Source organism: Rattus norvegicus, chromosome 2, assembly GCF_021556685.1.
Source record: "Rattus norvegicus strain SHRSP/BbbUtx chromosome 2, alternate assembly SHRSP_T2T, whole genome shotgun sequence".
NCBI lineage: Eukaryota > Metazoa > Chordata > Mammalia > Rodentia > Muridae > Rattus > Rattus norvegicus.
Genome location: NC_141535.1, coordinates 243,036,215 through 243,108,303, shown reverse-complemented (window position 1 = coordinate 243,108,303; position 72,089 = coordinate 243,036,215). Strand labels below are relative to the sequence as shown.

At 41.3% G+C, this 72,089-nt stretch overlaps 1 protein-coding gene and 1 pseudogene across 2 annotated transcripts; one reads left to right on the top strand and one right to left on the bottom strand.

Moving 5' to 3' along the window:
* Positions 1-15,354: 15,354 nt before the first annotated feature.
* LOC103691736 (proteasome maturation protein pseudogene) lies at positions 15,355-15,785 on the bottom strand (annotated as a pseudogene).
* Positions 15,786-35,928: 20,143 nt separating this feature from the next.
* Ptgfr (prostaglandin F receptor) lies at positions 35,929-70,541 on the top strand. 2 transcript variants are annotated; one of them, NM_001437877.1, is given in 3 exon segments: positions 35,929-36,104; positions 37,486-38,356; positions 66,710-70,541. In NM_001437877.1, coding segments are annotated over 2 exon segments (1,101 nt in total). In that variant the 5' UTR covers positions 35,929-36,104; positions 37,486-37,558; the 3' UTR covers positions 67,013-70,541.
* The last annotated feature ends 1,548 nt before the right edge of the window (positions 70,542-72,089 follow it).

Below are 72,089 nucleotides of genomic sequence, written 5' to 3'. Positions count from 1 at the left end.
ATTAAGTGGTCTAAATTTTTCTTTTTATTCTAAGTTTCTGTAAACTCTTAAAACTTGTGAAAATTACCTTGTAGAAGGTTGTATAACAAATTATGAAAACAGTTCTTTCTAAATGTATCACTGGCATATGGGAAATTCAGTCTTCCATGGTAACACAATATTCAGGAACAAGGAATATGAAGTCTTCTGCCAATCATTCTAATACCTGAAATAAGGAAAGGGTAGTTATTAAATAACTTATGCATTTTCAATGGTCCTATGTGTTTCATATCCTTATCTTCTTTACTCATAATGGCACATAAATCTGCCTGGACAAACAGGCTCATTTGTGGTAGATGTTAGTTCTGCATCTAACTATCAAACTATAGTCATTTTTAATCTTTAATTGATTATCTTGCACTTAGATATTTTTATGTAAACATATCATTCACAGATAATGAGTTTTTTTTCCTTTCCAATATCTATATCTTATTTTTTCCTCTTTTATCTCATTGCCTAGCTCCCTTAGGATAGTACTGAGTTGTGTCTTTCACCATATGGGAACCTTTATTTTATTAGGAGTTGTAGTGCAGGCTATAGTGTTGCATTTTCTAACCTAACAGTGGACACTGATTCCCAGAGACGACAATGGGTTCCAGAGTCAATGAAGTCTGGGAAATAGTGCAGTAAATTCTCCCCTGGGCAGTTAACTAAACAAACATATTACCATACTAAAGCCACTGAGATATCCTTTTGCATTAAAAATATGTTTAATTTGTTATTACATTTGTTTGTTCTGGGGAAGATTATCTTTTACAATCACAGTGGTGCACATTTCGTCTTAAAATACAAGTTTGATTGGCTCTGTTATCTCATCTTCCCTTGCATACTCTGCTGTTGGTTTCTGAGAAGTCTTTTGTTTTCTGAATCAATCATGATAAGGAAGTAGAGTATTGTTTTAAGTTCAGGAATGGGTACTAGACTCTACAAAATGCTTTTTTCAGATTTAGAAAAACTGTGTTTTCTTCTTAAAAATAATGTCCTATCAATGGTCAATCATTCATGCCTGTGGTGTAGACAATGAGTTTTTGGAGTCTTTACTGGTGGTTCTAATAGCAGCCCTGTCATATGTCTGCTATACAAAAGCTGGCAGATCACCCCTTGGCTGGCTGTGTCTCCTGGTTATAAAATAAGGGGAGAGGCAGTAGCTATCTAGGAACATACTGTAGTGTTGGGTGCAGTCCTCGACAAGTGCTAGCACCCAGCAAATGCCAGGTAGGTAAGAGTATCCCTTGTTTATCGCTGAATGCTGATAGTGACTGATGGTAAGATCCTTGTGACATTTAGAATGACACATCTAGCTTTGACCACCCTTTTTGTGGGTTCATCTAAATTAATTAATTTATGTAAGATGATGTCTTACTTTGTAGCTTAGGATGGTCTAGAACTTATTATATGGATGTTCAGTTTAATCTTTGCCTGTGGTTGTGAATACTCAAGATTATTCATATTGTTTTCTATTCATCATTTTGTCTTACTCGGAGCTGTTAGACTTTTTTTTTTCAATCAACACCAGGACAGACTTCAATGCCATTTGCCATACCTAGGACTGTTACACTTTCAGCTTTTTAGCTTTGTGTCTTTCTGTGAATTTTTCTGACCTGTTTTACTTGTTCTAATATCTCCTTATACTCATTAGATTTTTTTTCGGATTCTGCTTTTATTCATGTGTGTGTGTGTATGTGCATATGTGTACAGGTCTGTGAAGTGCCTGCATGCTGAGGCCAGAAGAAGGTGTCAGATCTCCTGGGCACTGTAGCAGCTGTGAAGCACGCACCTGGGTGCTAGAACCTGAGCTCTGCTCCTCTGTTAAGAACACGTGCTCTTAACCACTGAGCATCTCCAGCCTTGACATCCCCTCATTTTGACAATATGTTTGGAATTACATTCTTTTTCTTCTCACCTCTTGGCTCCATCTTATATTTAAGCTACGTATCATTATTACTCTTGTTTAAAAATGCTATAATTTCAGCATTGTCATTTAACTTGAATTATCACATAATTTCTCCCTTCCTCTCTTCCCCCCACATCCTTCACATCACTTACTGTGAAGTTCATCACCTAGAAGAGGGTCTTAAATTTGGAAATGGGGCACTGGCTGGCTGCTGAGGGCATAGAGGAAAGAAAAGGGAGTGGGTGTGACTCATGATTGACATGGAAACTCTCAATCCACAAATGGACTCAAGGAAGCAGATTCAAGCTGTTAGGTTGCTGGAAAAGAGGTCCAGGATTAAAATGGGATATTAGGAATGTCGATGCTGTTTCCATTACTCAAATGCATTTGATAACATCCATGTAACAGGTTGAGCGTTAGTGGCAGAGGGTGAAATGGCCGTTGAGATGCTTTGCTCCCTTCAACACAATGCTATGTCCTCCCCTATTTGGTGAGTTAGAGAAAGGATTGAAGGACTTAAGGGTTTGCAACTCCATAAGAACAACAATACCAACCAACCAGAGCTCCTAGGGACTAAACCACCAACCAAAGAGTACACATGGACAGACCCATGGCTCCAGCTGCATATGTAGCAGAGGATGGCCTTGTTGGGCACCAATGGGAGGAGAAGTCCTTGGTCTTGTCAAGGCTGGGCCCCCAGTGTAGGGGAATGTCAGGGCGGGGAGGTGGGAAGGGGTGGGTGGATGGGTGAGGGAATACCCTCATAGAAGAAGCGGGATGGGAATGGGACAGGAAACTGGGAAAGGGGATTACAGTTGAAATGTAAATAAATATATCCAATAATAATAAAAAAGAACACTCTAGACAGGATGTCCATGAGACCACCCCAGTCTAGACACATTAAACCAATTGTATGACTCCTATCTAGACTGTCCTGTTAGGGGCCGGGCTTATGGTTTTGATCAAGGCAGTAGTCAAGCAAGCAGTTGAGAGCAGACAGATTGCATGCTGGTCATTTGCATGAGGCCATCAAGGTTCCCACCTGATCAGAATTCATGTGGCAAGGGAGCAACTTTGTCGTATATCAGCAGCAAACGCTCAGGTGCTGCTCAGCTGCTGAAGAAGTTTGGCAGCATCTGTCCGTCCAGGCGGAGGCCAAGGTTGTGTTCTTATGGCACATTCTATTTACTAGGTTCTCTGGCGCTTGCAAATGGCAATTATTCTCCAAAACCAAGCTGAAATACGGAGTTGATGAGACTTAAAACCAACAAGAACAAAATTACAAGTGGAATATAAGTGTATATGTATTACTATTTTCATGCAGTAATTTGATCTTGAATATATTTTTGTTGTTAAAGTTGAGTATATATTCAAAGTGTTTTTTACTTTGTTAGTTTGCTTAGTAGGAAACTCTGGGGAAGAATTCAGGACTAATACCAAGTACACATCTCTTGGCTGATGTAGACTCATGGAAAACTGTGCTAAAAATTCAAAGGTCTGGAAAAACATCAGAGCAATGCCAGGAAGAATGTAAAAAATTTCAGATTTATTTAATAAAGAGACTATGATTTTGACTGATCAGAAGAAATAACACATTATATTAGAATGATTCCTGGATCAATCTAATGCTGAAGGAGGTTCTCAAGAACGCAGGAATGGAAGCAGAAAACGCCTTTGGACACCTCTTGAATTTCATTGAAATGTCAAGACATCTGAATCATTGGGATTTTAACAATGCAGGAGGACACAATTGTTGTGGTAAAATTAAAATAAAATGCTTTCTTTTTCCCTGCACTAGATCTGGTACTATAGTGCCACAAGGTATCTGTTGGATATTTTCATCCCAGTCAGCAAAGCATCTCGCCTCCTTAGCTCTATCCCATATCACACTGCTGATGGCTGCTCTCTGAGCCTGGCAACAGTCTCTCTTCCCATCTAGTTCCCAAGGCAGGTTGCCACCATGCCAGACATATACATCCCAGTTCTGTGGTGACCCAGTGTGTCCAGTCACCACACACTCTCTTGAACTCAATTGAATCGCCACATGAAAGAACACACAACACAATAACCTCTGATCCAATTGATAAGATATAATTGTCCACCTAGATAACATACAGTTTGCTCATCTAGATACACAAAATCCTGTACACCTCCATCCCTTAAGAATATTCATAACAACCTGTAAATGTGCAGAGAGGAATCTTAACATCTGCCTCCATGTTTGCTCCTCCACTTCTCTCTAAAACTTTTCGCTTGCCCATCCTTCCTTCTCATCCAATGACAGGCCTTGTTCTATTTTGTACCTGCCTTCATCTGCATAATGACATCATCCTACACACAATAGTTTATACTCACACTCAGTGTGCGCAATTAATTGGTACAATAAAGAAGTCAGATGGATTATATAAGTGGGTAAGCAGTGTGCTATGATTGACTTTTCATCGTTTAAAAGTACCTAGAAAATGAAGTCAGTCACCTTGGAAATATTCACACACTATCACATATAAAAACATTAGTGAATGCCGGGTAGGCAGGACTGTGGTTGCTATGCCTTAGCACTCTGCTTGAGGCAGTAGTAGTCAAGTGGGTACATTGAGAGCAGACATGGGGCTCTTCCTAGGTGAGGTGCCAGAGGACTGAGGATCCTGTAGACAGACTAGTACCTACACTGTCAGACTGAGAGAAAGAGAGGACTGTGTTGAGTACGTAGGAGTTAGAGTTGTGCTGTTGGTGGACTCACTTCAGATCCAATGGTATGAACCTGCTTTTGAGAACCAGTGTTTTCAGATGATGTAAATGCTTTCCTTTTCAGATAACTCATTAGCTCTCTCACTTGTTGAGCACGTGAGTAATGACTCCCAAATCTGTACTTTAGCCTGTGCTCCATGGCTTAGCTCATCAGATGGTATATGAATTGAAGACTCAGAGGGATTTGGGTTTGACTTCGAATTCCTGTCTCAATTCAGTTCTCAATGGAAAGAGCCCACTTCATTACTTGCCTTAATCAGAGTGATAAACCAAGCCACCCGCAGTCTTGTCTATATGGTATTCGCTAATGTTTTTATGTGGAATAGTGAGTATTTCCAAGGCAATTGGCTTCGTTTTCCGGGTAATTTTAAAATGATGAAAGCTAATCTTAGCACACTGATCACCCACTAATACAGTCCATCTATTTCTTTATTTAACAGTTAAGTATGCACATCGCATGTGAATATAAACTGTCTTGTCCTTCTGCATTGACGTGTGACCTTGGACAAGTTATCTTTTTCTGGCCTTGTTTTCTTCATCTGAGAACAGGAATGATAACATTACTCCCTCATAAGACTATGAGAGAATGCAGAATACAACAGTCCTGGACAGTTCTTCTTAAATTCTTTTGTCTATTGCCTAGTAGACAGTCACTTAGAGCCAACCCCACCTAGACCCATCATCCACTCAAGCTGCCCTTGCTGACTCTGTCAATGCCTCCTGTTTTGTGTGTGTTTATTCATTGTCCTTTGTCTCTGTTGTGCTCAACATCTTAGTTTCTTTCTTCTCTTGCAAGGCCTTCTCCTTTATTTCTATGGCTTTGCACACTGTCTGTGTTCCAGATGTCTCACAGTACAATCAATATCTACACAGGTCCCTCCTTTGACCTCCAAATTCGGAGGTCCAGTTGCCTGCCTGCATGTCTACTGGAGTGTCCTCCGAGACATTCCAAACTTGCTGAGTCCAGAGCAGCCTTCTCCATGTCCCCGTGACTCATTCTCAAGCCTGCTTGCCTATCTGCACTATGGTCTGTCCAGTCATTAAACCTAGAAGCCTGACATTATTATTGTCCTGTTTTTTCACTGCCACATAGTCCTTTCATTACTTTTTTATTGTTATGTTGTTATCTTTCATCCCAATTTTTTTCAGACTCTTCTAAAAGGAGGAAGGATAATCCAATGCCTACATTTTAACCCACATGCTAGATTTTAATGAAATTTTCTTTCCTCATTCGCGTTAAATAAAGCTTGCAGGCATTAAAGAGCAAGCAAACACTACGTATCTTTGAACCCAGCTTTAGATGTCAGGTTTGCAATATGGAGGAGTTTAGTAAAATGCATTCAAAGAACCCGTGCATTCCTTACATCTGTGCAAACCACACTCAGCACATCGAGTTTCCTTTCCTTTTCAGGGGACAAAACACAATCCTTAGTGTGTCCCAAACCTAGAGTTCTTTGACATTTCTAGGACAGTGGAAGACAAAAGATCCATTTTGTGTGTGTGTGTGTGTGTGTGTGTGTGTGTGTGTGTGTGTGTGTGTGTGCGTGCTAGCCTCTCTCAATCAACTGTCATTCTTCTGACCACATAATTCATCAAGGCTTAAAGTAGCACCGGGGCCTTTTGTAAGTTATGACTTGTTTGGTCCCCCTGTGCTCCTAGGAAGATGGTGGGAAGCACAGAGGCTAGCTCTTGCTTCACTACTCATGCTGCACATGCTATCCATGCAAAGCCTCACACCACACGAGGAACAAATAAATACATTTGTTCATCTTCAAAACTAGAAAACTGTTTCTAATCAAGCAGGCATCCCTCTGGCTTTTCTGACTTCAGCTAAGCTATGCAGATCCACTGTTTACTCAGTAGACAGAAACCTGTCTTGGTGTCCTTTCAGATCGAAGAATATACACTGAAAATCAGTCATATAATGTGACAAGTCATCTCAAAGTTATCATTATCCAATTTGAGAAACAGAATAGGAGCATTCGTGTGATGCTGTGAAGGGAACGGCTACCAGCCTGGTGGATAAACTGCCTTCCACAAGCCACTTAGCAGAGTGCAAAGGAAATGAGATTTGGGCAATGTATTTGTGGGGTTTCTATTGATATGAAGAGATACTATGACCATGGCAACTCTTACTAAACAAAACATTTAGGGCTGGCTTACAGTTTCAGAGGTTTAGTTCCTTATCATCATGGCTGGAAGTATGGCGGTGTGCAGGCACACATGCATTCTATGCTTTGATCTGTGGGCAGCGCAGCAGCAGGAGACTGTAGTGTCTCACTGGTCATAGCTTGAGCATAGGAGACCCCAAAGCCCACTCTCCCAGTGAAACACTTTCTCCAACAAGGCCACACTTCCTAATGGTGCCACTCTCTATGGGCCAAGCATTCAAACACACGAGTCTATGAGGGTCATACCTATTCAAACCACCACAGGCAACAAAACCCAGGTCTGAATTTCCACTCATAACTTGCTTCCCAGTGGTTTTTAACAACATAATAATTTTTTTAAAAAGCAGATAGTACATAGACTGCAAAAATGTCTCAGTGAGCTCAAGGTGAGGCCAACAACCCTCTGCTCTGGCTGCCCTTACCCTTCTTGGGCTGCAGAACGATGCTCTTTGTCACTGTGACAGTGCTCCAGGAGCCACAGCACAGGGTTAAAGATGTCCTGACATGTCCCGACTTTGCGTTAATGGACAGATATTGTTTTCTTACAGTTACTATTGTCCAGTTGTTTAATTCATTAACTTTCAACTGACAGTTCATTTGTCTGAATTCATGTTTTATAGTAAGTACGATCATACATGTGAACAATGTATTGATCAAATCAGGGTAGTACATTTTTATCACCTTGAAAATATGGTTTATTCTTACATTAATCTATCTTGCCTTGGTCTCTCTGCCTTACTCTACGTGTTTCTCTTTGCTTGTCTGCCTGTCTTTTTATCTACCTCACACTACTGTGTGTGTGTGCATGCATATTAGCTCACGCGTGTGTGTGCATGTATACATGCATGCATCCATGCTTGTGTGTGGTAAGTGCATGGCCTGTAGGGAAGCAGAAGACAACCTTGGGTGTCCATCCTTGCATTCTACCTTGTCTGAGGGAGCATATCTGCTTCTGTGTACACTAATCTAGCTGGCCCATGCCTCAGCTGAGATTCTGCTGTATCTTTGTCCCATCCTCCCTCAGGAGCCCTGACTGCAGAAGTGTACTGTCATCCATCCCAGGATATAATCTCTGGGAATCATATTTAAGGTCCTCACACTCATACAGCAAGCATTTTACTTACTGAATGGCCTCCCTAGCTTACACTCCTAAGCATCGCTTGGGAAACCTTGCGGTTCTTTTGTGAATTATTGTGAAATATGCCATGCTTACCTTACTTGCAATAAAGCTCAAGACCGGTTCCTGTGTCTACATGAATTGCTGATGGTCATCTAATCTCTCTCTCTTTCTCCTGTCTCCCTTGAGTGACAGACAGCATGTGGTATTTGCCTTGCTATGTGCTGCTTACTACATAGAAAATAAAAGTACCCCAGGCCATGGGTATAGCTGCAAGATGACAGGATTCTTACACATGACTGGTAATGGTCTGTTATGTTCTCTGTTTTATTTTAAATTTAAAAACAGATTTATTTACTATATTTTCTGGATATAAGTGTTTTGCCTGAATGGATATTTGTACACTACAGGCATGCCTGGTGCCTGCAGAATTTAGGAGAGGGCATGATATCATTGGGAATTGGAGAGTTACAGGTAGATGCAAGCTACTCCGTTGTTCTGGGAACTGAATCTGGGTCCTTTGCAAGAACAGAAAATACTCTTAACTGCCAATTTACCTCCCCAGCCCCTGTAGTCTTTCTTCCATGGGTATGTATTGTAATATCTTTTTTTTTTATTAACTTGAGTATTTCTTATATACATTTCGAGTGTTATTCCCTTTCCCGGTATCCGGGCGAACATCCCCCTCCCCCTCCCCTTTCTTATGGGTGTTCCCCTCCCAACCCTCCCCCCATTGCCGCCCTCCCCCCACCAGTCTAGTTCACTGGGGGTTCAGTCTTAGCAGGACCCAGGGCTTCCCCTTCCACTGGTGCTCTTACTAGGATATTCATTGCTACCTATGAGGTCAGAGTCCAGGGTCAGTCCATGTATAGTCTTTAGGTAGTGGCTTAGTCCCTGGAAGCTCTGGTTGCTTGGCATTGTTGTACATACGGGGTCTCGAGCCCCTTCAAGCTCTTCCAGTTCTTTCTCTGATTCCTTCAACGGGGGTCCTATTCTCAGTTCAGTGGTTTGCTGCTGGCATTTGCCTCTGTATTTGCTGTATTCTGGCTGTGTCTCTCAGGAGCGATCTACATCCGGCTCCTGTCGGCCTGCACTTCTTTGCTTCATCCATCTTGTCTAATTGGGTGGCTGTATATGTATGGGCCACATGTGGGGCAGGCTCTGAATGGGTGTTCCTTCAGTCTCTGTTTTAATCTTTGCCTCTCTCTTCCTTGCCAAGGGTATTCTTGTCCCCCTTTTAAAAAAGGAGTGAAGCATTCACATTTTGATCATCCGTCTTGAGTTTCATTTGTTCTAGGCATCTAGGGTAATTCAAGCATTTGGGCTAATAGCCACTTATCAATGAGTGCGGACCATGTATGTCTTTCTGTGATTGGGTTAGCTCACTCAGGATGATATTTTCCAGTTCCAACCATTTGCCTACGAATTTCATAAAGTCGTTGTTTTTGATAGCTGAGTAATATTCCATTGTGTACATGTACCATATTTTCTGTATCCATTCCTCTGTTGAAGGGCATCTGGGTTCTTTCCAGCTTCTGGCTATTATAAATAAGGCTGCAATGAACATAGTGGAGCACATGTCTTTTTTATATGTTGGGGCATCTTTTGGATATATGCCCAAGAGAGGTATAGCTGGATCCTCAGGCAGTTCAATGTCCAATTTTCTGAGGATCCTCCAGACTGATTTCCAGAATGGTTGTACCATTATGCAATCCCACCAACAATGGAGGAGTGTTCCTCTTTCTCCGCATCCTCGCCAGCATCTGCTGTCCCCTGAGTTTTTGATCTTAGCCATTCTCACTGGTGTGAGGTGAAATCTCAGGGTTGTTTTGATTTGCATTTCCCTTATGACTAAAGATGTTGAACATTTCTTTAGGTGTTTCTCAGCCATTCGGCATTCCTCAGCTGTGAATTCTTTGTTTAGCTCTGAACCCCATTTTTTAATAGGGTTATTTGTTTCCCTGCGGTCTAACTTCTTGAGTTCTTTGTATATTTTGGATATAAGGCCTCTATCTGTTGTGGGATTGGTAAAGATCTTTTCCCAATCTGTTGGTTGCCATTTTGTCCTAACCACAGTGTCCTTTGCCTTACAGAAGCTTTGCAGTTTTATGAGATCCCATTTGTCGATTCTTGATCTTAGAGCGTAAGCCATTGGTGTTTTGTTTAGGAAATTTTTTCCAGTGCCCATGTGTTCCAGATGCTTCCCTAGTTTTTCTTCTATTAGTTTGAGTGTGTCTGGTTTGATGTGGAGGTCCTTGATCCACTTGGACTTAAGCTTTGTACAGGGTGATAAGCATGGATCGATCTGCATTCTTCTACATGTTGACCTCCAGTTGAAACAGCACCATTTGCTGAAAATGCTATCTTTTTTCCATTGGATGGTTTTGGCTCCTTTGTCAAAAATCAAGTGACCATAGGTGTGTGGGTTCATTTCTGGGTCTTCAATTCTATTCCATTGGTCTATGTCTGTCTCTGTACCAATACCATGCAGTTTTTATCACTATTGCTCTGTAATACTGCTTGAGTTCAGGGATAGTGATTCCCCCTGAAGTCCTTTTATTGTTGAGGATAGCTTTAGCTATCCTGGGTTTTTTGTTATTCCAGATGAATTTGCAAATTGTTCTGTCTAACTCTTTGAAGAATTGGATTGGTATTTTGATGGGGATTGCATTGAATCTGTAGATTGCTTTTGGTAAAATGGCCATTTTTACTATATTAATCCTGCCAATCCATGAGCATGGGAGATCTTTCCATCTTCTGAGGTCTTCTTCAATTTCCTTCTTCAGTGTCTTGAAGTTCTTATTGTACAGATCTTTTACTTGCTTTGTTAAAGTCACAACGAGGTACTTTATATTATTTGGGTCTATTATGAAGGGTGTCGTTTCCCTAATTTCTTTCTCGGCTTGTTTCTCTTTTGTATAGGGGAAGGCAACTGATTTATTTGAGTTAATTTTATACCCAGCCACTTTGCTGAAGTTGTTTATCAGCTTTAGTAGTTCTCTGGTGGAACTTTTGGGATCACTTAAATATACTATCATATCATCTGCAAATAGTGATATTTTGACTTCTTCTTTTCCGATCTGTATCCCCTTGACCTCCTTTTGTTGTCTGATTGCTCTGGCTAGAACTTCAAGAACTATATTGAATAAGTAGGGAGAGAGTGGGCAGCCTTGTCTAGTCCCTGATTTTAGTGGGATTGCTTCAAGTTTCTCTCTATTTAGTTTAATGTTAGCAACTGGTTTGCTGTATATGGCTTTTACTATGTTCAGGTATGGGCCTTGAATTCCTATTCTTTCCAGGACTTTTATCATGAAGGGGTGTTGAATTTTGTCAAATGCTTTCTCAGCATCTAATGAGATGATCATGTGGTTTTGTTCTTTCAGTTTGTTTATATAATGGATCACTTTGATGGTTTTCCGTATATTAAACCATCCCTGCATGCCTGGGATGAAGCCTACTTGGTCATGGTGGATGATTGTTTTGATGTGCTCTTGGATTCGGTTTGCCAGTATTTTGTTGAGTATTTTTGCGTCGATATTCATAAGGGAAATTGGTCTGAAGTTCTCTTTCTTTGTTGTGTCTTTGTGTGGTTTAGGTATAAGAGTAATTGTGGCTTCGTAGAAGGTATTCGGTAGTGATCCATCTCTTTCAATTTTGTGGAATAGTTTGGATAATATTGGTATGAGGTCTTCTACGAAGGTTTGATAGAATTCTGCACTAAACCCATCTGGACCTGGGCTCTTTTTGGTTGGGAGACCTTTAATGACTGCTTCTATTTCCTTAGGAGTTATGGGGTTGTTTAACTGGTTTATCTGTTCCTGATTTAACTTCGATACCTGGTATCTGTCTAGGAAATTGTCCATTTCCTGAAGATTTTCAAGTTTTGTTGAATATAGGTTTTTATAGTAAGATCTGATGATTTTTTGAATTTCGTCTGAATCTGTTGTTATGTCTCCCTTTTCATTTCTGATTTTGTTAATTTGGACGCACTCTCTGTGTCCTCTCGTTAGTCTGGCTAAGGGTTTATCTATCTTGTTGATTTTCTCAAAGAACCAACTTTTGGTTCTGTTGATTCTTTCTATGGTCCTTTTTGTTTCTACTTGGTTGATTTCCGCTCTGAGTTTGATTATTTCCTGCCTTCTACTCCTCCTGGGTGTATTTGCTTCTTTTTGTTCTAGAGCTTTTAGGTGTGCTGTCAAGCTGCTGACATATGCTCTTTCCTGTTTCTTTCTGCAGGCACTCAGCGCTATGAGTTTTCCTCTTAGCACAGTTTTCATTGTGTCCCATAAGTTTGGGTATGTTGTACCTTCATTTTCATTAAATTCTAAAAAGTTTTTAATTTCTTTCTTTATTTCTTCCTTGACTAGGTTATCATTGAGTAGAGCATTGTTCAATTTCCAAGTATATGTGGGCATTCTTCCTTGATTGTTATTGAAGACCAGTTTTAGGCCGTGGTGGTCCGATAGCACGCATGGGATTATCTCTATCTTTCTGTACCTGTTGAGGCCCGTTTTTTGACCAATTATATGGTCAATTTTGGAGAAAGTACCATGAGGAGCTGAGAAGAAGGTATATCCTTTTGCTTTAGGATAGAATGTTCTATAAATATCTGTTAAGTCCATTTGGCTCATGACTTCTCTTAGTCTGTCTACATCTCTGTTTAATTTCTGTTTCCATGATCTGTCCATTGATTTGAGTGGGGTGTTGAAATCTCCCACTATTATTGTGTGAGGTGCAATGTGTGTTTTGAGCTTTAGTAAGGTTTCTTTTACATATGTAGGTGCCCTTGTATTTGGGGCATAGATATTTAGGATTGAGAGTTCATCTTGGTGGATTTTTCCTTTGATGAATATGAAGTGTCCTTCCTTATCTTTTTTGATGACTTTTAGTTGAAAATTGATTTTATTTGATATTAGAATGGCTACTCCAGCTTGCTTCTTCTGACCATTTGCTTGGAAAGTTGTTTTCCAGCCTTTCACTCTGAGGTAATGTCTGTCTTTGTCTCTGAGGTGTGCTTCCTGTAGGCAGCAGAAGGCAGGGTCCTCGTTGTATATCCAGTTTGTTAATCTATGTCTTTTTATTGGGGAGTTGAGGCCATTGATGTTGAGAGATATTAAGGAATAGTGATTATTGCTTCCCGTTATATTCATATTTGGATGTGAGGTTATGTTTGTGTGCTTTCATTCTCTTTGTTTTGTTGCCAAGACGATTAGTTTCTTGCTTCTTCTAGGGTATAGCTTGCTTCCTTATGTTGGGCTTTACCATTTATTATCCTTTGTAGTGCTGAATTTGTAGAAAGATATTGTGTAAATTTGGTTTTGTCATGGAATAACTTGGTTTCTCCATCTATGTTAATTGAGAGTTTTGCAGGATACAGTAAACTGGGCTGGCATTTGTGTTCTCTTAGGGTCGGTATGACATCAGTCCAGGATCTTCTGGCCTTCATAGTTTCTGGCGAGAAATCTGGTGTGATTCTGATAGGTCTGCCTTTATATGTTACTTGACCTTTTTCCCTTACTGCTTTTAATATTCTTTCTTTATTTTGTGCGTTTGGTGTTTTGACTATTATGTGACGGGAGGTGTTTCTTTTCTGGTCCAATCTATTTGGAGTTCTGTAGGCTTCTTGTATGCCTATGGGTATCTCTTTTTTTAGGTTAGGGAAGTTTTCTTCTATGATTTTGTTGAAGATATTTACTGGTCCTTTGAGCTGGGAGTCTTCACTCTCTTCTATACCTATTATCCTTAGGTTTGATCTTCTCATTGAGTCCTGGATTTCCTGTATGTTTTGGACCAGTAGCTTTTTCTGCTTTACATTATCTTTGACAGTTGAGTCAATGATTTCTATGGAATCTTCTGCTCCTGAGATTCTCTCTTCCATCTCTTGTATTCTGTTGGTGAAGCTTGTATCTACAGCTCCTTGTCTCTTCTTTTGGTTTTCTATATCCAGGGTTGTTTCTGTGTTTTCTTTCTTGATTGCTTCTATTTCCATTTTTAATTCCTTCAACTGTTTGATTGTATTTTCCTGGAATTCTTTCAGGGATTTTTGTGACTCCTCTCTATGGGCTTCTACTTGTTTATTTATGTTTTCCTGGAATTCTTTCAGGCATTTTTGCGATTCCTCTCTGTAGGCTTCTACTTGTTTATTAATGTTTTCCTGTGTTTCTCTAAGGGAGTTCTTCACATCTTTCTTGAAGTCCTCCAGCATCATGATCAAATATGATTTTGAAACTAGATCTTGCTTTTCTGGTGTGTTTGGACATTCCATGTTTGTTTTGGTGGGAGAATTGGGCTCCGATGATGCCATGTAGTCTTGGTTTCTGTTGCTTGGGTTCCTGCGCTTGCCTCTCACCATCAGATTATCTCTAGTGTTACTTTGTTCTGCTATTTCTGACAGTGGCTAGACTGTCCTATAAGCCTGTGTGTCAGGAGTGCTGTAGACCTGTTTTACTGTTTTCTTTCAGCCAGTTATGGGGACAGAGTGTTCTGCTTTCGTGCGTGTAGTTTTTCCTCTGTACAGGTCTTCAGCTGTTCCTGTGCGCCTGTGTCTTGAGTTCACCAGGCAGCTTTCTTGCAGCAGACAAGTTGGTCTTACCTGTGGTCCCGAGGCTCAAGTTCGCTCGTGGGGTGCTGCCCACGGGCTCTCTGCAGCGGCAGCAACCAGGAAGACCTGTGCCGCCCCTTCCGGGAACTTCAGTGCACCAGGGTTCCATATGGTCTTTGGCTTTTTCCTCTGGCGTCCGAGATGTGTGTGCAGAGAGCAGTCTCTTCTGGTTTCCCAGGCTTGTCTGCCTCTCTGAAGGTTTAGCTCTCCCTCCCACGGGATTTGGGTGCAGAGAAGTATTTATCCGGTCTGTTTCCTTCAGGTTCCAGCGGTGTCTCCGTATTGTAATAACTTTATCCATTTGTTTGATGGTTGAAATCTGTGTTGACTCTGTGTCTTGGTTGTTGCAAATCATTCTTGGTTATACATGGGGAATTCATGTATCTCTTTAATGTACTGATTTTTATTTCCTCTGATGGATACACAGCAGCGGATTGTATGCTAGATTGTACAATAATTTACTATTAGGTTTCTTTTGAAGAATATCCATACTGATTCCCATAATATGAGTGTTCTTCTGCATTTCTATCAGTAGTGCCTAAGAGTACTCCTTTCTATGCATCCATATTAGCCTCTATTATTACCTTCTGTCTTTTTAGTGATTTTTTTAATGGTACTGGGATGAACATAGGTCTGTACACACCACACAAATGCTATGCTACTAAGATATACTCCTGCCTCCCTTTAGGATTTTTTCCTCTCAGTACTTTAATGCCACGAACATCAGCCTGTAGCAGAAGCAACTACAAGAAGCACATCCATCGTTCCTGCACGGCACTTTGTATTACAGCAAGTCCAGCTTATATTCCACTATCAAGCGTAGCTCACCCATCAGTTCACTTTGCGATGAAGTGTTAAGAACATCCTCAAAAACAATGGCCTCATAGTTGCCCCTCAAAATATCCAGTGAGAGGTTTGAGCTCGGGAGAAATGGAAGACGCGGAACCTGCTGCACTGCCTTGAACTCCACCTGTAACTTCAGGGGAGCAAACCGACCCTGGATGTTCCTCAGGGTGGAAAGTTCATCTTGTCCTTCCTGGTTGACCTGGAATTTTTTTCTTTTGATAATTCAAGAAGGTGACTGGGCAAAAGTTCATTTTTCACACAAGAAAATCCTTTCTGGAGAAGATCATGACTCTTGAAAGGCCCACTGGCTGAGAGCTCAGTAACTGGAATACTGTCCTACAGCTGCAACCTAAGGGCTCTGGCGTTCATCTTGAAAATAGCTCTGCAAAATCTTCTGAACCTGCTCTAGTCCTAGGGTTCTTTTGTAACCGATGAGATGACATCACTTCCATGGTGATAATGAGAATTGTTCATATGCCTTTTGGCTGCTTGTAGGATTAAAAAAATACATTTTTATAACTTTTGAGATCTTGGATTCCATATATACTGTTGACCAGTTAGTTTTCACTTTTTGTATTTTCCTGGCTGTCTCTTTAGTTGTGACCATTTCCTTTACCATGAAGAACTGTCTGAGTTTGGTTTGGTCCCTGGGTCCATGTGTTAAACAGTTGATGTACACGTTGGGCCCTAGGAGGTGGTAGGACATATAAGAGGTGGAGCCTAGTGGAGGACATTTTAGAAGACAGACATCCTCTGAAGAGGATGGTGGAACCCTGGCTTTCTCTTCATTTTGCTTCCTGAGTCATGAGGCAAAGTTTTTGTTCTGCTATGTTTCCTGTGGTGATCTGTTTTCTCTCCTTGAGCCTAAAGATATAGGACCACTGAACTGTGAATTGAAACCTACTCAACCTTCCCTCTTCACAATCTGACCAACTCAGCTATTTAATTCCAGTGAAGAACAAAGAATGGCACTCTTTTTGTTTGTTTTTGTATGTTAGCTTATGCTTTTGAGGTCTCATGTAAAAAAAAAAAACCTTTGCTTGTATCACATCTTGAAGAATTTTCATTATGGCTTGACTTTCTTTATTTTCCCTCCATTCTTCACATCCTTCCTTCATCCCTTAGGTCCCTTTCTTCTTGCATTCCCCCATCTCCACTTCATTCTTTCTTTTCTTAAATCTTTGCAGACCTTTGACATTTTGGATTGTCTTATGCTATACTATAAGATACAGGAGTAAAGTTTAATCTTCTGCATTAAAGGTATCAAATTTACTGAAGAGGCCATTTTTTATCCATTGTACACTTGAAGCATTTTTTTCTAGACTCAGCTGGTTGCAGACACTTGAATTGGTATTGGTATTTATTCCATTGGTCTATGTGTTATTATGCAGTCATCATATTTTTTGACAACTAAAGCCTTTCTGTGATTTTTGAAGTGAGGTAATATAATGTCTCCTGCTTTGTCCTCTTAGCTCAAGGCTGCCCTGGCTGTGAAAAATGCTTTATGGTTTACTGCTTATTCTTTTTTTTACTGGATATTTTATTTATTTACATTTAAAATGTTATCCCCTTTCTTGGAAACACCAAGAAACCCCCATCTCACCCCCCTTCCCACTGTTTTTATGAGGGTGCTCCCCCACCTACCCACCCACTCCCAACTCCCTGCCCTGGTGCTCCCCGACACTGGGGCATCAAGCCGTCACAGGACCATGGGCTCCTCTCCCATTGGTGCCCAACAAGGCCATCCTCTGCTACATATGTGGCTGGAGTCATGGGTTACTCTATGTGTGCTCTTTTATTAATGGTTTAGTCCCTGGGAGCTTTGGGATGTCTGGTTGGTTGATATTGTTGGTATTCCTATGGGGTTTCAAACTCCTTCAGCTCCTTCAGTCCTTTCTCTAACTCCTCCATTGGGGGCCCCTTACTCTAATGGTTGACTGTGAGCATCTACCTCTGTATTTGTCAGGCTCTCACAGAGCCTCTCAGGAGACAGTTGTATCAGGCTTTTGTCAGAAGCACTTCTTGGCATCCGTAGTGTCTGGGTTTGGTATGGGATGGATCCCCAGGTGGGGCAGTCTCTGGATGGCCTTTCCTTCAATCTCTGCTCCTTATATTGTCTTCATATTTCCCCCCATGAGTATTTTGTTCCCCCTTCTAAGAAGGACTGAAGAATCCACACTTTGGTCTTCCTTCTTGAGCTTCATGTGGTCTATGAATTTTATCTTAGATATTCCGAGCTTTTGCGCTAATATTCACTTATCAGTGAGTATATCATGTGTGTTCTTTTGTGACTGGGTTACCTCACTCAGGATATTTTCTCGTTCCATTTATTTGCCTAAGAATTTCATGAAGTAATTGTTTTTAATAGCTGAGTAGTACTTCATTGTGTAAATGTACCACATTTTCTGTATCCATTTCTCTGTTGAAGGACATCTGGGTTCTTTCCAGCTTCTGGCTATTATAAATAAGGCTGCGATGAACATAGTGGAGCACGTGTCTTTTTTATATGTTGGGGCATCTTTTGGGTATATTCCCAAGAGAGGTATAGCTGGATCCTCAGGCAGTTCAATGTCCAATTTTCTGAGGAACCTCCAGACTGATTTCCAGAATGGTTGTACCAGTCTGCAATCACACCAACAATGGAGGAATGTTCCTCTTTCTCTGCATCCTCGCCAGCATCTGCTGTCCCCTGAGTTTTTGATCTTAGCCATTCTCACTGGTGTGAGGTGAAATCTCAGGGTTGTTTTGATTTGCATTTCCCTTATGAGTAAAGATGTTGAACATTTCTTTAGGTGTTTCTCAGCCATTCGGCATTCCTCAGCTGTGAATTCTTTGTTTAGCTCTGAACCCCATTTTGTAATATGGTTATTTGGCTCTCTGGGGTCTAACTTCTTGAGTTCTTTGCATATACTGGATATTAGCCATCTATCGGATATAGGATTGGTAAAGATCTTTTCCCAAACTGTTGGTTGCTGTTTTGTCCTATTGACAGTGTCACAGCCTTACAGAAGTTTTGCAATTTTATAAGGTCCCATTTGTCGATTCTTGTTCTTAGAACATAAGCCATTGGTATTCTGTTCAGCTTCTGAGAAAGCTATCACTGATGTTTTGATAGAGACCACATTGTGGTGATGGCAATGTAGAGAGAGCACTTTACAAGTTTGGAAATGCTAACATGATTCTTTCAATCCACAGACATAGATGTCTTTTCACCTTCTTGGTGTTCTCTTTAATCTCAGTCACTTACCTTAGTAATATCTTGGCTACATCTGATATGTCCTGGCAAATGTACTTCTACTTTAATTTGTTTTGATAATTAAAAGTTTCCTAATTTCTTCTCTGGTCAACTGGTCTTTCAGAAGTTGTTTAATTTTCTTGTGTTTGTATAATTTCTGCAGTTTTCCTTATTGATTTCTAGTTTTATTCCATTGTGCTTGGAAAAGATACTTGATTTGATTTCAGCTTTAAAAAAAATTTTGAGACAGTTTTGTGACATAATCTTACTCTATAGCTAAGGCTGGCCTCAGCCTCATGGTCCTTCTGTAGCTCTCTAATTCTGGGAACTTACAGCTGGTCAAAGTATATGCCACCATATCTAGCTTAAAATAAATCTTGCATTCTCTGTCTAAGAGTCCACACATATTGTCTGTTATAGACTCAGCTTGTGGTCTCTTATTTTGCTATATGAGGTCACCATTGTTGGACAGTTTGTGGTGTATGGTGGTAAACAAAGTTGTTTATTCCTTGAGGAATTAGGTGCTTGTTCCTGTTCACGTCCTTTGGCTTGGTGCCTCTAATTCTAGTGAAACGCTGGTCACTTCAGCTGAGTTAGTAGCAGATGGTTGCGTAAATAAGAAAGTTTGGCTATATGTATGTGACTGGTGTGTTTTGAAACTTTTATACTGGAGGGGACACCAAACAAGAATCTACCCAAAAGCTATGGTTGGTAAGGATGTTCAAAATTCTTAAAAGATTTACTTAGACTTGTGAACCTGCACCAGGGCAGCCCACAGGTCTCACCTGCAGTTATTTGTCTGTGACCAAGTGCTTCAGGAAGCTGCCAGCTTGTGTGCCTCAATCAAGGAGGGACTGAGTTTACACCCTTGATCATGACTTGGTATCTGACACTCTTCTTTCTCCAAGTACACATTGCTCTGCCTGTTGTGATTCCCGAGGCTGGAGCTAGTAAGGTGGATAGTACCTCAGCTGCTATAACTGACAGTTAGCTTCCTTGCTTCTGAGTCTCATGGCTTTAGGAACCTGCCCAATCTTGGGTATGTGCCCTAGTCCCATTCCACAGCTGGGGGTGTGCAGAGTGAAACATGAGGCTTTCCTACTGGGACACACAGGTCTTTCCTTGGCGCTGTGGCAGGTCCAGACACTGTTTACAAACACTGGCCAGGGGACAAAGTGTCCCTGGATTCTTCCTGATTCCAAGTTTTACTGTAGTGAGCCTGACACCTCAGAGCTCCAAGACAGAGTCCTGTTCTTACTTTTGCATGCTATCCCCTGCAGGTGAAAGTTCTGCCTGTAGCTGTGGAGGGGTGCTAGAAACAGTGGTTTGCTCAACTGTCTCATGCGAAGCTGGGGGAGGGTTGGGGTGCGGTCGGGTGGAGCTGAAGGGTATTTCGAGCCCCACCTAGTGCTGGTCCTCAACATGGCTTGCCCTGGTACAGGTTGTAAGTTTAAATCCTGGCTTTACTTCCCTTCTCTCTCCAGCTGGGGATGTTCCCAACCATCCTGCTAGTGCATGGAGCTGGAAATGTGTAAATCTTCCTATCTCTTCATGCAGCTTTCTTCCTCTTAGGCTAAAACAAGGTCCAGGGGTCTAGTTTCCTAGGTTCCAGTGGAGATACATTGGTGTGTGAATAACTTCAACTTGATGTTTTTATGGAGAGTGGATTGATGGAAGGTCTTACCCAGCTGCGATCTTGTCCCCTGTGGCCAATGCTGTTAGTTTAAACTTCTACTTCCTTCTTGGCAACCACAGAGAAGTCGTGCTTTATAGCTGCAAAAGGAACATTTAATTGAAATCATACATAGTTTCAGGATTTTCTTTTGATAAAAAAATGCCTATTTATTTTTAGACGGAAACTTTTGTTTTTCCTTTTTTTTTAATAAGGAAAATGATAGTAATATTCAAGCATTTATCTGGAACCTTCTGGCCAGGCAGTTTGAAATATTTTAATACTTGCTTCTTTTCTTCAGGAATGTGTATAGCAGGAACAAGGCCATTCCAGGCCAGGTTGGCCCCACACAGGCTTCTGTCTACACTGCTGGGAACAGCTTGTCTGAGGTGTTTGCTTTCCAGTCCAGGCTGGCTGTCTTAGTTAGGGTTTTACTGCTGTGAACAGACACCATGACCAAGGCAACTTTTCTTTTTCAGCCTTTATATTTTAATATGCCTTAGGCAGCTCAATAGCTGGGCAGTTGCCTAGCCTCCATGCTGGTAGAATCTACCTCTCTCCAATAATTCTGAGTTGCTACTTACTAAATTCTATATTCTGTCTTGGCTGCTCTTGACCCATAGGAAAACCCTCTGGGTTGTACTCTCCCAGCTCCTTCACATGGCTGCCATGCCTCTCTGTCCTGCAGTATTCTCAGGCATGGCAACTCTCTTCCACACTGTCCTGTCATGATGTGTCTCCTCCAAGGCAACTCTTATAAGGACAGCATTTAATTGGGGCTGGCTTACAGGTTCAGAGATTCAGTCCATTATCATTAAGGTGAGACATGGTAGCATCCAGGCAGGCATGGTGCATGGGGAGCTGAGAGTTCTACATCTTCATCTGAAAATCTACATCTACATCTTCTAGTGGAAAACTCTCTTCCACAGCTAGGATGAGGGTCTTAAAGCTCACACCCACAATGACACATCTACTCCAACAGGGCCACACCTCCTATATGTGGCCACTGCCTGGCCCAAGCATATACAAACCATCACACTGACCTTGCACAGGCTACTGCATACAGCTGCTGGGAACGGCTTGACTGAGGTGGTTGCACTGTTCCTCCCCTGAATCTCTTTTTCTGCTTACCTGCATGTTCAAAAGAGGCTGGTGCACACGCAGTGTGGCTTTTATACATTATCCGTTTTCTGAAGAGATCTAAAATTGAAGTTTCAGCTTGTATTACATTAACTTATACCTCTTAAAAATGCCAAGATGAGTTTTAGTGTGACGAATCATACAGTGTGCCTGCAGGCTGGGGCAGGGGAACAGCCCAGCCACAGTGGACAGTAGTGAAAGGTCTTGTCATTGACAGTCACTTAGTTTTTACAAGACAATGAATTTATTTAGGCTATCGGGTGTTACCTGTAGCTCACAACTGGTCAATTCATCTCGAATCTGTTTTAGCCTACATCATGCCTTTCCCAGGCACACAAGCTTGCTTGTACACAAATGCAAAGCCTGTTTATTTAACTTAGATCTTTTAGGGTCTCTAGGAGAAATCAAGGGCTTCAGTTTATGAGATTGTAAAATAAAACGTTTTCTAGATTGAACTGTACACTTCAACTTTTTTTGTTCATACAAGTATTCTATCATACTGAAAATCCCCAAACTATTATTTGGAAACATTGCCTTTGTTACACTACTGCTGTTAAATAGCCCTTTCTATTTAACTACACTCCTATTGGACCCCAGAGAAAATATGTGAGATATATATTTTAAAAGCTGGCATTGTACAGAGAGAAATGTACATATACATATATCCATATATGGCCATATCATCTATTAGATAAGCTAAGCTATTAACATTGTCACCCTTGTGGTTCTGAGAAACACTTGCTTTCTTGATAGTAATGAATCTGCCATTCACAGTTGAACGTTTCTTCTCTGGGACCTTTCTTACTGGGTAACAGACTACTCCGAGAGTATGTGTTTTGCCCTTCAGATAGCTTGAAGACCTCATGCTATTCCATATAAAGGGAGTAGGAAGAACAGCATATTTAACTGGTGTGTGTGTGTGTGTGTGTGTGTGTGTGTGTGTGCATACCTGCCTCATATATGTATGGCTTTCAATTTTCTGTAATGAAAACATTTCATTATTTTAAATACTAGATCTCAGATACTGAGATTTCTCATGTTGAGCAGTACAAATGCTAAAGGGAATATTTCATTATCCCCACAAACCATAAGCTAGAGGAATGAGGCTCAAATATAGTTTGCTACCGTGAAACGCAGCCTTAGAGAGATGTATTCTGCTTGAGTAGCGCGGGGATCAGAGTAGATGAAACATTTGTTGGTTTTAAGTGTCTTGCTGCTTGTTTGTCTATTTCAAGTGATGTAAATAATTGAACCAGTTATTGAACCAGTTTCTAAAGCCACGAAACAGGATTATAGCAGGCTTGTTTAAGGCATATGTATTATTATTTTTTTTTTCAGTTTACAAAAGTCTGGAACAGTATGGAGTTAGAAATTTTCTGTGGAAACAGTTTTAAACTGATGAAAGATTATAGAAGTGTTAATGAAATAAAATGTGAAAAGGCCTAACTATCTATGGAATGCATACATGTACAAACTATCTGCTAATTCTTCTATCCATTTATCTATGTTTCTGTTCCACTGGGATTGAACCTTAGGCCTCGTTTATTAATCAAGGGGTTCAACCACCGAGTTCATCCATAGAATTCAGTGGTGAGTTCTGAGAAAGTCTTACATCTTTGAAACAGGACCCCATTAAGTTGTTTAGGCTTATTTTTCTTCTGCCTCAACTTCCTTAACATCTGGATTCCAGATGTATACCACTGTGTTCAACTATACATCTAGTTTATAAAGGTATATTTATATGAAAAATATATACAAAGTTACAAGGTGAGAGTCTTATCAGTATATAAAAACTGTTATAGATCATAAAATAAAGATTAGCTCTCTGTAATTTGACTTGATATGCTAGGTCTTTAATTCTTAGTGTTTCTTTAGTACATTATTTGTACTTTGACCCTTACTCTGGTTTAACCAGGAGTAAGAATTGAGTTGTTCTGTGTGATGTCAAGGTTGGGTCAAGGGTCATGTAATGTCATCATTCACTCATTCATCAGTAAGGAGAGAGGACTACATTTCACACATAGCATAGTAACAAGCCAGTGGGTACCTTAGAGATGCTGGGCCCAAGTACAAATGACTGATGGTTTAACAGGAACGCAGAGGAGGAAGAGGAGGCAATTTTTCTGGGACAGAGACTACAGTTTTTGATTCCTACAGTTGTGTATTTCCTTTACTTTTTGACATTTCCAGTTTTGTTAGAGTGAAATGCTAACAGTAAATCAGTCCAGCTCCCTCTGATCTTCACCGTGGACCCAATCTGCAGACTCAGGTGAGGAATGTAGATTCAGGATCCTCATGGATTGCCTTTGCTCTCAGCATCCCCTTTTCTAGCTGTGAGACTCTGGGCATACGCGTCATCCTTATGTTAAATGAGGAAATAAGAATATACACATAGTATCGTCAACCAGAGAGTAAGCTCATCAATGAGGCCACACATGGGAAGCATGGGTCAGTGTTTGGGCACCTAGTAGGTGCTTACACACTGGTGATTACTTCAGAAAGTCCAAGCATGTTGATGATGTTTGTGTAAGAAAGCAGAGAATGTCTAGAGTTTTCAGAGGATGCAATAGTCCATGACGATTACAAAATGCCTTATGATGGTCTGGAGAAGGAATGGGATGCAGTCACTCTTGCTTTGTTAACAACACCAGAGGAGATATGGATAGCATTGCTAACTAAGCTGAGGGCCACCTTGCCGTGTTGCTGATGTTGAAGGCCGTACTTCATTACTGACTTTGTGTGTGTGTGTGTGTGGGGGGGGTATGACAGTTCTTGGTGTTCTTGGTGAGTTGACCGGATGGAATACTATAAAAGAACCATCAAGTTTGATTAATAAACTTTTCATTAATAAATTTAAAATTATTTTGCAATAAAGACAACAAGCTTGTGGTAATTTGATGTAGTAGTCACAACAGCAAACTTTCACAGGGATTTCATGGTAGAGGAGGAGGTGGAAACACTGATATCACACTCTCAGCATTGAGCTGCTGTATTAGGGGAGGGGAGGGCAGCAGCTGGCTGCTACTCTGTAAGGTGTTAAAGCTGTTGGGAGTGGGTCATTAAGGTTAAATATGGGGTCAGGATGATATCTCGGAGACAGGCTTTCAAGATGTGAAGTTGATGCAAGCGTTAGCTGTGTCTGTGGGGCAAGGAACAATTTAAGCAGTTTCAAGCCAGAGCCTCTCGGGTGTTTTCAAGAAAATACAAACAAAAAACCCCCCAAATCACAGAGAAGGTGAGCAAAGTGAAGGCAAGAGAAAAGATTTTAGAGCCATAATTGCTTCCATAGTCATTGCTAAGCCTTCACTTAGCAAGGAGAAGTGATATTTTTTAAAAATTTCTGGGCATCTTGTCACTTTTGTAAAATAGCTTTCAACAAACAAGAGTCCCCAACAGAGTGAAGCGGGTGTACCCCTTGTTAATTTCAGAACGCCATTGGCATTGGAGGAAGAAACCAGCAGGCACATGGCTTCCATGGTTGACAAAGCTACTTTAGATGTTACTTTTACTTTTAAAAAGGCATTACTCGTAGAAATCTGTGGTGTGCAGTGGGGCGCTTTAGCATGTGAACACAGCGTGCACTGATTTCTGCCAAGTGATTAGCGTTTCTGTCATTTCAAACATTTATTTTTGTATGGAGAACATTCAGGACCTTTTATAATTTGGGATACAGAGCAAATCATTGTGACCACAGTCACTGTACCACGTTAATATACCATAATAGAACTTGTGTTCTGGAGAGCAGATGGATAAAGAAAGCAGTTTCTCATAGATTTGGAGTGTCAACACATAAGAAACCAACTGGGAGCCGAATAAGTTTTCCCCGATAAATGCTCTTTTATTTTTTAATAAAATCAATTGTTTTCAAGTCAAATTTTGATAACTGTTGAAATAATTTCTTAATTTTTTTTTAAGCACACGGTTCTAGGCGATAGGACTCCCATTAGGTATCATCTACATGTGGGGTTGATAAATTTGAAATTATGACTGATTCTTTGTGTGAGACCAGGGTATCAAAATAGTGCCTGATTTGGTTGGCCCGGCATGGTCTTCTGGAGCAGCTGTCCTGGAAAGGGGAGGTCACAAGCACACAGTGGCTGGAGACAGCCCAGTGTTGGCCCAGCGTTCATTTTGTATTCCAAGTACCTTGGGCCTTTCAAGTACAGCGGGGTTTACCCAATGTGTTTTCCACCCACACCCTGGATGTGATTAAATTCTAAAATCACCTGCAGATGTGGTATAATTGTGAGTTCAACGTCACTTTCTTCTCATGTTGAATTTGGATTATGTTTATCGAGCTTGTTCTATTGATGATATCTTGCTCATTTAAAATTTGGCAAAAACAATCCATGCAAACTCCAGAAACCGTGTGGAATTATTCTATCTAGAATTTTGTTAAGCTAAATAGACAAATATTTGTTGACTGCATGAATAGACTAGTGTTAGAATTAGCTGGGGGGCAAGACGGGGTTGTATCCCTTAGCTGGGGAGGGGGCGGGGCAGGATTATAACCCTGCCTTGCCTGGCTGGCTGGGGCGGGGCTGTATCCTTTAGCTGGGGGCGGGGTGGTGTTGTACCTTTCATAGCTTGCTGAGTCTGGTCTGATAGGAAATGAAGGCATTTCAGTGTCCCACAGTATCAGCAAAGGAGCTGGAAAACACCTACACAGGGTGTCAGTGTGAGCCCTAGTTTCTGCAGGTCTACTTAATGGAGTCTTCTATTAGCCAACCCATCTGCTGTGGACAGTCAGGCTCTTCTTTTGGCTTCTTTTGTATGCCAATTCCTTTGTGAGTCTGGTGATATGTATGGTGTGCTGTGTCATTTGGATCCCTAGCTACTTACAGAGTATGAATGAGAAGGGTTTTCCTACAGTGGGCTGAGGAACAGAATTAGAGGAATGTGTCAGCATTCATCAGAGAAACATAATAAGTACATATGTCTCTCTATATCTGTATACCTCCAATTGTGTACTCATGCAAAGATATATTTCTATACATACACCAATTCTTTGTCATCCTATCAGATCTAATTAGTACTCTCACTGCACATCCACTTACAGAGACATCTGTCTTTACCCATTAAAGCATTTAATTGGTGTCTTGCTCTTAAGAAATGGATAGTGACTAGGAATAATAAGATAAAGACATACATCTCCACCTTGAACAACACACAGTTTTAATTTTGGAAGAAGGAAAGTTCTACCTGTAGTTACTTCATGGTAGAGGTTTCAGTTTGGGAATAGGTAAGAGGAAGATCTGGGTAAGGTTTGATGGAGGAGATGGTCACTGGATAGCGCTTAAAGTATAGGCAAGAGTTACATGTAGAGAGTTGAGGTAAGTGTACTTAAGGAGGAGGTGCTGATGAGATGTGGATGTGAGGCAGTCTAGGGTGTGTTTGAAAGGCAGTCAGGTTTGTATGCGGGTAAAGAGAAACCCTAAGACAGTAAAGATCTCATCAACTATAGGGAGCAAATGCTTACTGGTGGTTAATTAGAAATTATTGAAGACGTTAACCCCCATAAACACCATGTGGTATGATATAAAGTAGGAAGAAAGAGGAATTAGGCTGGGCGTGATCAACTAAAAGAAGTTGAGCCCTGATCTTGGGCAACTGGAATTACTCCAAGGTTAGGGAACAGATACAAGAAGTCCTTCACAGTTACTGTTGGAGTTTAGCTGTCAAAAGTCCCTGAGAGTCCCATTGTAGAAGTCTTATTCAAGAGCCCATGACCTTATTAGGATGTGGTGGCACCCTTTGCAGATGGAGTTCAGATAAAGGATGATTGTGGTATGCCTTTCAAGGAGCTATTGAAATTCCAGATTCCCCCTCTTCTTTCTCTTTGCTTCCTGGCCATCATAAGGGGAACATGAACCATGCACCCCCTACCATGATGTCGTACCTCACCACAGCCCCAAACAACAGGGGATTTATCATGAACTAGAGCCACTGAAACTGGAGCCACAGTAAACCTTTCCCCAAGTTGACTGTTTCTGGTATTTTGTTATAGCAATAGAAAGACGACTGACTTATCAACAGAGTAGCAACAAAACACTTAGGATAAGTTGGCCTTGGGGACTTAGTTTGAAAGTATTTGGGTTGTAGAAGGAATCTATAAAAGTTAAGAGCATGTATCAACTTAATGTTTTTGAATGAGGTCAATATTTTAGTTTGTGACATTTAGGAAAAGAAGAATGCTGTCAATCCAAACCATGGAAAAATGTAAATATAACACTAGAATCAGCCTCCTTCAATGAGGGAATTCTCCTGGAGACTGTCCTTAGATTGGAGCTGGACTACCTTCTGGGATGTCTAATAGCAATTAGATAGGAAGTGTATCGCTGGAGCTTTTAGGACTGCAGTCTGCTAGTCTTTTAGTCTACTTAAGTGAGAACACCAATTCCTTAACTTGTTTTTCCTCGTTGTGTACGCACATGTCTGTACACACACACACACACACACACACACACACACACACACACACACACACACACACACACACACACCACATGCTTTGTTTCTCTAGAGAGCCTTAGTAGAAAATCTTACAGATAGCTGTCGTTTGTCTATCTCTCTTCCCTTCCTAACAGTTTCCATGCTGCTCTCTGGGATGCAGAGAAGACACCTGGAACTCAGAGGGACAAGGCGACTTATGTAAGACGAATCGGGTATGCAGTACCTGAGAGTAGATACCGATCACGGAATGCTGCTTAGGTTAAAAAAAGATGGCCATGTCGAGAAGCTGTATCTGTTTAAACTCGAGTTACTGCACGGGAGTAGATACAGGGAGAGGAATTCAGGAAGGAGGCATTGCTGCATGGTGATTACCCAGGGCGAGAAAAGATTCAACCTCAGAAAAGAACAAACTTCTTCTTTTTTTTTTTTTTATTATTAACTTGAGTATTTCTTATATACATTTCAAGTGTTATTCCCTTTCCCGGTATCCGGGCAAACATCCCCCTCCCTCCTCCCCTTCCTTATGGGTGTTCCCCTCCCAACCCTCCCCCCATTGCCGCCCTCCCCCCACCAGTCTAGTTCACTGGGGGTTCAGTCTTAGCAGGAACCAGGGCTTCCCCTTCCACTGGCGCTCTTACTAGGATATGCATTGCTACCTATGAGGTCAGAGTAAGAACAAAGTTCTAATGTGTAAAAATGTTCTTATTTCTCAGGTATACCACTGGATACTAGTTTGCATGGCTACCCTTTTTGTAAAATGATGTCCTTTTGTTATCAAAGAAATCATACTCAGACAGTAGAGCTACATTTTTACACATTTAAGAAAAAGATTTACTTTTAATTGTGTGTATGGTGTGTGTGTGTGTGTGTGTGTGTGTGTGTGTGTGTGTGTGCATGAGGCCATGTGCAAGTGAGTGCCGATTGCCCAAGGAGACCAGAAGAGAGGTTTGAATTGTGTGGATCTAGAGTTAAGGTGCTTGGGACCATCTAAAACTTTCATCATAATACTGCGCTTTTGGTTTTCAGCCTGAAATTTCACAGCAGGGACTTGCGCTTTTCCTGCCAGGGTAAGGCCTCCATAACGAATGGCATTTTGCTAGAGTTGGACATGAGGCATTTGGAAGATCTGAGAATCAGCTGGAAAATTGAGGCTGAAAATGACTTTTCTCTCCATATTTTTTCAAGCTTATCCTCTGGATGAACCAAGAGCACCTTCCTCGGGTTTCATCTATTCACTCAGTAGTAAAGCTTCAAGCTTAGAAGCCCCACAAAGGTCCTGGTAGTAAAGCTGTGGGACCCACTCTGTAGTAAAGCTGTGGTACCCACTCTGCAGTAAAGGACCCAGCCCTTGGAGCTACTATAAAGCAGAGGAACAATTGGAGGAAGCCTAATGGGAGGAAGTTGGGCCCTTGGAGGGTCACTCAAAGTCAGTGAAACTGGAATTCCATGTTACTGTCCTGAGTTTACTGTCCATCCTTCCATGGAATGCCAATTTAAATACAAGTGGAACACTTCCCTTGGTTCGACAGTCATCAGAATTTCGCAACTTTTTACTCTGTGGCATTTTATTCAGTTGCGACCCTAAGTGGCTAGAGGAGCAAGACTCAAGACAGGGCCGCAATGTTTAGAGAAAGAATGATGGACCCCACAGGCACGGAGCAGAAAGCCAGCACTTGGAAGGTAAGGATGCCTAGGGGACCAACACTGATCCCCACAGGCAGCTAAGGCTCCTGCGTAGTGGTTTGGGGTGCATCTGTCTGTGCCTTGCTGAACCCCAAGGCTTCTGAGATCTTCCTCTCCGTACAGAAAGCAATGCTTGTGCTGTGCCCAGGCAGGGCGGGGCTACTGAGCCAGGCATCTCTTAATTTCTTGTCTCCAGCCCTCCAAGTCATGGTATATTGGTGACTTCTGAAAATCTTCAATCATCTGTGACAGCACTTAGGTGAGAGTGGACTAGAGGATCTTTCTTCCCTTGGCATTAATTCTATCCAGCCTGAGACCAAACTCTTCCCCAGGGAAGGGTTGAAGCAGTTACTGGGCATGTTTGAGGATGGAGAAAGAAGAATGCGTAGGGGCTTGGGGACAGGGAGGTGCTGAGCGAGAAGCTGTTTTAGGGAGACCCTTCTCGGGGATGTTCCAGGTTCCAGGCCCATGCTCTATTGTTCTGTTAGAGTTTACTTACAGCACATAGACTTAAATAATAATTAAGATGTCAGGATGGGGACTGTCCAGTGTTGACTTGAAACATAGCAACCACTGGACTCCTTCACGCTCAATGAGACTGCTTGGGCGTATTGTCAAGAATATAATAAAATTAACCAATGAATCCAATACCCAATAAAGCATTGTATTTGTTTTCTAGAGCTTTGTAGCCAGGTACCACAAACTGGATAGTATGCACAACATAAAGTGGAGATAGGGATGTGGCTCAATTAGTATGACACTTACCCAACACATACCAAACTCTGAATTTGTTCTGAACACTGTACAAGGGTCCACACCTGAAACCCCAGAGTTGAGACATGGAACACGGGAATCGGAAGCCCGAGGTTATTAATCAGCTCCAGGCTGAGTTTAGGGAAAAACAAAAGTGTAGTATCTCATGTGGTTGTAGGCCTGGTGTGGTGACAGCAAGGTTAGGTTCTCAGACAGCTGAGGGGGGATCTCTCCCCTGACATTTGCTTGCCTGGAGCTCGCCTGGTGATCCCGGGCAGGCCTGGCTCTGTATCTGTATCACTTTAGGGTCTACCTTGATTTTCACACGTGTGTGGAAACCTCTGTGGTCCACTGTCACAGGCTATCTGTGCATAAAGACCTCAGTCATGTGGACGAGAAGTTGTAGGCCAGAATGGCCTAGTTATGGTTACATCTGCAGTAACTCTGGCCAGAACTGCAGTAACAACCCTCTTCCTCACTGATCCTAGTTGCATTTGCCTCTTCTCTAACCTTCCCATGCAGCTGACAGGATGGTGTACGGTTAGCAGCCAGTAGCATGGTGGCCATGGAGAACACTGACCAAATTCATATTCATGTGTTTTTGCACACATGGTGATGGTTTGTAACCTGAAGAAATTACCAGATTCTTTTTTTCCTTGTAATGATGAGAAGACTATCCACACGACTATCCATACCACAGCCTTCTTATGAGGTTCAAATTAAGTAGTTTAAAGATAATCTAGAACTCTCTCTGGGGTAGGGGTTGATATATCTTTATAGAACATCATGTGATTTTATTATTTCCTCATTTATGACTGAAATATATTCCCAATTTCTCCAAACAACTCCCTGGACTCTCAGTCCGAAAGAGGATAATAATAATAATAACAACAATAACAATAAGTTTATAATAATTAAACAGATGTTGAACAGAATTCTTTATTGCAAACAATTGTCCGTCTTCTAGAAAGACGATAATGATCTATGGGTCCATCAGGCCTCTAGTCCCATTGGGAAGTGCTATGCTGGATGCTCCCTCACCAACTCTGTCCTACTTAACCTAAATTTCAGTGCTTTTCCCAGTCCATTTAATTATTTCTTCCCCAAACCTTTCCTCTTTTCATTACCTTTGGAAGTCTTTGCTTCAGCCCATGACCTTAGATTCTGAGAACTGTAGGATTTCATACTGGATTCTATCTTTCACAACCTTACCCCAGTCGCTCAGACAATAACTGACTCCCAGTCATTCTTCAGGAATTTGTACTGCACAAGAAAGATTGATGTCTATTTTGTAGGCCGTCACTTTGCTGTCATTGTACAACTGGCAGTTTTATGTACTACAGTAGGTCCTTGGGAACGAACGAATAAATTAATGAGTTAATGAAGTGGCTTAAACCAGGTATGTGAACCCAAACACAAAACTTAGCTTCTCAAACAGCAGGAACAGGAGGGGAAAACTAAATATGCCTGGCCACAGACTGGTACTCTTGCCAAGTCTTCACGTAACCCTGACTTTAATGCACACATAAAGCAGTGTCCTTTATATCCAAGATTGCTGCTGAGAACGGAACCAGAAGAAGGACAGATGTCTGCATTGTTTTGGGTTGAGTGCAGAAGGTTTTGCAATGTCCAATCCACATTCTTTCAGAATATCTCAGACCAGCCATGTCGTATTTTTGTTGTTGTTAACTATTTATGGTGACAGTGTAAGAAGCCTAGCAGATAAGAAGAAAGAAAAGTTGAGAACAAGTTGAGTAGAGGGCCTGGAGAGATGGCTCAGAGGTTAAGAGCACTGACTGCCCTTCCAGAGGTCCTGACTTCAATTCCCAGTAACCACATGATGGCTCACAACCATCTGTAATGTGATCCGATGCCCTCTACTGGTGTGTCTGAAGACAGCGACAGTGTACTCACATACATAGAAATAAGTAAATCTTAGGTTGGATAGAAAGGTGTTCCAGAGGGCTGGGGAGATTGTGCAACAGTAAAGGCATTCGTCACCAAGTCTGATGGTCTGAGTGTGATCCCAAAAGCTGCGGGGTAGAAGTAAAGAACGTACTGCCCCAGGTTGTCCTCTGACTTTCTCGTGCACCCTATGACATCCTTACTCTCGGGGACAGCACTCCCTCCCACATGCATACAAAATGACTAAATAAATGTAGTTTAAAAATACTTTTTTTTTAAAGAAAGAAGGATATTTTGGATTACCTGTCCTATGCCCAGCTTGTGAAAGGCTCCTTTCCACTCACTCAGGAATGGCAGCCTGGGCTGTTTTCATTCTCGTACAGAGGGGAGATGGGGCAGATCACGGAGTGAGAAGAACTGTTTGCTCTGGACCAAAACTCTGGGTATGGAGAGAAAAGCAGTGCTCACACATCCAATGTCAAACCATAGCGTTCGTTTCATAAAGTCAGAACAATAGTGATTTCTTTTCCAAAGAACAACATAAATAGCATTATTTTTCCAACCTACTTCATATCTATTACTGGAATTACTTCTTCTTTTTTTTTCTTTTTTCTTTTTTTTGGAGCTGGGGACTGAAACCAGGGCCCTGTGCTTGCTAGGCAAGCACTCTACCACTGAGCTAAATCCCCAACCCCGAATTACTTCTTTAGAATCCAACTCCTTATCAAGACACAGCCCACCCAAATGTTCTTAGAAATTCTAAACACCAAGTATGCCTTCTGCTTCTAACCCTTGCAGCTTCACTCAGAGGAGGACCCCACTGAAGGCCCCATTTAACCACTCACCTATCCTTCCTCCTCCATAGCTGGAACTTGGATTCTAACCACCCACTCCAGAGACCCACATTTCTGTTGTTCATTCTGCCCTCTCTGTGATACACAGCTATAGGAAGCTAACACCTCCCTTATTAGGTATTAAGTCTCTTTGTTAATTTTATTACATTTTTATAAGTTACTACCCACAAACTTATTATATGTATTACTTTTTACGTATCAAATATTTAAATAATAAAATGAAGAGACTAAATATGTAATTTTCATAATAACTAAATTGGAGCTTGTTTCCTTTATTAATCTCAGTGGCAAATTTCAATAAACCTTTGGAGGCAGTTTAATTAAAATGCCAAATCTCAATTTTCAACATTCCTCCTTGATTTTTATGGGGACGTTTTTCTTTTTCTATTTCAATGCCATGTAGTGTGCACATTTTCTGTCTAAATTGTTCCATGTCTTGTTTTGAGTAATAATTGCTAAGTACACCCATACAGTGCATTCCTCTTTTGTCTCCTTGAGTGGAGACAATGCTAACATCAACTTTATATCCACATAAGAAAGGCTGGCTATCCGAAACCCCATCTCATGGGTACTGCAGAAGCATGTTCATCTTCTAGAAGGACCCACACAACACAGGGCTCTGTACTTGGTCTCACAGCATTTATACCTGTCTCCTAGAAACAGTACTGGCAGAGGGCTAATTCTCACTGAATCTGTAGAAGGGATGTGTCCACAAATGGCTTTATAGGAGAATCAACTCCCCACATGCAAAAATGAAACCAAAGTAACCTATATTTCAGAAAGGGTTGTCAGCCTCTCACCCTCTCCTCTTGTGTTTTGGTCTGACAGCTTTTTCTTTCTGTGGATTAATAGTTCTGCCGCTCTGTCTTTGGGGAATATGAATTGGGAGTCAGATTAGGGTGGAGCATAGGCCCGGGAGCAACACTGAATGTTGTTCATTGTTCATGTTTTGGTAGCAGCTTGCCCTGCTAGTATTAATAGGTCTAGTTTGTCTGAACTAAGTTTTGGTTAAGGAACAGGTTAATCCAATAACAGATGCAGGACAGATTGAAAAAGGTGATGCAGTTTATGTAGTGCTTTGAACAAGAAATCGTCATTGCCTTGGTCTCATTAAACTTTACCGTTTGACATTGAATGAGCAATAATGTCTTTTTCGTTCCATACCCAGGACCACAGCACTGGTATGGGATACCCTTGTCTTCAAGCTGCAGAGACCCCAAACCGAAACCCTGACTCTAGAGTTTATAAATTCAAAGGTTTGGTGAGCGTCCAGATGTTGTCCTCAGTGAGAACAGGGGGATGACAGAGAAGACCTCCGCAGAGGGCCTTTTCCACGAGAGAAACACAGGGAAAACCATCAACACGCCGAACTTCAGCTGAGGACTGTTAATCATTAAAGGAAAGAGTGGCACTCTGTGTCACATTTTCAGCGTGGCTTGTGACAGGGTTGTTCTTTGGACACTGGCCATCCAGGCACAGCATTTTTTTAAAATTATTTATTTATTTATTTATTTATTTTTTTTTACTAATCAAAACATTCAACTCTCTGACCATACCCAAGTCACAGTTTAAACACGCTATGATAATATCAACTTAAAAATTCTCTATCTCCACCATAGTGGGAAAGTGTGCGTTTGGACTTTTCTACAGTTAATGGCTAATTTATTTTATCTCGCTTTTGCACTTTATGATCCCTTTCGATATTCAGGAATTTGGAAGCACCTTCCGGTTCTGGAATGGAGAAACAGATTCATTTCAGTGTGGCGCCGTTTCTTCACACAGCTAGCGACAACGTTTTTGCTAGGTTCAGAAAGGAAATTCAGAGCGGAAATAGAGTCATGCAAGTATTGGGTTGGAAATGACATGTTAACAGGTATTATTAGCTAAAAACAATTATAGTGCATAAGGACTCACGTTGTACAAGTTCACACAGCACTATACATTTAACTCGCTCAAATAACAATCCTTGTTTTTGTTTTGTTTTGTTTTGTTTTTTTTTTTTTTTTTTTTTTTTTGGTTTGGTTTGGTTTGGTTTTCTCCCTGATGGTTGTGAGCCACCATGTGGTTGCTGGGAATTGAACTCAGGACCTCTGGAAGAGCAGTCAGTGCTCTTGACCGCTGAGCCATCCCTCCAGCCCTTCAAATAACAGTTCTTAATGAAAAAAAAATGTGCGTCTTTTCTCGAACATAAAGTACTTTTTACAAAATCTGTGAGGTGTACATCCTTCGTTGTGGATGTCACCAGAAATTCTCTCAAGGACTTCGGTGCTCCCAAAAGGTCTCGAACCCCAGACCAGCAGGTGCTCAGGAATGTAGCTCACACTCCCCCTTACATTCTTACCCAGATGGCTTTGCGCTCAGTGAGAGTGGACCCTAAGGCTGTCCTGCTTACAGCAGTTGGCCAGAACTTTTAGTTTACTCCCTGCGGATATCTGCTAGACGTTCTCTTCCAAACCGGCAGACCTTTGCCCTGATTTCTGTGTCCCTTTTTGGTTGGACTTGGAATTAACTCATTCCCCATAAGCTGTATCCGACCACCCCACACACCAGCGTCTAGGCATGCCTTGGCTCTCCTCATTCATATCTGGCAGCTTCAGAAATGACCTCTTTCATTTGGAAATGAGTTTAAATCAAAACTTTCCGTAGTTGTCTGGTGGCCGAAAGCGTTGTTGTCTTGTGCTGCTTGGTGGCCAAAGCATCAGAGGACCATGCCACAGCCTCTCGCTGCGAGGGTAGAGAAAGTGGGCGGAGAGGAGGGAGCCGAGGAAGGGCGGAGGTCACCCAGCCCTCCAGCCTGCCAAGGCTGGGAGCATCTCTAGGTGCTCTGGAGTCCAGGACACAATAGGTCCTGCCTGTGATTCAGCGCTCAGAAGGGTCCTAGGGAGGCGGTGGAACCAGGGGTTGCGGCTGCGCGGGGCTGGTTGCGCCATGGAACACCGGGCTCCGCGCTCTTCTGCTCCGGACACAGCCACTCGATGGCCCAGGATGCCGAGGTAACAGCAACCCCGTGGCTGCATTCCCACAGCCGGATTCCCACGGCCTCTGGATTCTCCAGCCGGACCCAGGGTTGATAAACTCCTGTGGCGACAGCCGCAGAGGCCCCGCTGGAGAGCACTATAGGCTGAGATTGGCAGGGATTTTGGACTCAATTCGCGGTGTGTTGTGGGGAAAGAGGGTTTGGGGGCTTCGCTGTAAGGATGGGGTCAGTAGCAAGGATTTCCCCCACCCCCAGGAGAGAAGCAGGCACAGAGGGCTACCCCTTTCTTTCCGTGGTGGCGGCACTTCACGGTCCCTACCCCCGCTGCGGCAGACCTTTGGCGCCCCCCAGGGTGGGAGGGAAAAGAACTCTTTGGAGTTTGAGGAATTGCAAAAAGTTTCGGCAAGTTGGTTAGGTTTAAGGCAATGTTGCAAGCTGAGGCCCCTTGGGGGTGTGGGCTCTGCAACTGGCAAAGTCAACTGTGAGTAAGACACCGAGGGGGCAGCCAACCTCTTCCCTCCAGGCACCTAAAGCCACTGTGCTGTCAAATCCCCAGCCTCCGGGAAAGCTGCTCTGGGAAAACAATCGAATTATCTAGTGGTGGGTGGCTGTGGTCCTGAAGCTAGCGTGAATTTAGGACTCAACACATTAGGGACAAAAAGAAAAAAATCCAAACAGCAAACAGAGCGGTACTTCTCACTGGAGGTTACAGTAACCTGACAGCGTGTTTCAGGACAAGCTAGTGGGGGTGGGGGTGGGGGTGGGGGCTGCTCTCTCCCCTCCTCATCTTGCACAGGGATTTCGCCTCAATGCTCTTCCATGAGACAAATTGTAACGTGTGTGTGTGTGTGTGTGTGTGTGTGTGTGTGTGTGAGAGAGAGAGAGAGAGAGAGAGAGAGAGAGAGAGAGAGAGAGAGAGAGAGAGAGATTGATTCTGTCTGTTGTCCTCATGACCCTGGTTACATGACCAGCAGGTGGATCACCTACTTGGGAGTGAATGTCTCACAAAGAACACGATCCTAAAGGATTAGTTATTTAAATTGCCATGTTTTAAAAACTTTATTGGATTGAAATCTAATCTTGTTAGTGCTTTAGTAAGACCTCAAATGGTTGGAGATGTCAGCAGGACACATCAGGATGGTTGTTCTGTTTTGTTTGTTTTCTTGAGATTGCTCTTTCTAGGGAAGTGAACTGACAGGAGTCCGCTTGGGTGGTATCTCTACCTGGAAAGAGAAAAACAGAACTAGGGAGCAGATGCACACTGTTGTCAGACTTCTGCAACCTGACTTATGATAGGCTGGGCAAACTCATCCCACCCCAGGGTGCTGAGGCACTTGGCTCTAAATGTCAGATGACTGGCAATTGGGTCGTTCTGATTCCTGTCCTGTGTGCTGCAGATGTCTGCACTTCGAGGCTGCACAGTCGTGACAGAGAGATGACTTGAGGGGGACGGCGTTTATCTCCACAACGATGTCCATAAACAGTTCCAAGCAGCCGGCGTCCTCTGCAGCTGGACTCATCGCCAACACGACTTGCCAGACGGAGAACCGGCTTTCAGTGTTCTTTTCAATAATCTTCATGACGGTGGGGATTGTATCTAACAGCCTGGCCATTGCCATCCTCATGAAGGCATATCAGAGATTTAGACGGAAGTCGAAGGCTTCTTTCCTGCTCTTGGCTAGTGGCCTGGTGATCACAGACTTCTTCGGCCACCTCATCAACGGAGGGATAGCTGTCTTCGTATACGCTTCTGATAAAGACTGGATCCGCTTCGATCAATCGAACATCCTGTGCAGTGTTTTTGGGATCTCCATGGTGTTCTCTGGCTTGTGCCCACTTTTCCTGGGCAGTACGATGGCCATTGAGAGGTGCATCGGGGTCACCAACCCTCTATTCCACTCTACAAAGATCACGTCTAAGCATGTGAAAATGATACTGAGCGGTGTGTGCATGTTTGCTGTCTTCGTGGCCCTGTTGCCCATCCTTGGACACCGAGATTATCAAATCCAAGCATCCAGAACTTGGTGCTTCTACAACACAGAGCACATCGAAGACTGGGAAGACAGGTTCTATCTCTTGTTCTTTTCTTCCCTGGGACTCTTAGCTCTCGGCATCTCATTCTCGTGCAACGCCGTCACGGGAGTCACACTTTTGAGAGTGAAGTTTAGAAGTCAGCAGCACAGGCAAGGCAGGTCTCACCACCTGGAGATGGTCATTCAGCTCCTGGCCATAATGTGTGTCTCCTGCGTCTGCTGGAGTCCCTTTCTGGTAAGAGCCTACAGTTTGCTGGTTTCTGCCTTCTTGGGTTTATCTATGTTCTGTGCATATAAAAGTTTGTTGCTGTTATGAGGGTTACTGGTCTAGAATGTCAATCCTTTAAATGCTAAAATTGACTTCAGGGCTCTGTTCTGGCTTAGAATTCAGTTGGGTTTGACCCACAGGTTTATTTTCCCATAAACCCCAAAGAAATGTGCTTCTGAACAAGTGTAGCCTTTCTCGCTTCCATGCAGGTTAGTGTCAAGTAACACAAACAGTAGTTTCAACATACCGGGTGTTACCTTCTAAACTGTTGATAGAATGAGTGGCTCTATTAGACCATTGGGCCAGGTAGGCTTTAATAGAAAGAGATACAGATTTGCCTCTGCAGTCAGAGGAGAACAGTTGGGTCATTCTTAGCATGTAAAGATAAAACTACAGCTTGCCAACTCTAGGGATGAACTGAGCCGATAGAGAGAGCTCAGCCACTTCTGTGGGTAATGAAGAGAAAACATCACTAGTTTACGGCCGCTGGAGCAATGCGGACACTGGGGAAAGTCTGACGAGCGAGGGGATCAGACATCACCAGACATTCTTGAGAGTACAACTTTCATTCTTTTAAAAGCTCTGTACTCGGCAGGCACCTGTGACAGCCTGGTATTTAATCAGGAACGAAAGGAATTTTGTAGTAGAAGTGAAGCACTGCTATTCTCTTCCAGACAGAAGAAGGGAAAACTGTAAGGGAAGCCGTGACGTGACCCCAGTTCATTCACCAAATTCCCTTTGCGATGAGAGTGACGATAGCATGCAATTAAAGAGCAGAGCCACCCTCCTGTAGGAGGAAGGGGAGTGTCAAGTGGGTTCAACCTTTGCTGCAGTGGTGGGGAAGCAGGCTGGCATCCAGAGGTGAGCATCTAGGTTGGACCGACCAAGGTCGAAAGAAGGCAGGAGGACAAGCAAAGTTGGATATAGAGGCTGTGCTATGGATGGCAGTCACTGAGGAGGTCAGCTGCCGGTCTGTGAGTAATGTACTCTCCTGTGTCCCTAGCATGGCCACTGGCTGTCTGAGGATGGCAGCCTGCATTGCCTTCATATACAGCACAGGTGATCTCGATGTGGTACAAGGTTATGAGCATGACCCACACTCGGGAGCCAAGGGAAAAGATACCTTTGTTTTATAAAGGGGCTTCTTTTATAAATACTCGTTTGCTTTCATTTTATAGCATTACAATTTTAATTTAGTTTCTTATATTCTGTTATATCATTAAAAAAATCTACTCATGCTTTCCTTGCCCTGGCTAGGTAGAAGGATTCATGTAAGAGGGCTGGGGCTATTCATGACAATTGGGCTTTGGGAAGACGTGTGTCGTCAGTTTATGGGAGCTGTGGTGGATGAAGGCTGGAGTTTGATTTGCTCCTAGTAGTATAATGGTTTAGTTGAAGGACAAAAACCAGATCTAACATTTTGAACTCTACCAGTGTTAATTTTGAGTGGTTTAATTTAAATTTATGATACTTGGCATGAGGAACTGCTTAAAATTTTAAACTAATGTGGTTTTTCGAAATACAAAATGGGGTATTGTTTCATTAATACTTCAGCAGTTTTGGAGGTAAAAATGAAAAGAGCGGGGTGAGAATGTTAAAGAAACTTTGATGGTGAAGGACGAAGTTCATGGCTCCTAAGGGCCCTGCAATCAGTGTGTTATAGAAGGAACCATGATTCAGACAGCAAGATGGTCATGGCCGTGGGTGTGTGTTGATCTGTATTCTTAATCACTGTGAGCATTCCCTTTACATCTGGCTTTTGACTTTGAGGAACTGTAGTGAAAGATTAGCTCCAGTAAGACTACAGAGGAAGTGAATTCCAGATTCTTTTCAGGAATGTGTAAAATTTACATGTTCTCTCTCTCTCTCTCTCTCTCTCTCTCTCTCTCTCTCTCTCTCTCTCTCTCTCTGAAATTTTGGTTTCTTTTATTGATTACATAGATAATATGATGCAATTTATATTTCAAATAAGTTTTAGTGGCATTCTTTTTTGAGATCTTTTCCCTTTCATCCTCCTCTTCCCCTTCCTCCTCCTCTTTCTCTTCTCCTTCCTTTTCTTCCTCTTCCTCCTCCCCTCTTCTTCCCCCTTCCTTCTGAATGACATACAAAGCAGCAGATTTTCCTGGGGCACTTTCTTTCCTTTCTCTTTAGGAGTTATTGGTATACTTACGTGTCATGTCTGAAATGCTTTTCAGTGTGTAAATTCCTTCTGTGTTGAGTGCATAGGCAATTTAACTGTGTTAAGTACACAGCTGCCTCTCAATTGGCTGATATTATGAGTTGTTTCAACATTCTAAGAGTTCTGTCACAAAAATACCAACCAACCAGAGCTCCCAGGGATTAAACCACCACCCAAAGAGAACACAGGGGCAGACCCATGGCTTCAGCTGCATATTTAGCAGAGGATGGCCTTGTTGGGCACCAGTGGGAAGAGAAGCCCTTGGTCCTGCCAAGGCTGGATGATCCAGTGTAGGGGAATGTCAGGGCAGGGAGATGGGAAGGGGTGGGTGGCTGGGTGGGGGAACACCCTCATAGAAGAAGGGAGAATGGGGATGGGATAGGGAGTTTATGGACAGGAAACCGGGAAAGGGAATAACATTTGAAATGTAAATTAAAAGTATTCAATAAAAACCTGAATATAAAAACAAAACAAAACAAAACACAATTGCCAGTGACTTGGAAAGATAGAATCAGAAAAAAAAAAAAGTTCTGCCAATGTATGATGATGTCAAGTGTCTGCCGTGCATCCCATTCTGGCTTGTAATCATGGTGTATTTTACTTTATGGAGGAGGAAAATGGAATTTGCTTTTCTCAGGAATTGAGATTTAGGAGTCAAGAATAACTATTGCATTTGTTTAAAATATAACTCACTAGTAACATTTAGGTTTTGCCATATCTGTATTTCATATTTGTAAATACGATTAACTCAGATAAATTCACTCAATTAAAATTCCAGCTGACAAATGGAGACCCTACACTAGGCTTTTAGCTTAGGGTTCCTTACAGGAACAAGCTCACGGCAAGCTCTGGGAGTCAAACAATTGTAAAACAGTCTTTCAAGCTACGTTTACCTGGAACTCACCAGGCGGAGCAGGCTGTCCTTGAACATCTGGTGATCTTCTTGCCCTGTATGTGAGTGCCCACTATGCCCAGCTTCAAGTAACAATTAATATTTTGGTTTTGCCTTTATATATACAATGATGCCTTTCTATGCTCTTTTCATAGAATGTGCAACTTTAAAAGGAGTTTCCTGTAACTACTATGCATATTTCTCCAATTTGGTAGGGCAATAAATACTTGTTGACTGGTTGATTGAAACCTAAGTAGGATGAATGTCAAGAGATTGGAAATGATTGACCAGAATGGGTTCTGAGTTTTGAAGGTACAAGTTAAGCAAATACTGAAACCAAATGGTAAAATTTTAACATTTCCCAGGTCAGCACCTGTAGAGTAATGAAATGTTGAAATTCAGCAATTTCTCTGTAGAAGGCTAGGCGTTTGTTTTATGATTTCTTCAGAAACAGACAATAATTTTAAATGAAGGAAACAGTATCTGAGGAACAAAATGATTTCCTATGTAATTGAGTTTACTCAAGAAATGTGTTCTTTTATGTACGTAGAATTGAATATAGATTTTTCACAGGCTGTAACTCTTATGTAAATCTTTCTAGTCACCTTTGTAGCTAAATATTTAATCTCTAGGGTGATTATCAGATACAGATCCATTGGGCATTAGGTTAACTTTGACTGAACTTGCTAAGGTGCCAGTACTGTACTGACCGGCTGTTATAGAGTAAGTAAGCAATGATGGGAATGGAAGGCTCTATCCTGTGGACATTAGGTTGAGACCATTCTCTTTGGGAGGCTGATGCTCTCCATCATTTAAAAACACTCAATAGAATCTCTACATATCTGTGCCCTTGTTTTAGCACTAAAGGATGATAGATGGATACACATCTATAAGTGTTAAGGGGAAAGAATATAGGAAAATCCATAAACATGTTCTGGAGCTTGGTCAAACATTTCTAATCTTTTGACATTTTGTGTACATGACAGTCAACCAATACTATGTGTCTAAATCTGTGCATATAGCATGGGTTTGTGTATAAATAGTATATACTATACATATATATATATGTAAGGTTAGTGCATACATGTATGTCAGTGTGTGTGTGTATGTGTGTGTGTGTAATTAATGACACACATATACACACACAAATATATATACACAAATATATATACACACAAGTACCCTTGGGGGCCAGAAGAGGGCATCAGACTTTTTGGAGCTGGAGTTACAAATCGTTGTGAGCAACCTGACATATGTATTGAGAATTGAACTCTGATTCTTTGGAAGATAATCAAGTCCTCTTAAATACTAAGTCATCTCTTTAGTGCCATATGTATTTATAGACATATAAAATATACATTTGCATCTATGCATATATATGCACACAGAGAGATTATACACAATTGTTGAATTATTTGCAAATTTAAAGATATTAACTAGTGCCCTCTTAGGTCTGACCATGCCAAATAAGAGGGATCCCACTGAAATGAAGAGCTAAGTGACCTCTCACTGTGTTGTTTTATCACATGGATTGCTGCTGACTTTTGTTGTCTCAGCTGCTTCCCATCCTAAATGTCAGGGTATCGTTGTTTGGAATATGGGAGTCACAGTGTTGTTCCCTGGCAGGATCTATGATTCCAGGGTTCCACTTCTGTAAAACTACTCAACAGCTCAGACACACACCATTGGCAGTTCCTTAAGGCACAGCTTGACAGCAAGCGCGCTGTGTGGGCAAACTTTGAACTGCACATGCAGTAGCTGACATGGTCACCTGACTGTGGGAGGTACAGAAGTGGACTTGAAATCTCTAGGGGCACAGTCCTCTCTTGGGCCTTGGCGTGCTTGCCTGAGCTCACCCCTGATGTTCCTGTAGCGCTCACACTGTTGTCCTGTTGTTCAAATGTTACCTCTTCTAAGCCGTCTTAAAAATTATCATGTCTCAACTCCTCTCTTCTATTCCTCTGCTTTATTTCCCTCAAAGCACTCACAAGTGTGTGCTATTTCTTAGTTTGTCTGCTGGTTGCTTGCATTTCGCCTCTTGCATGAAAGCTACAAAGAGGTAGGGGACCTTGTTTATTGCTATATCCTCAGTCCCTAGCCTTGTGTTGGGCCTGGGGTTGGTTTCTATAGTAGGTGCCAGCCAAAAGTCATGCAAAATAAGGCTTAATGCATGACTGTTTTGTCTCATCTTGCATTTTGTGTGTGATCTTGTTGGTTTTGGACCTCCAGTTCGTGATTGGGATTGAAGGAGAAAAACTTCCCTCTGAAAGTTCCCAAGTAACAGAGCCTGCAAAAACCCTGGCCATTCTGAAGCTTGAATCTGAGCTAGAATTTAAGACCTTGTCAGAATTAGAACCGTCTTATAGACAAACTAGGTTTGGGATTTTATTTTTCCATTATTACAATAATCTATCTATTTGTCGTTTCCTCAGTTAGTCTCAGCAAGTGGATTGTGGTGTTGTGTCCTATGGCATTTGTGTTCTAGTTTCTAAACATGGGGGGACATTAGTCAGCATGCATCCAAACGACAACACCACCACCACCACCACCACCACCACCACCACCACCACCACCACCAACAACAACAACAACAACAACAACAACAACAAGGACATAAACCAAGCATTGAATGGGAAGTTTCAAAGCAAAGGAAAATGTTAAGCAATAAAAATGTATTACATCTCCACAGTTTTAGCATTGTCTGTCTCTTTACAAACCCTCCAATTATATGTGTGGGAGACTTGCCAGGGGGTGAACAGAGGAAAATTACTTTGAATAAACAGTTCCAGATGCTGCATGTTCTGTGCCATAAAATGAAATCTTTAAATGTTGAAATTCTTCTAAAATTGAACTTGGCAATATCATGTCTCTACTGGATGATTAGATCAATATGTTTGTGTATAATATTTGTCTGTCTATCCCTATCTATCTATCATCTATCTATCTATCTATCTATCTATCTATCTATCTATCTATCTATCTATCTATCTATCTATCTATCTTCCTACCTACCTACCTCTACCTACCTACCTACCTACCTAATTTCCTACTTATATCTTGATTTATATATTTTTGAGGCAGGTATTAACTATCCTACCTGGCCCTGAACTCATTATGTAGCCCAAGATGACTTCAAACTTTTGTCTTTCTTTCCTGAGTTCTAGAATTACAGGTGTAGACTCCCACCCCTGATTTATACAGTGCTGGAGATGAAATCTAAGGCATCGTGTGTGCTCAACAAGCCCTGTGCCAACTGAGTTATGTTCCCAGTGTATAGCAAGACTAGAAGACTGGACACATTTTATATTTAGAAATCACTTCTCAGAATAACTAGACAGATTTTTTTTTTTGGTGTGGATATGGAAGCACCCCATAGAAGCAACCCCTTAGGATGGGTATTGCTGGGGACTATTTCCTTCAGCTGAGGGCTACCTTGCCCACCATTGTGACACTGTCACTGTCTGTGTTCATTCTCTATAGTAATAGATAAACATGAGAGTGAAAAACTCTGCTCCTTGTCTCATTTGGGAATATGTCTTCAGGATGCTTCCTGCTTCCAGGTTTGCTGAGGTATCTTCAGTGGGATTCCCTCATGGTTTCTTGACAGCTTGGCCTCTGCCTGGTCCTGCTAACTGCACCGTGCCACACTTCAGAACAGTGTTCAGGGTACAGACCTCCAGTTCAAAGCTAATTGCCTGCAGGGTTTGTCTTGGGATAGGGATTCATAACCGTTCATGCCTTACCTACCTGTCAAGCACATTGCAGATTGAAATAGGACCAGGCAAACATGTCACCCTCTCAACTTGATTGAGAAGAATAACATTTTTCCTCATGGGAAAATCTATCCAGTGAAGGTTGGTTAGTTAAAGAGAAGACAACGCTGGGATGGGAAATTACCCCCCAAAAATGAATTGATTAAAATGATCATGGTGGTCTGGAAGATTTTTTATTTTTTAAATCTTAAGTTCATTTATTCTTGGCAAAAAAAATTTCTTGTTTTCAAGAAGAAAGACATAAAAATGCTCAAAGATGTCATAGACATGGAGACAACACTTACAAAACATTGCTTGAACCATTCAAGGATAAACAAATCACAAACATGTGCATCGTAGTTTTATGCTCATGGGTGTTAAAGTCTTCTGATTTACTGTGTGGGCTTTTCATTAAGCCTCCATACATTTAAGGTATAATTAAAGATGTGAGTGTTTCCAGGTAAGTTTATGTGCTTGGACTTAAGTGAACAGGAGGTACATGAAATGCGGTCACATCTGTGTTTGGTTTGGAAGGTGTTAACAGCCACACGGATTTGTCCTGGCATAACTATATTGTTTATCTGTGTTCAGGAAGGAATGAGAGAAATTTGTCTTTTGATTCTTGTAAACATAGTTTTCAAAGCTGGTGCAAACTTGTCCCTCCGTGTGTTCTCTGACCTGCCTATGAGGGTGTGAATCCCGCAGTGGACTGGACGCAGTTGTGGTTTATACAGAGAGGGAGGCGGTTTCTTCACTCCCCCTTGCTATTGAATCCCCAAATAAAAACCAGAGGGAGTGAGTTGTGCTGTGATGCAAATGGGGACAGAGACAATGGATTCTTTAGAAGAAATCGTCCTAGCGTTTTGAGCATTGTTGCAAATCAAGCATACCCTTGAGAACAGTTATTTAGAGCACATGCAGGGAGCAGGGCTGTCATCCCTTGCACCTCAGCTATGACCTTGGAGTTACCCTACGCTGATGTTGTAAATATGGGAACTGATTGCAATAATTATACTTATTCAGAGGTATTATTGAATTAAATAATTTCACTTTCCTAAAAGCTGTAACAGAGAAATTGGCACATAATAGAATACAACACAAAACAAACAAACAAACAAACAAACAAACAAAAACCTTCTATAAAACTGTTACCATGTTTTTTTCCTCACCATCCTAATTAAATTAACTATGTTTAGTTCAGATGTTTTGTATGTTCCCCCTGTCATCATCAAGAAGGGCTGGCTAAGTTATAGAGGGAAAGAGTAGACGCTTATAGTTTCAGAAAACTCTCTTTTTTTTTTGTACATTTTTATTGTTTCTTGTCCTTATTACAGATTCTGGTCAGAAGTAGATGGTGCTTGTTAATCACAAGTATCTTGCTCCAGTTTGAATACTGTTTCTTATTCTGTAGGTAATGAACCAAGTTAAAATTAGCAAAGATCGCTGGGACTATCACAAGGCATCATGCTTGGGGCTGTGAGTAGGGCCAGGAGCAAATGAACTCCTTTCCCAGAGAGAGGGAACAGCTCAGATGACAAACAGGCTGTGAGGCTTTTGCTCTTGATGAGGTGAGTGCAGTGGGTTAGAGCTTGCTTGCCAGCCCTCTTTCCTCCGCTTTCGGCCATGTGGTTGGAATGACTGATTCACATACAAGTGGGTATCTCAATAGTACCTACCTTATAGGTCTGTGGCAAAAACTGGATGGATTAGTGGGTGAAGTTATTATGCTTTCATTTTTATATGGTAACTTTGTCTATGAGGTCATCAAAAAGGACTTTAATTGTACCTGGTAAATGAAGTGAGTGTTCCAGCAGGAGTTGTCCCTTCCTCTGGGGAGGTGCACTGGTATTGATTTACTGATTCGGCACATTGCTGTTGGGCACTTATCATGTGGCAGGTACTGTTTCTGAGAATATCATTCACTATGGCTCAACTGTTCATAAAGTTTATGGTCACAGGCAAGGGTACTTGAAGAAATTAAAAAAGACATGTGTCAGAAGTTGAAATAAAGTAATAGCAGGTGTTCTGATGTGGATGTTGGAGGATGAGATCACCTTTGACAATTCGTACAATGAAAAAGTGTCCAGAGAGCATCGTTTAGAAAGAAAAGTTGGCATGCAAACCCAAACTCAAGGCATGGAAGTGTTCATGCCAAAAAGGGAAGATGATAATAATGGCTATAGATAGAAGAGTGTGCATTTCAGACAGTGATGTTGGTACAGGTTGTCACAACATTAGAATACAGTAGATAGAGGAGAATTAATATTTTTAATTGAAAATATTCTTCTCTCATACAATACATCCCAACCACAGTTTCTCCTCCTTCCATTCCTTCCAGCATGAGTGTTCAGTGAATTAATATTAAGAGTTTTGTTTTTTCAAGTAATGAATCATTACTAGAACAATTAAATTAGATAATAAATATTGAATGATTAAATTAATATTTCATAAATCATTGGATCAGTGACATGACACAGGATGGAGAAGATACTTAAGATATTGGTGAGAAGGCACTGCAAAGTTTCTAGTGCTTTCTAAGCATGCAAGTTAAAAACATCTTGGAAAAGACTAGACATAGAAAAATAATTTAGATTTCTACGAATTTTAATAATAGAAATTTTGTGAAACCAAAAACTTACCTGGCCTTTCATTTATTCACTAAGTCCTCCATTGGCCAGTTCTTTGTTGAGGGGAGACCTGGGTGTGTCCCGGGTAGAGGGCAGAGAACCCCAAACGAGAAAATCTCAGAGAACAATTGTCACGAACTCTCAGAATTGAACCTCCTAGCTCCTTCATAGGCTATGCTTTGCCTAGCATGCCCGGGGTCGCAGGTTCAACCTCCCAGCCCTGACAAAATACTTACACCTGTATGTAATGATAATAATTTCTAATCCATGACTATCATCTGTCTAATAAATGGAATTGTTGCATATGAATCCATCTCTAATAAGGGATGGACATAACAATCTCTATTTTCCTGAATCTGCTCAGAACGAGCCAGGAGGTTAACTTCTCCGTGGCACTGCAACCCCAGGTAGAGCACAAGCATGCATGACTGAGGACTAATCACAAGTTGTAGCAGCTACAGCAGAGGTGGCTAGCAGCTGTTATTATCATATGGTCGCCATCATGTTTTCCACATTCACATCAAGGATCAGGACCAGGAGCAAGGAAGCAAGTGAGAAGTGAACCCATGGCTAAGAGGTGGGGGGTAGGGGTGGGGATAGAGGGCAGACAAGGCTGTGAGGGCTGATGATGTGTGGGGTGAAGTCTGCTTTGAGCTCTGTTAGTGAGGCCATCCTTCACCTCAACAGTTGACATCTTCTCTTTGGAGAACAGTTTCATATATTGCACCTTCTTAAGATACATAAAACATTGTGAAAAAGAAAGTTAATGAGTTAGGGTCAATTTTCATAAATACTGCTTACCCAGGGAACCCCTTAGCACTCTGGATACTGCCTTCTAATCAGCTAGCATGGGTGTGTGTTACTGTAGGTCAGTGACGCACTAAAAGATTCTTCGTTCCATCACTGCTGTGCAAGGCATGTGTATTTTTTTAAGTGTTTTTCAAGAACTCTTTGGGCATCAAAGAACAAATAATTCTGACATTTAAAAACTTAGAAAGTCAATTGTATAAAAGGAATTTTTTAAAATATTTACTGCCATTTAACTTAGTTCTTTTCTTTGTAGAGAGGAAACTGATCAATTTCTTCTGTGGTTAATGTCTTTTGCTTGATTTGTAGGCGGTGATTTCCAAAGAATAAGCTGATGTGACAATATTTGTCTCACTTCCTTATCTTTATCGGTATCGTCAATGTCTATATCTACATTCATATCTATAACTTAATCTGTATGAATAGATCTATACACACAATGTACCGTGCTTGGATTATAGACACTCATAGCTGAGCCTGATTGGATTCTAGGCACTCGTAGCCAGGTCTGCCTGTTTTCTGCAGCTTTGGGCCTCATGATTCCAGAAAAAGCACTTTTACCACTAGTCATTCCCCAGACCTGTGTTTATGTTTTAAATACATTTATAACTTGATTTGGTTTGATTTAAAAGTTAATAATCTGAGTTTTATTTTTAATAGGTAGCCACTTATTTCCAAATTACTAGTCACTTTTTTTTACCTGTCCTATATATGGAATTGCTTGGATCTTTCAAACCTATCAGCCAATTCTATCTGTCTGTCTGTCCCTCTGTCTGTCTGTCTGTCTATCTATCTATCTATCTATCTATCTATCTATCTATCTATCTATCTATCTATTTATCTGAGACAAGGTGTTCCTTTGTGGCTCTGGCCATCCTGGGATTCTCTGTGTAGACCAGGCTGGCCTTGAACTCACAGAGATCCACATACCTTTGCCTGCCAAGTACTGGGATTACAGGTGTGCGCCACTGTGCTCAGCTATTTATCCATCACATGCATCTTTTTACCCTTTTCTTCACAAAATTCTACACAAATTGTGTGAAGAAATTTGGTGCCCTGTTTTTATCATACTAGTCGTATTTTGAAATTCAGTCATAATACTTTCCTGTGAGGTGTATGTAGAAACAGCATGGATTAGATGAGAAACCTTTCTTCATAGGATTTTACAGCTGGAGTTCTTAGTGTACAGCCTCTGTTCCCATCCTGGCCCTTGTTAGCCTGTGTGGCAGCTATGACTGCCTTTATCATACCATGAATAGCCTGGGACTGGGTTACTGTCCCCCACAGAATGCCAGGGCTTTCTCTACACTGCAGAGCTGTTTCATGGTTTGTGTGGTCCCCTCTCCCTGCCTCTGAGACCTTCTCCACTCTCTGCCCTCCCTTGGCAAGGCCAGTAGACATGTAAGGTGCCACTAATTGGTCATGTTGATGGAATCAGGACAAGAAGAATGAATCACTTGACCAGAGAGGTCATCGTTTCTCAAAACTCGTATTTCTTACAATATTATGTATAAATAATAAAAACTGATTTATAATGCCAAATTGATTTAATATGTGATTTTTGCCACTGCAGTCATTTTGTCTGTAAGATGTTGGAATGAACAGCATAACCACATTTTACTGAGTTAATTTTCAGACAGTCCTGGGCTGTCTTTGTATTTGGGTATAGACATTCCTGCAATGCATCTTTCAAGCAGAACTGGTCAGGATTTTCTTCCTCTTCTCTCTTCCTTTCAGGGTCTTTTGGTTGACTTTTGAGGGTGGGAGCAAGAAAACCAAACATGACCAGAAACTTCTGATTCCTACATGGCTGCAACTTTCCGTCCCCATTCGGCAGCCAGGACCTGCATTAGTTACTTTTCTCTGCTAAGTCAGAGAAATGTGAAAGTAAACTAGATGGTGGTCAGAGGGTGGGAGGGTGTAGATAAATCTAGTTTTAGACATTGATTTTCATGATCCTGGTACTAAACACAGTGGTCCCCAGTACCTGGAACTACCCCAATTCCTCTTGCAGTCCTGCCAGGGTTTGGGTTTCCTGTTGCTCAAGACCCGTGTATTAGTAAGACACTTCTGAGAATTTCCCTCCTGTGTAGCATACCCTAAGGGTAAATAAGAAATGTTCTTTTTCAGAAAGGCTTGGATATAATTGCTCATAGGAGGGCGTGGGGAAACTGTGTGAAGACCTCCACATCCCTCATTTTCTAGTGTATTACTTCCTTTCCTAATTGTAACTAAGAGAACAACAGATAGCTCCATCATTCCAGTGAACAGTGGATTCATCCCTGATGTAGTTTAGTATCATATGCTCATAACTATGTATTTTTGTATTTTTGAGAACAAACTTCAATTACAACATTTCTCTCTTTCCTATAATTTTAGCACCGGTAGCTTCTGCGGTTTTCTGGTATGTGGTCCGTTCTCCACATCCCTGAGTCCATCTCAACCCTTTGCCCTTCTTGGCCAAAGTTGGTGTACAGTGTTGATAATTAGGTCATACCAATGAAAGTAGGGCAAGAATAAAGAACCGCCTTAAACCAGAGAAGCCATATCTATCCATGAATGAGAAAAGTGCCCGCCCTAACAAATGTTTAAGAAAAAAAACCTAAAGCTCTTATAGTCATTGGTAGGTTCTTACTTACATGGTATGTGGTGGTTCTTTCCCCCACCGAAAGCCTGGAGACAGCTGAGGCTGAGTCCTTCTTATTTCAAGGGAATATAAATAGCCACTATGCCAATGATGAAAAGGTCCAAACAATCCTAACTGTGCGGCAGGGGGAGGGCTCTGCTTCTCAGCGATGGACTTTCACACTTAGAGAAGGCTGATGTGAGAGCAGTGTCAAGGCCAACTTGCCAGAAGTGTTCCGGGGTGTGACTGAAGACAGTGATCTCTCCAGGAGTGAATTCTATGTGCTCTGTTGGCATTTCCCTAATTATTCAAGTCCGATCTGTCTCCACAAGATAAACGTTCACAGAGCAAAGCCTGTCTGCCTATTCAGACTAGGCTGGTATCCTGTACTGTTGATCTAGAAGATCGTTTTAGGTATGGCTGAAGCAGTGGCAGATAACAAGGATGACACCGTCCCTTGTCTCGAACACCTCCCTTGACTTAGAATGGCATTAGGAGACAGGCGTCCTCTGCGCCCATTAAGATGGACCAGCTTTCTCTTGGACGTTTGGGTTTGTTATGATTGGTTCTCTGAAAGAAACAGCTCACCGGAGATGATTCATGTGTTAAACAGTGTAAGGAGACAGGAGGAAATCACTTAGAAAATATGCTTCATTTTGTTATGGAGCAAAGTCCTAGCATGAAGAAGTCCTCGGGAATTTCTTTGCTGCCGTTCTAGTCTTTACAGGGCCAAAGCCCTCTGAACACACTGTGCCTCAAAAGACGAAGGTCTCTCTTTGGAATGAACTTCACATTCCCTGCCCCTGGTCACTGTATGAGAGGAGAACTCTGGGACTCTCTGGACTGTTGACCTGGAAAAGGGTGATTTTAGGAACAGATCAATACAGTTTATTGAGTATTTTGAAAGCTAGCTGTTGAATAATATTTTTTCTTGCAGAATTTTAAAAAAACATCTTTTCATTGATAAAATTCCAGACTTACATAGGTTCATGTGAAAAAACACAAGGAGATTCAAATGTATATGTGTCAGATGAAAATCATTCTAAGAATATGCTACCTTGGGAGGAAGAGAGGTAGGAAGTTCAGGAGTTCAGGGTCAGCCTCAGCTACAAATTTCATTCAAGGCCAACCTGAGCTATGTGAGATCATGACTCAAAACAAACCAACCAACCAAACAATTAGTAACAAAATAACATATTACTATAGCACATTAAATTAAGTGAATTACTTATTTGAATCGCAATCCTGAAATTCTTAATTTGCCTTTCATTTCCTTTCCTGTATTCTCTATGAGACCTGTGCTGAGTATCATAGCTCACATTTATCTCACATTGGATAAAACAGATCAAATTTGATCTGTTCCTAGGGTGTTTGTTTTGTGACTGGCTGTCTCTCAAATTAGTAGAAACTCCCCAGTGACACAGCCAATGTCATCTGTTTCTTCTCTGCTTCCTTTGGTACCTCGTACATGGTTTGGAAAGGTCTAAGGAAAATACGGCTCATCTTTTAGAATCCTTTAATCTCAAGTATAATTAGTGAAGTAAGTAACACCCCCATGGCAATGGTTATTAAGTGTCCAGGATGCCACATAAAGATTTTGTTTGAAAATATTACTTTTTGAAAGACATTATAACTTTTTGAAATATAAAGCTGTCATTGTGGTGATTATTTCCCTTTGAGGTTAGTTTTGCTCTAAGAATTCGGAATTAATGAATGACTGAAGACGAGCCCTGAATGCTTGTCTTGTACAGTGTACACAGGCAAGCAGGCTCTAAGTACCTTGTAGACGCCAACCTGTTGAATCTTCCTTAGACACAGAGAACATTAATGAATAAAGTATTAGGGGAGGCTTAACCCAAAGAATGTAATAATTTACAATGTCTGCATTTAGTATCGTGAGCTATTACTCGACACAATTAACCATACATTGCATCTGAAATAGTAGTTGAAAATAAAATATCCCCAGATATAAGGCAATAGTATTCTGACACAAGGATTACACAAAGACCTTTATTTGACCATAATTTGTGGAGAAAAATAAATGTTATTAAAAGGAGTATTCATTTTGTATAATATTGTTACGCTAATGTAGGCCTGACTCTGGGAGTGTCTGAACAAATTTACTAAAAATTTTACTTAAAATAGTTTTAAAAAGCAATTTTCTCTTCTTCTTTATAGAGCAGGGCACTTCTTAGTTTCCAGTCTTCCCCTCCTCCATCTACACCGACCTCTAATTTACCTGAATAAATCTAAAAATTCCAAACTTAAAAATAGCTCGCCTTGTTAGTTGGCAATGACTATTAAAATCGCTCTTGATTTTGTAAGCAAACAGTTTGGCCTCTGAGAAACATCTTTACTCTTGTCATTGAAAGGTAAAAGCCCCACTCAGAGGTCACAAGTCCCTTCCATATGTTCACAGCAGACCCAGACCTCTCAGGCTTTGATTCAAAGCAGAGGGAGCTCTAAGGAGCCAGCTGTAGCACTTTGATTACAACCGAGCAAACTTTTGTCCTGAGGGCTTTGTCTCACCTTGAATGGAATGCTTATTGGCCCAAGTGCTTTGCAATGTCTGATGGCTTCCCAACGAGAGCAGCATGGCTTATATACTTCATGCCCAGACATGTCTGTAGTGGGAGGAGACCATAGCTCTTGGTATGTGTATGAGTGCCATGTGTGTACATGAGGAAGCCAGAGGAGGGAAGCTGGGCTATCTCCATCTTCTCCCTTTGAGACAGGATTTCTCACTGAACCTGGAACCAGGAGAGCGTCCAGTGAGACCCAATGATTCTTCTGTGTTCAACTTCCACAGTGTGGGGGTTTATAGGCACTCATGGCAACACCCAACTGCTCCTGTGAGTGCATGTACGTGCACATGTGTACTTGCATGTATGTCTACATCTGCACATGCATACAGTGCACCTCGGAGGCCAGAACACAGCACTAGGTCTCCTGGAGCTGGAGTACACAGAATTATGAAGCCCCTGACATGGGTTCTGGGAACTGAATTTGCAATAGCAGCACTCGCTCTTAGCTACCGAGCCGTCATCCCTCCAGTTCCAAGTTCTTGAGTTTTCAATGGATCCAAAGATAAGGCCTTACTGAAAATTTTCTATTTTCTTAAAAAAAAAACCAGTGAAAACACACACACATGCATGCATGCACGTAATACATTTAGAAATATTCATTCACTTATTCAATAATATTTTTCTTAACGCATTGCATTTATCAGACAGTGTTTATTCACACTTGCTAGGACTGTGCTGATAAATGGTGGGAGTAGCTATTCTCTTGTGAAGGCTCGTCTTTTCTCTAGGTGTAGGTTGCCGAGGGTGTAGAGAGGGGCAGGGGATACATAAGCACACAGACTATCAGGAAGGTTTTCAAACAGTGGTTTCCCTGAGTGGGGGTGAGTATGGGGATGTTTTAGATCAGATGACCAAGGGCAGGACCCGATGCCTGCATGCCTACAAGTGTACAGCTATGAATGACCCTGGGGCTTTTCTAGGAAATCTTAGACTATTTCTGAAGAGAAAAAGGAAGATGGTGCTACCAAAAATTAGCCTGGGCATATTCTGGCTTGAGAGTCCCGTGTTTCTGAGCAGGCCGCTTCAGTCTAGCTTCTGCACTTGGGATGAAAAGGCTTGTACTCATTCCACGGAAACAGGAGACTCTGCAGGTTCCTTGGGTTTTGTGTTCACTTACCACACATCTGTCACACTCACTATGTGCAGAGAGAGATCACACCATGTGGTTGCTGTCAGTGAACATCCCTGTCAGTGCTGACTCCATGCTTAAGGATTCACATAGTCCATCTCCGTGAGAGGACGAAGCTAGTCTCTTTGTCTGTGCTTCCACCTCTTCATCCATGAAGTGAGTTTCTATAGGCGAGCTCATGCTGTGTAATTTGCTTACGACAACTTCAGGCACCATAACCACATATCCTTTGACTGATTATTAAGAATCCATGTTTCATTCGGGTTTGAGTGTACACAGATAACAGTGGATAAGGGGCAATATGAGTTTTTACATATTACTTCATAAATAGCCAATAAAAGACGCTACCTGATCCTCACTGTGATTGTGGCAAAGGTTGCACTTTAGCCTCCAGGAAAACTCAGTGGTCAATGAAAAATACTGACCACATACCTACCAGACATGTTCACATGTGTGACATGGGCGTATAAATATGACCAAAATAAGATCTTAACCGCAGAGGAATGTGTGGTTTATTTGCGGAGGTATGGGCAGAGCAAGCTATTTTAAAAGACCCATGAAATCCATGGTTTTTCAAGAAACTCATTTTCTGAGAATCCTCATCTACAGGGAATAGACACTGAGTTCTTGGCCACAGGCCTTGAAACTGGGCTCACATCGCCCCTGTTCTGTGAAATGAGTTCTTCCCTGTCTTCTCTTTGAGAAGGGCAGCCCTTACTTTCTGAGTTTTATTGTTAATTCATGAACCTTCTTTTCCTGCATGGGTTGAATGACCCCATAATTTCCTCACACATTCCTTCTCCAAACATAGCAGATGCCATCAGAAGCTCTCGCTATAGCCTGGTTCTTTTTTCAATAGGCATGTGCTTATTGAGCTCCACTCTTCTCTGAGGTGCCAACAGACTCCATTAATTTTCTGGACTTTGGACTTTTGGGGCCCAGGATTAGAGAGGTTTTGAAACTCATACTGACTACTGGTCAACCTAGCCAGGGGAATCTGGATGCTAATGTGCTTGATCTTCCGTATTAAGTAGTTTACCCGAATCTATAGCATCATCTCTTTATTTTCTATGCTTGTTTCTAGAGAGACTGTGTTGTTTGAAGGGAGGCTATTTTGTGGTATTATTTTCAAAGCCTCTCAGCGATACAGTATCTTCCACATAACTTCAGAGGAAAGGCTTGGCTTTCTGGTGTTGCAAACAATACCACAAGACTGGGCAACGTGATAGAAAGAATAACAGAATTAATATAGTGGAAAAGAGGGTGGAAGAATCAAGGACTCATGTTTACAAAGTCATTCAAGGAAGAATCTTTCCAATATTGGACGGCATCTCCAGGGCAGGGAGAGAGTCATTAGTGGTCTGCAGTGACGGCAGTGACGGGCTCAGGTCAGTGACTGTATGCTTCCGATTTGGAAGTGAGCATAAAACACATCCAAAGGTGTCTCTGTTGCCTGTCTCGAATGTGCTCACAATTTAAAAGTAATTTGACACTGAAAGCTCTTTGCAAGTTTATTTACATAGCTTAACTGTGATGAACCCTGTCAAGGTCCTGGCGAAGGACATTGGATCTTTTACCACTGTCTTTTGATTACTCCTTAGGGCCTGAGAATAGACTTCCTTTAACTTTGCCATTTTCCAGTCTGATGTCAGGTAAGAGCAAGGTTTCCAGAGCTCGTAGTTTGGGACAAGTCTGAGCTGATGTAGGGAGAAGCTACTGAGCTGTGGTTTTTGATCCCATCCTCTCAGGCAGGATAAGAGGGTCATATAGGCTTGCTGCCTTTCTTAACTTCCCCTTCTCCAGATCTGTAGTTCTGTACCTCTTCTGTGCTAGACCTCTTTGCTCCCTACAGCCTGTAATGAGTCATCTTAACCTTTGTGTTGTAACTGAGCTATTGGCTCCAGGAAAATTATTAAGTGAGAGAAAATATTCTTTCTTTAAAAAAAAGAAAAAATGTGTGTGTGTGTGTGTGTGTTGTGTATGTTTATATATGTGCAACTACATGTGTGTAGGTGCATGTGGATATGTATTTACTTGTTTGTGGAAGCCAGAGTTCCTCAGATGTCATTCCTTAGATTCCATTCACCTTGCTTTTTAAGATAAAATCTCTCACATTTATATGCTGACCAGACAGCAAGCCCCATAAACCCACATCTCCTCCCATGTGCTTGGAGGGCCACGTGGGCTACCATGCTCAAGCTCTATGAGAGTTCTGGGAATCATGCTTACATGGCAAACATCTCAGCAGCCATCCTCCTGTACCTATACTCCAGAAATTCTTCATAACGAGACCAGATGTTTAGTGTTTATCTCTCCAGTGACTTCAAAGTGGAAAATGTAACACTCGGTTAACAACTGTAGAGTGTAATACTCTCGCTCATCTAGTTCCTCTACACAGCCCTCAGCTTCTCGTCCATAACTTGTCTCATCCTAACTTACTTGTGCTGATATTCCAAGTACTTTAAATATGACCACTGATAAGATTCATTGTAATGAACAAAGGGAGGGATATATGCTCATCAGATAACATTTAAAAAAATTAAAAATTTAAGTTCTTCTTTAAATTTTTTTGTTGTTGCTGTTGCTGGGACTGGAGCGATGACTCACCGGTTAACTTTTCTTAAGCAATGCTTGGTCTTCTAGAGGACTGAAGTTTGGTTCCTAGTACCCATGTTACCCAGCTCCCATCTGTCTATAACTCTAGTCCTGGAGATCTGAAGTTCTCTTTTGGCCTCTGTAGGCATCTACCTGCATGTGTACATACACACAGACAGACAGAAGGACAGATACACATAAAAATAATATTAAGAGATATTGTTCTTTGATTGGATCTCTGGATTATTACTGTTATAAATAGTATTTTAAGTGGGATTTTTATTTCTTATTATAGGATATTGCCAGTGTTGCTGGTATCAAGAAGTGTCTGATTGTTTCTAGGTTAGTAATTGTTGTGATTTGGGTATTGAATGCTATCTTTGCCCTGAATAAAGGTTTGCCAGTGAAGACTTTGCCTGTTAGAGGGCGGGGCCTCCTGGGAGCTCTTATGCTATTGGTCATATGACTTTGGCAGGTTAGTTTTTGTGGGATACTTTGTTCATTCCTTGAAAGAAGTGTACAAAGCCTGACACAAGCAGCTTACTGTCTTTCTGCCCTTGGTTTGAGATGGACTCAATCACTCACTGCTACATGGACAGCTGCCATTACCCTCTGCTGTGTCATGGAGACTCTGCAGCCAAAGTCCAGACACTGAAATCTTATGATGCCGTTGTATAAAGAAGTATTAGGGGTGGGGTGTGTTCCTTTGCCCCTCTCCGTATTATTGCCTGGAGGTATGGCCCCTCACTGTACTGTTTGCTGCTTTGCTAGGCATTAGCCTGTGAGCTTTCAGGAGCTTCCTGTCTCTGACTCCTCCCATGCTACAGTTACAGGAAGATGGCCATCCCAGCTTTTTATGTGGATGTCCAGAATTGAACTCAAGCCCTCACAGTTACAGAACAACTGTGCTCTTACCCCCTAAGCCATTTTCTTACTCTGAGACCCTCACAGACGCCATTTTTACATTTCCTTAAAGAACATTGCTATACTTTGGATCTTTCATGTACCCCAAAGGCCTGTTTATTGAAGGCTTTGTTCATGGTAAAAGCTGTGAGGGATGGTGGCTAGTAGAAGGACGTTAGATAATTGTAGGCTTGTCTTTGAGAGGCTCTTAGGACCCTTATCCACACTCTGTTCCTCTTTGCTCCTAGCTGTCATTAGGTGAACCATTTTCTCTACTATGGGATCTTACCATGATCTGATGTGTCATCAAAGGTCAAAAGTCTTGGTATGTAATAACCATGGACAGAAGCCTCTGACCCATGACCAGACTGTACCATCAACCATGAACTTAAATACTTCATGAAACTAGACTAAGGGTGGTATTCTATCACCGAATATTTTAGACTACATATAATCTGTGCACATTTACATTTACATGCCTATCTATAGCTAGGCATAGTAATAGGAATGGTTATTTGCTGAAAATTACATGGGCAAAGGCAAATTCGTTCAAGGATTTAATTCGACAAATTGTAATCTGCAAAATACTAGTGTCCAAGTTGAATTAAAACTAAAGACGATGAATTTTAATTTGCTACTCTGAAGAAAATTAAAGCACAGCTGTAGTGCATGGTGACACCCCCTGCCCCCAAATCCTAGCATTGGGAAGAAGAAATGAGAAGTAGAGATGAAAAGAAACTCAAGGCCAGCTTCGGCTGCACAGTGAATTAGAAGCCAGCCTTCATGACCTGAAACCTTGAGGAAACCAACGAGAAATAACCAAAGAGCAAAATCAAAATATAACTATATGACCCTAAAGTGGTTAGTCCAGACGCTAAGAACCAGAAAGTTACATTGTCTTATCACGGTTGCCCATTGAGTAGATGGACTAAAAAAATATAAACAAAGTTGTTCAAATTGCCCTGACTGAGAGAAAGGGCTGGTTCAGGAGCAGAAGCCGGTGGGGATTTTCTTTTTGACTATTCCTCAGTTATGCTTTAGAGTCAGGCGGACCTCATTTCTTCTCCTGACCCAGCTGTGCAATCCATTGTTCTACTTTCTTGTCTGCAAAGAGGATATAAAAATATTCAGTGAGTTGTGGAGAGTACATGTGGTCTATTAGCTTAGGATAGCCTTTTCAAATCCCTAGTTTCTCTGAGATTTATGGATGTCTTTTATTTTTAAAGGGACACCCACTTCATTAAGAGTTCCCATCAAATGACAAATGACTGTGCTAGAACTTAGAAAGGCTTTGGGCAGTTTTTTCAAACTACTGTAATGACAAACCACTGGGGCAATTGGAAATTTCTCTCTGGAAAAACATTCTGGTTTTCAGGACAGATGGTTTACTGAAACACCTTATTGGTACCGTCTGCTTTTGCCATAAAAGGCGTGTTGTAAACAGTCAAATAAAGTAGGCTTTGCTCATGAAACAACGGCTTTCTAACTCTTTGACCAACCTCCAGCTAGTCATTTTCACTGTAATTCATACACATGATCCTTGTGATTACTCTGGTTAAGCCATAAATGATAAACACTTCTTGATTGGGGTGAAAATATCTATGTCTATATTTAGAATATAAACTTTTTTTTATTAACTGTGGGTTGAATAGCAGTCATCATGTCTGGAAACCAGAATTCACAGAGCTATAAAATGCACGGTTAAAAGTAAAATGCCTCAGACTGTGGTTGGATGTATACCAGCTCTCTTCTTCTAAAGTTGCCTTTCCGCCTATTGAAGTTTTACTGTTGTCACTGCAAAGACAAACATGATGGAATACGGATTATAATTAGAATAATGAGCACTTCAATTAAATAGTAAAACCCAAGGTCCAACAATACCAATGTGAGGGGAAGAGGAAGGAGACTACCTAAATGAAAACCATACTGTTCACCATAGGGGGATATAAAGACACTTAAAAGAAGGGATTCCACACTTTTAGTTACAGCACTCAGGACACAGAGGCAAAACTAAGAGGCTATCTTGGTCTACATAGCAAGTTTTTAGGCCAGCCAGGATTACATAGTGAGACCCCTTTCTCAAAACAAACAAAAGATGCTGGCACAGCCTTGTGCTAACAATTCATTTTATTTTTATTAGTTTGTAGTTTGTACAAATCACCTTTCATTCCAGAACAGATTCTAACCTTGTGTCATTTTGATGACTATTTCTATCTTAAAAAATATTTATTTGTGTGTGTTTCTTTCTGTGTGTCTGTGTGAGTGCATAAATGTATGCACATGTGTATGTACCTGTTTCTACATGTAAGAGGCCAGAGGAAGCCACCAGACCCCTTGGAGCTGGGGGTACGGTATTTGTGGGATGTTCAGCTGAGACTGTCCAGCAAGCACTGTTAACCTCTGATCCTTCTCTCCAGTCCTAACCCCTGTGTTTTAATAGATGGTTATGGGGTGCTCAGCCCACCTGGTTGGTTAGGAAAGTCTATTGTAGTGGGCAGAAGACTCAGTGCAAAACAACTATGAGCGTCTGTTCTAGCTTTAAGAGAAGGTGCTGGTGACAGTGGAAGGTCAGCTGGGAGACAGTAGGACATCTTTATGGACAGAAATGGAAACACCATGTTTGAAACATGAGCTCTACCAGTGCCAAGGAAGCCCATTAACCACTCCTTACCTACCAGTCCCTACCCTTCAGATCCCAGGTCTTCCAGATTTTATTTTATTGACATGTATGTGGGCATCCGTGTCCATGTGTGGGTTGGGTAGGTGCATTCTCACTGATGTGAGAAGAGAGTGTCAGATCTTCTGGAACTAGAGTTAAAGGTGATTGTGAACTACTTAGGAGGGTACAGGGAACCAAACTCTGGTCCTCTGCAAGAGCAGCAAGTGCTCTTAAGTGCTGAGCTTCTTGTTTAGTCCTCTGATATATTTTAGTTGGGTAACCTTGAACAAGTTAACCACTTCAGTTCTTGGTGTCAGCATCTTAAAATAGGGATAATACTTCTTTCATGCTTGGAAACAGGTTTAAGTAGATACTATAAGACCCATGAAGCAGAGTGAGTAGCCAGCTGATATCTGTCTTGCTGCCTATCCATCATCATGTTAATTGTAACCTAGTAGGCAGATAGACTTGGGTTTCAGGTTCACCCTGACCACTTTCTAACCAACAGAACCTGGGCAACGTAATGACTTTGGTTTTATTTTATTTTTTGTCTCACATCATAATCAAGGACCTCTCAGGTTTTATGATAATGAATGAGTTAAGGTATATCTTATCCCTTTCTTGAGGAAGTTCACTGTTCATTTTATACATTATCTCCTTAGCTGGTATAAAGGTACCAAAATGCATATAGAGCTTTTAAACTTGGGAATGTTATATTACAAAGGGAGGGTGTCACTGAAGTAAAGGGAGGGTGTCACTGAAGTAAAGGGAGGGTGTCACTGTAGTAAGGGAGGGTGTCACTACAGTAAAGAGAAGCTGTCACTATAGCAAGGATGGTCTTTATGAACACACACACTCATGTTCATGTGCACACTTGTGAATACACACATTCACCCACACACTCACACACATAATCACCCCTTTGTCCTTTTTTCTCTTGTCATATATTCATTATCCTCTGAATCACTGGCAAATACAAAATTATAATTCAAAATATAATTCAAAATTATATTTTCAACAAACAAATGATTGAGATATAAAAATGATACAGTTTAGGCAGGGAAAGATCTTCCTAATGAAAAATAATTTCCTGTGAGCCTTACTAGTCTTTCCTGACGCTGACAGGAGAAAGGAATGGTCTGCTTGGCATAAGATAATATGAAATCAGGCACAGTGAAAAATGCCCATGTTTTAGTTATATTTCTATTGCTGTGATAAAACACTGTGACCAAAAGCAAGTTGAAGAGGAGAGGGTTTGTTTCACTTAATTTCCCGTGTCACAGTTCATCACTGAAGGAAGTCAGGGCAGGGATTGAGAGGAGAGGAAGCTGGAGGCAGGAGCTGATGCAGAGGCCATGCATGGGTGCTGCTTACTGGCTTGCTCCACATGGCTTGCTCAGCCTGTTTTCTTACAGAAACCAGGACTACCAGTCCAGAGATGACACCATTCACCATGAGGTGGACCCTACCCCATCAATCACTAATTAAGAATATGTCTTACAGATGAATCTTGTTTCTCAGTTGAGATTCCCTCCTTTCAGGTGACTCTAGCTTGTGTCATGTTGACCTAAAACGAGCCTGCATAACCTGCCTCCGTGACTGGATGAGAACTCTGTGTTTGTATAGATGCCATGCACATGAGAAGGACTGTTGTGACTATGACACAAAGGCTTTGGGTGTCTAAGAGCAGGTGTCTCTCCAGGAATGCCGTTATTACATTTTCACTGAAGGCATTTTCAAATGTTGTGCCTTGGAAAATTGATTCTACATCTGAATGATGTTAAGTTCAAAACTGCTCAAATAACAGGGGCATTCTTTTTCTCATAGTGCTGGAGTCGAAACCAGGGTCTCATACTTGCTATGCAAGCATTTCACCACTGAGGTATATCGCCAGCCCTCTAAAATTAATTAATCCTGAGCAATGGAAGTTCTAATGCACTGCAGAATTGTAAAGACATGGATTTTCATGATGAAGTTTATTAGTAGCCCTCCTTATAGGACCACCCATGTACTTATTGTGCTGCATGCAGTATTAATGTCTGTATCAAGACATCATACTTTTAGATTCACTCAACAGAAACTGATTGCCCTACTGTAAAATGGGTTTGGAACATAGTTAAGAATCAGTCAGATGATCACATGCATTTTTGAGACGACAATATTCTAGTGTGATGATTTGTTAGATAATGAAGCTAAATTAATCATTTGTTAGACAGAATTTTCCTAAAACTTTGCTTCAGTGTCATGGTCGTCTTGCACAATGGCTGGACAGTGGACAGAGAAATTCACTCACTGCTGGATTAGTGTGTTTCTTGAAAGCTCAAAGAGACAGAAGCATAAACACACTTCTGGAATTTGCCATTAGTATTTATTTTTGCTCTTCTGTTTTTGAAACAGTGTTTTACCACATAGCTCAGGCTTGCTGATGGTGAAGCCCATGCTACTCTCAAACTTAAGATCCTCTTATGCAGCCTGTCAAGTGCTGGGCTTATGTGTTAGCATTGCTTGACTTGTCAATGGCCAATGGAGCCCTGACTTAGGTCAACATGTATGCAGAGTGGGTGCTGCTTTAATAATCCCTATAGTAAAAGTGTGGGTACCACAGATTCTGTTATTGATAACTAAAGATGATTACTATTATGACCTTTGACAATTTTATTTTATAGCCTGAGTGGAACAAAAAATATTATTTATTTTGCTCTTTGACACCTGGATGTGCATGTGAACTCTCCTCATGTACTTACTTAGCACTAGTGAGCATCTGAGAGATTACACATATAAATAATGGATTATTTCTATAGATCATCCAAATATTTTGTACCATCTACTTTTTACTGAAAATTACAATCACTGAAAAAGGGAGATGACATCTTATTGAGCACAGTGCCTGCTAGACTGGAGTTTATGACCCTCACACCTAAGTGCCAGGTGGTACAGTGGCCTCCCTGTTACCCAAGCACTTGGGAGGCAAAAATGGGATCCCTAGAGCCATTTGACTAGCTTGACTAGCTGAATTGATGAGCTCAGTTACCAAATATCCAATGGCACCTTTGTACAATACCAGTGTACCCTAAAACATGCAATTGCATATACATAGCCACATAGTCAGAGATACACAGCTATACACAAAGACACATACACACAGAAACACACACACACACACACACACACACACACACACGTAACATTGCAAGATCCATTTTAGAAAACACAGTGTACCAGACTTACAGGGCTGAGCTATGAGATACCAGAGACACAATTCATTCATTAACAGAAGGTACATGCTTTTTATACCTGTAAGATAAATATTTACTCACTCATCATTGAACCCAAACTACTAATACAATAAAATTCTCACAGGCAGATGACAGGTTTCACAATGTCTGCTTTGTTCACCCCGTGTCTTCAGTGCCCAGCACATTGCCTAGACAAAGGGAGGTAAATGGATGTTTGATTGATGAAGACATCTTATCCATTGTAAAGTGAAGATATCTTATTCCAATTACCAGTCAAGTTGTGGCTCCACTTCTGTGAAGAGTAGGGCCTGTAAATTTCTTTAATCCTTCTGCATAATTAAGGGAAGCGGTAACTTGAGTACACATCTGACCCAGGTACTTTTGTACAGGGCACACTATTTTCCTTTGAAAATTTTTTTTTTCTGGAAAATGAGCCATTTCCCGAGGGATCTGCTCAGGCTGCAAGATCCTGTTTCTTGTGGGTGATATCAAGCCAACCTAGAATCTTCCATTAGCTTATGCTGCTACAGAACCATTTAGATATTTTTAATGCTTCAAAATATCGAACCCTTTATGAGGGTTGGGTGAAGGTTTCTCTAATAATTTGTGTTTTGAGGTATAACCTCAAGGAATAAAAATGTGAGTGAATTTATGAAGTACATTTTAAGTGTAGGCTTTGTACTTGGTGATAGAAATAAAAAGACACTCGGAAGTGCATAAGTGAGTACAGGATTGTCATGGGCACTACGATAATTTATACTCTACTAGGAGCTGAGTGGGTGTGGATAGGGATCAGGACCACCACGGGAAATAGCTGTAAATCCATTGTGACGGAGAGAAGGAATATCGCATGGAGATGAGACCATTCTTGGAGTTTGTAGGTTGGGTAGGAATTAGTGGGCAGAGAAATAAGGCAAAGGGTTGTAAGAGAAGAGAAGTTCACGCCGTTAATCAGGAAGGTGCTCTATCTCTAGGACAAGGAAGACCTCACAGTAGTGGGAGCAGAGGGTCTGTGCCTGAGATAAGATGTTGTAAGAGGGGCTGGCGAGATGGCTCAGTGGTTAAGAGCACGGACTGCTCTTCCAGAGGTCCTGAGTTCAATTCCCAGCAACCACATGGTGGCTCACAAGCATCTGTAATGGGATCCGATGCCCTCTTCTGGTGTGTCTGAGGACAATTACAGTGTACTTGTACATGATAAATAAATCTTTAAAAGAAAAAGATGTTGTAAGAGGCAAATCTAGGTGACTCATGCAGCAGCCACTGTGGAGTTAATTTTGTGAATGTACTGTGTAGATAATTGACATTTTGTTGAAGGATCCCCATCCTTTAGCCATTGATGCCATTGCCTTGGTGAATAAAAACCATTTTTATTTTTTATTTTTGACAATAGTCTTGATTTCATTTTCTTTGGGGATTTTCAGGTTTTATCATATCTTAATCCAGATGGTATGATGGTTTAAACATCTTTACAGCTTTTCAGAATTGTCTTCGATTGATGTGTTTATTACTTATTTTTATAGCCAGGATGTTTCCACTTTTCTCCCACTTGCACCTTTTTATGTGGTGGTAAGAGCTGGACTTGGCATTTTGCTTTATTTTAACATAGAGTGGCAAAAATTCACAGAACCAGATGATCTTTACAGTGATGCATGCAGGAAATGGCCACAGGATACCAAAATAGACATTGATACGATTAAGCCATGTTTGGAGTGGGGACTCATTTCTATAAAGCCTTTGGAACATTACCTGCACGCTGCTAGGAATGTTAGCCAAGTAAAGACAGAGAGGAAGAAAGTGGTGTTGCTGGGAGCAAGTGAAAATGTGGGAACATCATAGCTACCAATGGGGAATTCTAAAGTTCCTTTTCCCCTTCTCTATGCACTCAGACTGGCCGTGATCCTTTTGTTCCCATCTTTAGAATGCATGTATTCCAGTGCCTGGCAAAGCCCACTGTCAGGCTTATGAATAATCTACTTGCTTCAATGTGCTTTCATTGTCTATTGAATAAACTAATGTGCTTTAAAAATTCTCACTCCCAGAAGCATAAGGCTAGTTGCCGGTATCAATGTTTGTTTCTCTTTGAGAATGTTGGTACGCAGTGGAATATCATTTTTCTAGTCTTCATGTTAATTTGAATCAGAATAGTCTATGGCCCACACCCATGATTTATGCCCTCATTCATTTATATCCACCAGTACTTTGCAAAATGGCGGCACTTTGTGAGATGTGGCACAGGGGTCATGTTGCGTTTGTAGTCAACTTGAAATGCTAAGGGAATGAAGAGATACCTGTGATCAACAGCTTTCCCTATTTTCCTTGTTTTCCAGGTGACGATGGCCAACATTGCAATCAATGGAAATAATTCCCCAGTGACCTGTGAGACGACGCTCTTTGCTCTCCGAATGGCAACCTGGAACCAGATATTAGACCCCTGGGTCTACATTCTGCTACGGAAGGCTGTCCTTAGGAACCTGTACAAGCTTGCCAGTCGCTGCTGTGGAGTGAACATCATCAGCTTGCACATCTGGGAACTCAGCTCCATCAAGAATTCCTTAAAGGTTGCTGCTATCTCTGAGTCACCGGCTGCAGAGAAGGAGAATCAGCAAGCATCTAGTGAGGCTGGACTGTAAGTCAATGCACAGCTAGAAGAAAGTTATGGGAACTTCCGAAACATCTTACCTGACCAGACTCAGAGCATAACTGGAACACTTGGACCTCTGTGTGTAGTTCAGGAGTACACTGGTCAGACAAAGCTTCTGACTTTTGTTATGCTGGCTGCTGCATGGTTGTGCATTTTCATTTGTTGGTGTCAACAGGAGATTCAACATGGTGGAGTTAAGTAGAGTACACATTTTATCTGCGTGACTTATGTTTTTGGAATAAATGAATCTGTTGAGGCCCTGTGCCTTTATTTGACCTATTTTTCCAAGCACCTTAATGCTACCTGCACCGTGACATGGCCATTTGAGGAGCACTGACTTGCAGACAAAGCTTAAAGTAACACAAGACTTTTTGTGTTTGTGTGTGCAGCTCTGCTCTGTTTACCAACCCACGTGTCCTCAATGTCTGCATGACCATGACATCTGAGTCTCGTGGTGACTTTGATGGCCACTATGTAGGCAGCTCAGCTTGACATTGTGGGGCTGATGAGGATAATCATTCTTGTCACAACTCACATGTGTGGTTGCTTGCATTTGTTGTTGTGAAGGTCAATTATTTTTTCCACATTGGCTGTCCTCCTATAAAGTCATAGGTTTTCAGTGTCTAAGTAATCCCCCTTTCCTCTGAAAATTGTAGAGGAATACAGGCTTTATCTTAGCACAGATTCAGCTCATGATAGCATATCATAAGCCCTATTGTGGATGATGCAAACATTGAAATCCCACTTACACATGCCAAGAACATGGCAGACATTGCTTTACCTGAGCTATCATTTCTGTGTCAGAGAATAAAAAACGATCAAGACACATTCGAAGTCTCTTGGAGCTATTGTGTTTCTGCCTTACACACACAGGCATAAGGGAGTTCTGTTAACAGTAATTTCACTAAATAAGTTGAACCACACTTCCAAAAGCCTGTGTTATCAGTGAGGAGTGGAAAGATCTGAAATTAGCCAGGAGTTGGGATCCACTGTTGTGGTTAACCCGAGGCTAAGGGACAAGATTCTGTCGCCAAGTTTCCCAATCTTAATTCACACTTCTCCTTTGTATAATTTAACACAAAGATACTCAATTTCAGTAATCACTCTAAACATTAGTTCCATCAGTGACTACGGTTAGTGGTTATATTTTATAAAGAAATGTATTTTCATATTTAAAAAATTCCTTTCTTTTATCGTTTGTCTTTATTTAAAAATTTCTATTTTTTTCTTTGCTATGTGTATGAGTGTTTCACCCGAATGTATTTCCGAGCATTACGTACCTTCCTAGAACTTACTTAAACCAGAAAAGGACATCGGGTCCTTACAGATGGTTATAAGCTACCATGTGGATACTAGGAATTGAGCCCAGGTTCTCTGGAAGAGCAGCTGTAGAGAGAATTTTAATCCAGCAATTTGTGAATTCAATAGACTTAAAATAGTACCTCCAACATGGTTTCTCTGGCAAAAGATCACATCCGAAGAGCTTCTAGGTTTATATGATCTGGCTTGAATGCAGACATTCTCTTGATTATAGTACAATCTGGCTGTAACACAGACACACCCTTAGTACACACCTTTAATCCCTAACAGTGAAGGAAAGTTAGTTTGTAGAAGGAAGTAGTCACTTTTGAAATCGATGTCCAGTTGAGGGTCAGACAGAGTGACGAATCAGAGAAAGTTTTGACAGAATGAGTTAGAGAAAGGATGTGCTCAATTCACGTGAGAACAGTACGGAAAGAGAGGATGCCGAAAAGGGGAGAGAGAGAGAGAGAAAGAGAGAGAGAGAGAGAGAGAGAGAGAGAGAGAGAGAGAGAGGAAGAAGGAGGAGGAGGAGGAGGAGGAGGAGGATGAAGATAAGGAGGAAGAGGAGGAAGGGAGGAGTGAGAGGAGGGGGAGGAGGAGGAGGGACTGCGGTGTGTGTTTATGGTACCAGGACAGATTTATATAGTTTGGCTGTAGGGAGAACAAGCTGGATACAGGTGAAGACAGAGCAAACCAAAAAATGAGAAGGAGCCAGAAGAGTAGACCTTATTGACAAAGTTCGTATGAGGCCAAGCAAGCAATCAGGCAGAAGTGGAGAGAAGCCAGACTGAATCAGTCAGCTTGGAAGATTAGATTGTTTGGAGGATAGACGCTTTCAGGCCTAGGCCTAGGGATAATTAGAACAGAGAAAGAAGTGCTCTGGGCTCAGCCTAAGCTGTGTATCCACAGAGCTAGAAAACAGGTTTCATCCCATCCCTTCATCTGAGGAAATAAAGGCATCATTTTCAAGTGCTGCTTAACTGCTGAGCCATCTCTCCAGCCTTTCAAAACTGTTTTTATCTGTAAAAATAATTTCGGATTCTAGGAATCCTGTAAACTCAACAAAATAGTATTTTTAAAAACCTCTGCTTTTGATTGGTAGCTTACATTGGATATGATTACTGCTTTTGGTAAATTCTCATTAGTAAATTAAAAGAAATTAAGCAAACAGCCTCGTTGAAGACTTAAAGAAAATTATTTGTAGTGATTTGAAAGGAGTACACACTATCATGTGATAATCTTAATTTAAAGGCAAGTGATCAATCACACAGTTGATTCTTATGTAGAGAATATGTCAGAGAATAGACAACAATTTTTGGTGTAAATTTAGCACGGGGTTGTAAAGAATGTGCCCAGTTTAAGTGTAAGCTGATACCTATATGTGGGTTATTGTGATGTAGATATGTATACATATATGTATGTAAGTTCCCCTGTGCATGCATGTGTTTATGAATATGTGTGTATATGTATGTGTATATATGTATAATGCATATGATTGTAAAAGGCATTACAATTTATGATTAATGTTACATTACATAAGTGTTATCATTTTTAACTTCAAGAGTACTCAAAGTTTGGAAAACCGTTTGGTCACTTCACGCACTTTCAGAGCAGATTTCTTTCCTACAGCAATAAGATGTTGCTATCTCACAAACTGAGGCTCAAAGAACCAAATCTCTGTCTTTCCTAATTATAGTTTGCATAACTCTGCAATGAACATTGGCATGTATTCCAACTGAGGAAAGGTAGTAAGAAGGAACTTCGAGACTCCAGGTCTCTTCATAGAGCCTCTGATACAGACACAATTGTTCTTCTACCTACTTTGATGTCTACAATGAGACCATCTTTTAACATCATGCTGTGCTGAAGGCAAGGCTCTGGGAAGAGCCAAGGAGTTACTCAGTGCATATTCTGGAAGATTTATCCATGCTACTTGAGCATACCGTTTAGGCAAAAAAAAAAACCCAAAAAAACAGAAGAACAAAACAAAATGAAAAACTGATCTTAAGATGAGGATAAACCCACAGTGTAAATATAAAAAATTGAAAAAGTTTCATGTTATACCTGACTCTAAAATTCTGTTTGTTATAGTGCCTGTTGTACCTAGTTTACTGTACAGTGAGCGATAGAGAATGTGCTCACTGATAACTTCCATAGGGCTGAGTAGAAGTGTGCTTTTTCTTAGCCCTTAAAATAAAGAGTACAAGTAGTGCCAATGCGTTCACTAATGTGAGTGTTTAAGCTCTGTTCTGACATTTATAGCCTGTAGCATGAGGTAAACTATTGTCTGCACAACGTCACATACTATCTGAACTTTGGGTTTCTGGAGAATTGCAACCTTAATATGCAAACAAACACTAAACCTTTTTGGGGTCTTTGTAATTCTTTTATGAAAATGAGATAAAATACATATAACGTTTTTCAAGGATTGCATGTACAGGGAGAATATTGAATTGTAATTAGCTCTGGGTATGACTCCCAAGCAAGATACTTACTCATGGGTTTAGTGAGGGCATAGAAATATTCTAAAGAAAGGATGCTGCTTCTAATTGTCTATAAAGCAGAGAATTCCTAGATGTCAACACTCACATAAATGGATATATCTGTTGTGTAATAAATCGTTTTCTTTTCTCATGCTCAGACTTACCAGGCAATCCTGCCTTGTTTTTGTGCCTAGAGTGAAGTTAGGCCCTGAATAAGGGCACTCACTAAGTATGTGGAATGAAACAGTGTGGACAGTTGCTTGCCTGCTTTACTGTGTACCCCCAAGAGCTACAAATGAACCGATTTCTAGGGTCAGAATATAAAGACTGGAACTGTATGTTTTCCTAATTCTTCACCTGGTTGTCAGAAGAATTCACCACCTGGTAAATCATGACACTTTGAGTCATTACTGACACATTTCAAGTGAAGAGGGAGTGAGTGTTTTTTTCGTTTTTGTTTTTGTTTTTTTGTTATGTGAATAAATGCATTTCGTGTCTTCATACCTGTAGCAGAAGAGTAAATGATAAAGATATGTATAGACCATTACTTGCATTAATATGCACTGTGCGCCATTTAAAGGCTTTGGCTAGCTTGAAACTTTACATGTCTTTGTGAACAGCATAGATGAATATTTACCATGAGTTGTTAGCTTTAGAAAGTCATACACATGTGGAACTCAGGGGAATTTTCCTTTGTGTTGTCAGGAGAGAAGAACTTCAATGTGCTTTTCATGCTTTTGTTTCTCCTTTCCTGCCCTCTTTTTGGTGACGGTTGTGGTTCTTTTGTCTGAGCTTCACTTTCCCTAGGTAGGCCATAGTTCAGATTTCACTGATTCTAAAATCTGGTGGGGTAAGGACAGTCAAGTAGTCTACAGAAGTCCATCATATCAAACAGCCTCAAACGTCAGAGCTGTAGTCCCCACAAAGCTGTGTTCTTTGCCTGTGGCTCCTGTCTAGTCAGCAATTTGGTCACTGGGCTCAGAGGACTCAAACATGAATTCGCCACCATTCCATGCTGCCGTTCATTCCAGAGGGAGGAGAGTGTGAAACATCTAACAGGTTGTTAAGGCCTTGGTTAGAGGGATGAACTTCACTCACCCATCTCCGGATAAAGCAAGTGATGCAGCTGTCTGATCTCAATGGGGACAGGTAAGGGTGGGATAAAATACCCCACAGCTCGGAAATGACTGGTAGGCTGCATCAATGATTTCAACATAGATTAAAAATAAACCACTTCTAGCTTCTTAAAAGCATTAAACAAGAACCACTTACTGGTTTGAT